Below are 63240 nucleotides of genomic sequence, written 5' to 3'. Positions count from 1 at the left end.
CAGATATCTTCGTTCAGATCTTACCTTAGCATTAGAAGTATTCCACAATACTGACGATGGATCAGCTACTAGAGAAATTCTACTACCTATGGCTGCAAATAGCTATTGAAGCGGTTTATTATGCTTACCCAATTACAATTTACTGGATCACAGATTAGGCACTTCATTGTGCACATGTTGTCACACATCATGAAACACTTTTGAGACAAAAATGACAGACAGCAGCCTAGTCGCAAAATAGAACTCAATTGATTGACCATTAAATTAATTTCAATATGATCGAAATAGGCTGTATAGGCCCAATCAACTTCACTTGTTTGTAACAATTTAAAATAGGCTACTTTGGCAACTTTTGATGAGCTCCGGAGTGGTGATTCGGAGTCCCATAAGGCAGCGCACAATTGGCCCAGTGTCGTCCGGGTTTGGCCGGTGTAGGCCGTCATTGTAAATAAGAATTTATTCTTAACTGACTTGTTTAGTTAAATAAAGGTTAAAACAAATAACTTTGTATTTGTAGTCAACTTTTTTCTGAAGTTATCGCCAGTCACAGTAAGACAGATAGCTTAAACATCTTAATTCGGATTAAAAAGTTGCCTCTCAAAGTTTGTCATTTCGCCTGTCCACGAGAATCAGTCCATTAGGCTAGGCCATCTGTATTGCTTGCTGTTTGGGGTTTTAGGCTGTTACTGTATAGCACTTTGTGACATCGGCTGATTTAAAAAGGGCTTTGTAAGTCAATTTGATTGATTGATTACTACCGAACTGAATTGTTAGCCTAATTGTTCTAATGAATCTCATGTAACCTATGAAATTACTGTGTTGGCCTAATTAGCATTTTACCTTGTATTAGTTAACTAGGCCTAGCCCACTGGGAACAAATAGTTTGCTTCAACATAATTTGTCATCATATTGTGATGTGGAATCTATGTGGAAAATTCAATGGATTTGAAAGTCATTAAAACAGTTTTTTTGAGGGTGAAATTTCAACCACAGGATTATGTCATCATGGTAACCAAATTTCAACGTAGATAAACGTTACATTGAATTTGTATATACAGTGCCTTCGGAAAGTATTCAGACCCCTTGACTTTTTCCACATTTTGTCATGTTACAGCCTTATTCTAAAATTGATTAAATTATTTTATTCCTCTCTCATCAATCTACACACAAAATCCCACAATGACAAAGCAAAAACAGGTTTTTAGACATTTCTGCTCATTTATTAAAAATAAAAAAAACTGAAATATCACATTTACATAAGTATTCAGACCCTTTACTCAGTACTTTGTTAAAGCACCTTTGGCAGCGATTACAGCCTCACGTCTTCTTGGGTATGACACTTGCTCTGACATGCTCTGTCAACTGTGGGACCTTATATAGACAGCTGTGTGCCTTTCCAAATCATGTCCAATCAAATGAATCTACCACAGGTGGACTCCAATGAAGTAGTAGAAACATCTCAAGGATGTTCAATGGAAACAGAATGCACCTGAGCTCAATTTCAAGTCTCATAGCAAATAGTCTGAATCCTTATGTCCATAAGGTATTTCTGTTTTTTATTTTCAATAAATTAGCAAAACTTTGAACCTGTTTTACCTTTGTTATTATGGGGTATTGTGTGTAGGTTGCCGATGAAAATAGTTTATTTCCATCCATTTTAGAATAAGGCTGAAATTAAACAAAATGTGGAAAAATCAACGAGTCTGAGTACTTTCTGAAGGCACTGTAAAGCCACTATCAGAAAAAAACAATAGGCTGGGCAACACCTTCTACTGGATCATTTATCTATCTACAGCTATTTTTTGGTCTCCGATCCAGGGGTTTAAACAAGCCCGTCTTTGATATTTGTCACTGTCTATTACCAATGTGCTGTTGAGAGATCTCCACTTAAAAACAAAATAGATTCACTGTTGCTATCAAAGTAATTCAAAATGGTTTAACAGAGCAAATTAAATGTAACCGTACTTTATCTCATAAATCATTAATGATGCTAATTAGGCATTTTATCAACAGCTACTGGCTCGCCGGCATTGGACTCTATAGTAGTGGAAACGCGTTCTCTGGAGTGATGAATCACACTTCACTATCTGGCAGTCCGACGGATTCATCTGGGTTGTTGGATGCCAGGAGAACGCTACCTGACCCATTGCATAGTGCCAACTGTAAAGTTTGGTGGCGGAGGAATAATGGTCTAGAGCTGTTTTCATGGTTCAGGCTAGGCCCCTTAGTTTCATTGAAAGGAAATCTTAGACCCACTCCAATTTGCTTACCGCCCAAATAGGTCCACAGACGATGCAATCTCAACCACACTGCACACTGCCCTAACCCATCTGGACAAGAGGAATACCTATGTGAGAATGCTGTTCATCGACTACAGCTCGGCATTCAACACCATAGTACCCTCCAAGCTCGTCATCAAGCTCGAGACCCTGGGTCTCGACCCCGCCCTGTGCAACTGGGTACTGGACTTCCTGACGGGCCGCCCCCAGGTGGTGAGGGTAGGCAACAACATCTCCTCCCCGCTGATCCTCAACACTGGGGCCCCACAAGGTTGCGTTCTGAGCCCTCTCCTGTACTCCCTGTTCACCCACGACTGCGTGGCCACGCACGCCTCCAACTCAATCATCAAGTTTGCGGACGACACAACAGTGGTAGGCTTGATTACCAACAACGATGAGACGGCCTACAGGGAGGAGGTGAGGGCCCTCGGAGTGTGGTGTCAGGAAAACAACCTCACACTCAACGTCAACAAAACTAAGGAGATGATTGTGGACTTCAGGAAACAGCAGAGGGAACACCCCCCTATCCACATCGATGGAACAGTAGTGGAGAGGGTAGCAAGTTTTAAGTTCCTCGGCATACACATCACAGACAAACTGAATTGGTCCACTCACACAGACAGCATCGTGAAGAAGGCGCAGCAGCGCCTCTTCAACCTCAGGAGGCTGAAGAAATTCGGCTTGTCACCAAAAGCACTCACAAACTTCTACAGATGCACAATCGAGAGCATCCTGGCGGGCTGTATCACCGCCTGGTATGGCAACTGCACCGCCCTCAACCGTAAGGCTCTCCAGAGGGTAGTGAGGTCTGCACAACGCATCACCGGGGGCAAACTACCTGCCCTCCAGGACACCTACACCACCCGATGTCACAGGAAGGCCATAAAGATCATCAAGGACATCAACCACCCGAGCCACTGCCTGTTCACCCCGCTATCATCCAGAAGGCGAGGTCAGTACAGGTGCATCAAAGCTGGGACCGAGAGACTGAAAAACAGCTTCTATCTCAAGGCCATCAGACTGTTAAACAGCCACCACTAACACTGAGTGGCTGCTGCCAACACACTGACACTGACTCAACTCCAGCCACTTTAATAATGGGAATTGATGGGAAATGATGTAAATATATCACTAGCCACTTTAAACAATGCTACCTTATATAAATGTTACCTACCCTACATTATTCATCTCATACGCATACGTATATACTGTACTCTATATCATCGACGGTATCCTTATGTAATACATGTATCACTAGCCACTTTATACTATACTATGCCACTTTGTTTACATACTCATCTCATTTGTACATACTGTACCCGATACCATCTACTGTATCTTGCCTATGCTGCTCTGTACCATCACTCATTCATATATCCTTATGTACATATTCTTTATCCCCTTACACTGTGTACAAGACAGTAGTTTTGGAATTGTTAGTTAGATTACTTGTTATTACTGCATTGTCGGAACTAGAAGCACAAGCATTTCGCTACACTCGCATTAACATCTGCTAACCATGTGTATGTGACAAATAAAATTTGATTTGATTTGATTTGATTTGATTTCTAGACCATTCTATGCTTCCAACTTTGTGGCAACAGTTTGGGGAAGGCCCTTTCCTGTTTCAGTATGACAGCTTATTACACAGCATACACCTGGTATTACTTTCTTAGCTACAGTATACATATCTCCCTGGCATATCACATATTTCATGCAGCAGCATACAAGACATTTTTGGACTCACCTTGTTGTGCTGTGCTCACTTGAACAGGAAGCTGGTGCGGTGGTCCTTCGTGGGAGAATTTTGTAATCAAAGTCTGGCATTCTCTGGATTTATGCTGCTGGAAACTCTGAAAAAAAACAAGGTTGAATCACGATGACGTCAGTGATCTTCAGTTTGAAACTCTAGAAAGAACTAGCAATTCCGAGTTGGATGATGACCGTTCAAAATGTATTTTCCCAGTCGGAGCTTGTTTTTTTCAGAGTTCCCAGTTGTCTTGAATTTATCTGAGATTTCCCAATTCTGAGTTCCCAGTTGTTTTGAGCATGCAGAAGTCATGCTGGAGTGACAGCATGGCCAATGTTAAATGTTTATAATTTTAATCTTGGAAAAGATTATGGACCACACACCAACTCCACTGAATAGCAGACTACTGCTTGCAGTTAGCCACTGATTCCTTCCAAACCATTTGTTGTTGAATTTGTAATTTCCAACTTGTTGTTTAAGGTTTATCTTCAATGGCCAATGAGCACCGATATGTTTTTTTAATTTTACCAATTTCGTCATATCCAATTGTTAGTAGTTACTATCTTGTCTCATCGCTACAACTCCCGTATGGGATGCATCATCCGAAACACAACCCAACCAAGCCGCACTGCTTCTTAACACACATCCAACCTGGAAGCCAGCCAATGTGTCAGAGGAAACACCATGCACCTGGTGACCTGGTTAGCGTGCACTGTAGATATAACGTGATTTGACGTAATTTTATCTGTGGTCAATGACCTTGAGTCTTCTTGGATGGACACCTCTAATGTAACTCTATGGCAGCACCCAAGGGGCTTCAATATTCGAGCTCTACCTGTAGATTTTGCGGTGACGTAGTGTCCCCATGAGTGACAGAACACTGAGCCAATCAAGGCGCAACTAGAGAACATGACCAACCCCGCTGGCTGCCCCACCACCACAGAAAGCACTGAGCTAGGCTGAAACACCTGCATTTTGGAGCTGCCTTACTCAAGAAAGCAAAAAATATGTATGCGGCTTTATTAACTCAATGATTTTTTTTTATTTTTTTACATTGTTTGCAAATCGATATATAACACGTATTAATGGCAAAATAACATGCAAAACATATTTTCTTTAGCTAAACAGGTGGGGCTCAAAACAGGTGGGGCAGAATGACGGGTTGCCACTGAATGACATGGTGATATCTTTAGTTGATTTCACATTGAATTCACCTTAGTTTACAACTCAACTAACAGTAAATCAAAATTAGACATTGAACTTACTTCTGTGCCCAGTGGGATTGAATTGTATTTGGTTGAAAATGTAACAAAATATCAACATTTAGGAGGAGCAGTAGGAGATGTATCTACTGCTTGGATAGATCCCATTGACTTAATCTGGCTTTAATTGAAGTTTGTTGGCAAATTAATAATTGGTAGGTTGGATTCATGTTTCCATCTCAACCAAAAATCAAAGTTAAAGAATAGGACTAAATCAAACGAAACTTTAAATGGACTTGGACAATCCTTTCACATATAGGCCTATTATTGCAGTAGGCCTAAAGCCATACCCTAGATTGCTGGAGAGATCTCTGGTTGAACATGAACGTCTCTCAAAGCGCTTCAGACGATTGAAATAGGCTACAGTGTGAATGATATTTATTCCAAAAGCACATGCTCAGTTCTTCATGAAAAGAAGGAAATCCAGTGAATCTGTCATCAAGGTAGGAAGGTGGGGTGAGTGCGGTGAGAGGCCAAAGTTGTTGTCACGCCACACGCTTCACATGACTTTCATGGTAAAGAGCTGTGTGTGTTTGTGTGTCAGTCAGTGTGTGCGTGTGCTAGCCTACAACTCCCCTCTAATCTGCCAGCCAGTGGTTGTGTATGAAGTGCCGTTGATGCTGGAGACTATTAGACCTCTGAGGAGATGGAGATTTGCCTTCTCTCATTCCCAGCAGCTCATCTACAGAAGGAGATGAAGGGAGAGATTAGACCCTTCTGTGGCAGGGGGAGGATTCCGTGGCCAGGCTAGGCTGAAACTCCTTCAAAACCAGAGCTGTCTAAAAAGCATGTAAAGAACCCATTTAGCACAGCAGAAGTAGCAGTGGCTTTAAATGTGAAATTCACTGTAGGCCTACATCATGCGACACATACATGTTGCATGCAATGATGCAAATACATGCATGTAGTCTGGGATTTCACTTATTTCCAAATCATGAAGATGTTTCAATTATGTAATGTTGTCTATGCTAACCCACTCTTCCTAGGTTTGTCTAAAATTGTTCGTGTTTGGTCAAATAAATCTTCAAAGGCTAAACAAGATAAAAACACTTAGTTAGTCTTGAATCTTTAAAGAAAACGTATTTGGAAGGCTAGATTGTAATTAATTCCTGGGGGACCCTCAGGTTGTGCACACTTTTATTCTAGCCCTGCACCAACACACCTGATTTGACTACCCAACCTATCACCAAACCCTTGATTTGTTGAGCTAGGAGTTTAAGTACAGCGCTATAACAGAAATATGCACACCCTGAGGGGTCCACAATGACTGATTTGAGAAACGCTGGATTAGATTTCCAAAGTGTTTTGATGCATATTAACATGATCTGACTTTGTGTTTTTACACAGATTTCTGGGCAATGTGTATACACAGATTCATAGACAGTTCACACTATATTGAGACTCTGAGACGCTCTTTTGAGTAAATATAGTAAACGTTTGATTCCATTTTTGGGACACTGAATTCAAAATGTGATCTAATGTCTCCACCATGTGGTTTCAGATGGTATCACTTAATTAGTCACAAGCATTACTGATTCCAACGATGTTAATCCTTTGCTATTTTACTACCTGATGTTTTTGTTTCATGGGATCATAAATGAGTTTACATTGTTTTCATGTAAATCATCTAATCCAGTCACAATTTGTAATTAGGTAAGGTGTTTTAGTATATTTGAAGCATGGAGACAATAATAATGGCAGGACTAGGATTTCATTTATTACATTTGGTCTCTCTTGAAATGGGATATTGACCAATGGTTGTGCGACTTTGGTTTGGAGCTTTAGGCTTACAACGTAGTGACTACTATTTTTGAACCACCTAGGCAACATCATATCTACTGCGACCAAGGAAAATGCTGCCCCCTACAGTCTGCCACAGTAATACCAGGTGCAGGCATCTTTGATTTTCAATGGTGGCCTCCTATTCCATCCAATAACTAACTATGATCTGTCATGCTTAGCTCCAAGCAGTTGGCAACTCGGTGACATGGTGAAGGCCTCTACATTACACTGACTGTCCATAAATACCTTTGTTGATAACTTTAAAGATAGAACCAGCAGTAGGGGAAACAGTGCCACTGTTCACCCCATGGCTGCAGTTATTGTTATTGTTTTGTTGTTCGTTGTTTGCAGTAACTTCTTTGTTGTTGTTGTTGTAATATTGCAAATAGACGTAGGAGTTTCACCATTAAGGACTCCAGCTTTAATCAAGTTATCTGTTTGTCATTGTTGCACCTGGATAAAGCCTGTTGTTTTCAGCATTTCATTGTCATTCAAAATATTGTTCCATACTAAGTACTAAATCAATTCCATCCTTCTAGTTGTCTGTTAATGCTATGTTTTTATTAATTGCTGGCAGTTATGAGGTGGCTGACAGGCACAGATGGAAAAGATTGCTGTTCATTAAAGCCTATTATAAACCGTGTGGATCGAGCCCTGAATGCTGATTGGCTGAAAGTCTTGGTATTTCAGACCGTATACCAAGGGTATGACCCTTATACCCTTGGTATAAAATATGTTTTACTCAAATCAAATCAAATTGTATTGGTCACATACCCATGGTTAGCAGATGCTAATGCAAGTGTAGCGAAATTCTTGTGCTTCTAGTTACGACAGTGCAGTAATATCTAACAAGTAATCTAACAAATTCACAACGACTACATTATACACAAAATGTAAGGGGATGGAATAAGAATATGTACATATACATATAAATATATGGATGCGCGATGGCCGTGCGGCATAGGCAAGATGCAATAGATGGTATAGAATACAGTATATACATATGAGATGAGTAATGTAGGATATGTAAATATTATTAAAGTGGCATTATTTAAAGTGACTAGTGATACCTTTATTAAATCCATTTATTAAAGTCGCCAGTGATTTCAGTCTGTATGTTGGCAGCAGCCTCTCTATGTTAGTGATGGCTATTTAACAATTGAGATAGAAGCTGTTTTTCAGTCTCTCAGTCTCAGCTTTGATGCACCTGTACTGACCTCGCCTTCTGGATGATAGTGGGGTGAATAGGCAGTGGGTCTGGTGGTTGTTGTCCTTGATGATCTTTTTGGCCTTCCTGTGACATCGGGTGCTGTGACACCACGCTGTCTATGTGGGTGGACCATTTCAGTTTGTCTGTGATGTATACGTAGCGGAAATTAAAACTTTCCACCTTCTCCATTACTGCCTGACGATGTGGATAGGGGGGTGCTCCCTCTGCTGTTTCCTGAAGTCCACGATCATCTCCTTTGTTTTGATGACATTGAGTGAGAGGTTATTTTCCTGACACCACACTCCGAGGGCTGTCACCTCCTCCATGTAGGCTGTCTCGTCATTGTTGGAAATCAAGCCCACTACTGTTGTGTCGTCTGCAAACTTGATGATTGAGTAGGAGGCGTGCATGGCCATGCAGTCATGGGTGAACAAGGAGTACAGGAGAGGGCTGAGAACGCACCCTTGTGGGGCCTCAGTGTTGAGGGTCAGCGAAGTGGAGATGTTGTTTCCTACATTCACCACCCGGAGGCGGCCCGACTGGAAACAGTTCTAATTACGTTGGAAACCAGTTTATTTTAGCAATAAGGCACTTCTGGGGTTTGTGGTATATGGCCAATATACCATGGCTCCGTGTTGTGTCGTGCATAAGAACAGCCCTTAGCCGTGGTATATTGGTCATATACCACAGCCCCTCTTGCCTTATTGCTTAAGTATAAAGTATGCATGTGTGTCTTCGGTAATTTTGAGGAAAAGGAAGATAAGTCACTATTTATAGATGCCAATTTATATATATTTCTCTCTGTTTTGCATTTAAATTCAGAAAAGGTTTTTTTTTTTCACTTCTACACATGGTTTTGCTTACCTGTGGAATTCATGATACCAGATGCTCATTACACATCACATTACTATGCATTCAAGATGTCAACGTAACCAGACCGATTCAGCTATCTTCTCTGGTTGCATTTAGGAGGGAACGAAAGTCCAAAACAAGAAACAGCTTACCCACACTAAACACATCCATTTTCCATTCTCTGCTTGTTAGTGAAAATGCTTATCATCAACATAACACAATATATGTTTTATTACTCTGACAAATCAAGCAGGTGTGAAATTAAGTTGAATTGTGTCAGTCTAAACAAGTAATCAACTATGTAAAAACTATATAGATAGAACAACTGTCTCTATGGTAAAAACGACCTATTATTGACTCTAGCCTGAACCCCTCCTGAGATCTCTTTAATGATTTGTTTCGTCAAATCTGTGACATTTTTTTTGTACTGTTTCCATTTATTGATTTCATTCAGTTCTTTACTTTTATCACTTAAAGATGCATGTGTGACTTCATGCCATCAGCTGGTTAAGGTAGGTCAGGAGGATCATGATGGTGCTGCTGAGTACATTCTCTGATAGGATGTCATGAGGAACAATTGTGCTTCACATATTCTATTGCGATTATAATTATGGCCTTACATTCAAATCAAATTAAATTATATGCCGAATACAACTGGCGTAGACTTTACCGTGAAATACTTACTTACAAGCCCTTTCCCAACAGATGCCAAGCAGTTGCCATACTAAGCAGTGATGCAGCCAGTCAAGATGCTGTTTAAAGGCCTTACTCACATCGGCTACAGAAAGCGTGCTCACACAGTCGTCCAGAACAGCTGGTGCTCTCATGTGTTGCTAGTCTCGATGCGAGTATTGAAGGCATTTAGCTCTTCTGGTAGGCTCGCGTCACTGGGCAGGCCTCGGCTGCGTTTCCCTTTGTAATTTGTAATAGTTTGCAAGCCTTGCCACATTCGACAGGTGTCAGAGACTGTGTATTACAATTCAATCTCAGAAACTAATGTTATGCGCAGAAGATTGCGTACCTTCCCACGATTGTCAATATCATCAAAGCATCAAAGCCTTTCTCCATCATTTCCCTCGTGGGGTAATACTGTGCAACACTGACAGGTTACATTTGCATAACGCTAGTTCGGTTCCTTTGAACTCCTGAGCTTTAACGTCACATTCTCTCTGATGTTCTCATACCTCGCCCAATCATTTTCTTTCTTCTCTAAGGCAAGGAGTACTATCAGTTGCCAGTGTTCTGTACATCTAGAACACCGTAATACATGACCACTTATCACTATTTAACCTGGTTTGCTTTGTCAAGACTACAAATGATCACCTTAGGGCTTCAGGAAAAGGCCTCTGCTGTGAATCTTGAACACAAGTTGAAATGAAGATGTTTTTTTCCCTTTACAACCATTTTATAGTGTTTCTTCAAAATGTTCAAAAACGTTCTCAAACAAATATGAAGCTTGAATTTTTTAATTTATTTTTTATATCCTACATCAATGTCAATTGGGTTCTCATCAGTTTATACACTGTTTCCTGCATTAGTGTTCCCTTTTTATCAAACAAAGCATAAAATAGTGTGGTGGGATATAGGAAAGGTACAAGGAGTTACATGTAGAAAGAGTCAGGCATGTGAAAACACAACACAACTTCTCGTAGGCCCTAGGGCTCAAGGGGTTAATTCCATTCTCCTTATCTTGGCTTATATCAGTGAAGGTTTTCTTATGTTGATGTGCTGCCAGATGCAGCTGAGTGGATTGGGTGAGTCACTAGTGATGATAGATATTGTATCTAAGTGATCCATCAACCACTGTTGTCATGAGGGAGAGAACTTGTTTGTGTTGCTTATGTTGGCCACAAGTTAAGGTGCAGTCAAATCAAATCAAATTCAAGTTTATTGGTTGCGTACACAGATTTATAGATGCTATCCAACAGCGCAGTAATAACTAGCAATAAAAAACGAAACAATACACACATAATGTAGAAATTAAGAAATATCAGCATTAGCAATGTCAGACACTGGAATATCAATATATATACATATAATGGTGTGCAAAGATAGTAACGACAGTATATGAAAAGAAAAGGTATGTACAGTAGTAGTTATATACTGTAGGATGAGCCATGACTAGATTAAGCAACAAGGCTCAAGGAGGTGTGGTATATGGCCAATATACCACTGCTAAAGGCTGTTCTTATGCATGACACAACGCGGAGTGCCTGGATACAGCCCTAAGCCGTGGTATATTGGCCACATATTGCAAGCCCCCCCGAGGTGCCTTATTGCTATTATATTATATTTGGGGAGGCGTGGTAGCCTAGTGGTTAGAGTGCTGGACTAGTAACCAGAAGATTGCAAGTTCAAACCCCCGAGCTGTCAAGGTACAAATCTGTTGTTCTGCCCCTGAACAGGCAGTTAACCCACTGTTCCTAGGCCGTCATTGAAAATAAGAATTTGTTCTTAACTGACTTGCCTTTTTTTTTTTATAAACTGGTTACCAACATAACTAGAGCAGTAAAAATAAATGTTTTGTCATACCCGTGGTATACTGTCTGATATACCACGGCTGTCAGCCAATCAGCATTCAGGGTTTGAACCACCCAGTTTATAATACAGTATATACAGTGCATTCGGAAAGTATTCAGACCACTTGACTTTTTCCACATTTTGTTACGTTACAGCCTTATTCTAAAATGGATTGAATAGTTTTGTCCCCTCATCAATCTTCACACAATACCCCATAATGACAAAGCAAAACAGGTTTTTAGAATAAACTGAAATATCAAATTTACATAAGTAGTCAGACTCTTTACTCAGTACTTTGTTTAAGCACCTTCGGCAGCGATTACAGCCTCGTGTCTTCTTGGGTATGACGCTACAAGCTTGGCACATCTGTATTCTTTTCTGCAAATCCTCTCAAGCTCTGTCAGGTTGGATCGGGAGCGTAGCTGCACAGCTTTTTTCAGGTATCTCCAGAGATGTTCGATCGGGTTCAAGTCCGGGCTCTGGCTGGGCCACTCAGGAACATTCAAGGACTTGTCCCTAAGCCACTCCTGCGTTGTCTTGGCTGTGTGCTTAGGGTCGCTGTCCTGTTGGAGAGTGAACCTTCGCCCCCAGTCTGAGCTCCTGAGTGCTCTGGAGTAGATTTTAATCTCTCTGTACTTTGCTATGTTTATCCTTCCCTTAATCCTGACTAGTCTACCAGTCCCTGTCGCTGAAAAATATCCCACAGCATGATGCTACCACAACCATGCTTTACCATAGGGATGGTGCCAGGTTTCCTCCAGACGTGACGCTTAGCATTCAGGCCAAAGAGTTCAATCTTGGTCTGAGAGTTCTTTAGGTAACATGTTAAATTAGTCAACATATTTGACAACTCAAATACCAGCACAGATCTTCCCACATTCTCATGTTATCTCTCCTTATCTCATCTCCCATCTACTGGACCAAAGGCTGGACCAAAAGATACAGACATGTTATCCCTCGCTACAACCAAGGATTCCTCAGAAATGTTGAACAGATTAACTCAACGTTGTGCAGTCAGCTGAAGAACAGCGTTATGCAATACGGGATCCTCCGGAAAAATTTCAGACGGCGAGGATGATGGTAGGAGACTTATTAACAAACGGAAGTGTGTTTGTGCACTCGCAATGCGAGCAGCACATCATGCACACCGGAGATGGAGGATAAAGGACACTAGTCTGTTCTGCAGGCTGCCACTCAGGCAACTTCCAAAGTCATTCAACTGCAACTTTTAAATGCAAGATCCATAAACAACAAAAGCTTACTACTAATTGACATCATCACTGATAGAGGTCTAGACTTTCTCTGCCTACTAAGACTTGGCATCAGCCGAAAAAGTACATATCCCTCAACCAATGCACTCCATCTGGCTACACCTATGTGAACTGTCATCGCAAATCCAGACGGGGTGGCGGATTAGCTGTATTCTGCAGGACTGACTGTACTGTGAAGTTGACTCCAGTACCAGCTGTCTCATCTTTTGAATGCATGACTTCAAGATCACTTGATCTGTATCAGTACTGGCTCTGCTGATTTATCGGCCTTCTGAACTCAACTCTGACTTTCTTGATAAACTATCTGAGCTACTAACACTCCGGAGCCTCCTCTGCTATGCTGGTGCTTGGTGATTTCAACACACATGCTGACCCCCCTGACTGCAGTCTCTCTACTGGCCTGGTTGATGTCCTGGACAACTTTGGACTTCAACAGCAAGTGGACTTTGCCATCCACAACAAAGGCCATACACTGGACCTGCTCTGTACCACAGGCGTGGATCTCGACAAATTGGAAGGAACTGTGTCAAGGCTGTCCGACCATAAACTCACCATCCATCTTCATCCTAGATATTCCTCTACCCACTCGGCTTAAGAAATGCTCCATTCAGTTTAGGAGTCTGAAAACAATAAACACTGCTCAGCTTACTCAATCCATCGTCTACTTCTACAGTTACTGGCTCTGTGACTCAATACAACACTGCCTTGGCTTCCATACTGGATGATGTTGCTCCTTTCAAAACCCGCCTGGTGTCTGTCTCCAAATCTTCTCCCTGGTACACTCTCTCAAAGTAACTGGCCGTCGTCTAGAATGACAGTATAAGAAAACTGGGCATGCGTAAGATGTATGAGCAACATCAGAAAGACTACAAACAGGCCTTAAATGCAGCTCAGACATCCTACTACTCCTAACTAATCAGTATCAGCACTGGTAACTCTACTGTGAACAAGCTCCTCCAACCTGTGAACAATTCCGCTACCTCATCCTCCCCAGAACGGTGCAATCAATACTTGTGCCTCTTCCAAATAAAAATGTTAAACATCAATAACACCACGCTGTCCTCTCCAGCCCTGGTATTTGCTGCTGACGTAACCAAGCTAGTTAGGACAAAGAGGCCCACCACTTGCTCAATTGACCCTATCCCCACCTCCCTTGTAAAGACCCTATCCCCTTGTTACGGATACCATTATCCTGTGTGTGTGTGTATCCTGTGTGTGTTTCTTTTCTCTCCGTCTCCCCTCACAGGTGAAAATCATCACTCCCCAATCAGTCAACAATCAACCCATCAATCAGAAGACACACCTCCTCCTGTTTCCTACCCTATCACAGTTCCTTCCCCATGGTTTAAAAACCCCATCATTTGTTTGCTCTAGAGCTCAAACTCTTTGTAAATGCCATGTTTGTAGATCTCTGTTCTTCGCTCGCTCTCTGTGTATTAATTAACCTCTCTTTTGTTTGAGCACCTCCAAATCACTTTCATCTCCTGTGAGTATTGTTTTGCTTATGGTGTTTGCTGGTGGGAAAAGGGGAAACCAAGACAAGTCGCCCATGGGCATACACTACCCGTAGGTAAACTTTGTTAAAAACACTAGTTAGAACTGGGCGGACCACCCACTGTATTTTTGGTTAGTTAGCTGTTGTTAAAGTAGGCTAGTCTAGCTTAGGGGTGTTTTTGCATATTTGTTTCTTTCCTTGGGTCCAGCTCAGCCCCTTTTCCTGCTCCCCCCATTACCGTGTGTTTATTAATAAACCTTGAGTTTGACGGTAGATTTCAGTTGTCCTGGTTATTTCGTTCACACTTTTACTTTGTCACAATTATAATTTGCATGAGTTATGTTACGCGTCTCATTACCATCCCCCCCTAGACTGTCGGGCCAAAAGGGATTCATAACACCCCTTCTCAGCTCAAACTGGCGGCAGTCACACCAGTAATTAAAAGCCTGAATTTGACTCTGACAATGTCCAGAACTACAGGCCTATTTCCAACCTGCCATTCCTGAGTAAGCTTCTCGAAACAAGCTGTTTCTAGCCAACTCCAAAACCATCTGGCCACTCACACCCTACTTGAGCCCTTCCAGTCGGGTTTCAGACTTAGACACAACACCTAGACTGCCCTGGTAAGGGTCACCAATGATCTCCACATGAATGCTGACTCTGGGACTGCCAGCATCATCATACTGCTGGACCTCAGTGCAGCATTCGACACGGTCAGCCACACCATCCTGCTGGACCGCATGGAGAAGCTCCTGGGCCTATCAGACACTGTCCTGGACTGGTTCAGGTCCTATCTCACTGATCGCTACCAGTTTGTAGTAATCCGTCCTAGTAGGTAAGACAGATTTGTGGTCCGACAGAGGGTCCCTCAAGGCTCGGTCATGGGGCCACCACTGTTTTGTATCTACATGCTACCACTGGGAAACATCTTGAGGAAACACTGACTGGGCTTTCGCATTTATGCTGACGACACTCAGTTGTATGTCTGCATAAACACTGCCAATGTCACTGCACTTCTGGTAAGCTGTTTGCAGGACATCAAAGTGTGGATGCAGTTGAGTTTCCTGCAGTTAAACTGCAAAAAGACAGAGGTTGTGCTGATTGGCACTCACACCATCATAAACAACATCAGCAGTTACAGCCTCAATACTGATTGTGTCAACGTCTTCTCCTCCAGTCTGCTCTCATTTGAGGCCCACATCAAGAGTGTGACTAAAGTCAACATTTTCCATCTTTGGAACATTGCTAGGACACGACCTATGCTATCACAACCTGCAGCTGAGCGACTCATCCACTCCTTTATTTTATCCCGTCTGGACTATTGTAAGGCCCTTTTTGTTAGGACATCTGCCAAGTGTCTAAACAGGCTACAATACTGTGTGTCCAGAACTGCGTTGCACCTGTCCTCACCAAACCTCCCTCGGGAGGTTGAAGATGTTTGGCATGGGCCCTCAAATCCTCAAAAGGTTCTACAGCTGTACCATTTAGAGCATCTTAACTAGCTGTATCACTGCTTGGTATGGAAATAGGACCTCCCTCGATCGCATGGCAATACACAGGGTGCTGCAGCCAGCCCTATATCAGGCATTAAAGACTCCAAACACCTAAGCCATAGACTGTTCTCTCTGCTTCCGGCAAGCGGTACCAGTGCATCAAGTCTGACACCAACAGGCTCCTGAACAGCTTCTACCCACATGACATAAGACTGCTAAATAGCTAACAAAATGGCTACACAGACTATCTGAGTTGACTCTTGTATTTTATTCTTTAAAAAAAAAATATATATATTTTTACGCACACTGACACTCACTATCATTTGCTTACACACACGTAATATGCACATACATTTATAATGACTCTACACGCACGCACGCACACACACACACACACACACACACATACTTGTAGATGTGACATTAAAGCTTGAAACTTGAACTTGAAACTTGAGCATATCACTGCAATGCTGTTCAACCTCCACTGTCTCCGTATGCTCACGCATTGACTACAAAATCCTGGTTCACACTTATCAAGCCTTCCACAGCTCTGGACCAAGTACCTGTCTGACCTCATTCTACCCTCCTGCCCCTTTGCTCCTCCAAGTCCGTCTACCTTCAGCAGACTGAAAACTATGGGTGACAGGGCTTTCAGTTGCGCTGCTCTGCGGCTGTGGAATGCACTTCCAGACACTACTAGGTCTGCAGACTCTGTCCTCCTTTAATGCACAGCTCAAGATTATGCTGTTCAGAAAATCTTTCAAGGACCTCTGGTAATTCGGTTCTCCTGTCCACTGGATGTGACAACACCTGTAGATAGCTTTATTTGTTGTTTGTGTTTTGGATTGTTTTTATTATAATGAATATACAGTACCAGTCAAAAGTTGTTCTTAATTTGTTTACTGTTTTCTACATTGTAGAATAATAGTGAAGACATTAACACTATGAAATAACACATAAGGAATCATGTAACCGAAAAAGTGTTAAACAATTTATTTTCATTTTATATTTGAGATTCTTCAAAGTAGCCACCCTTTGCCTTGATGACAGCTTTGCACACTCTTGGCATTCTCTTTTCAGCTTCATGAGGTAGTCACCTGGAATAATTTTCCAACTGTCTTGAAGAAGTTCCCACATATGCTGAGCACTTGTTGTCTGCTTTTCCTTCACTCTGCGGTCCAACTCATCCCAAACCATCTCAATTGCGTTGAGGTCAGGTGATTGTGAAGGCCAGGTCCTCTGATGCAACACTCCATCACTCTCCTTCTTGGTCAAATAGCCCTTACACAGCCTGGAGGTGTGTTTTGGGTCATTGTCCTGTTGAAAAACAAATGATAGTCCCACTAAGCGCAAACCAGATGGAATGGTGTATCACTGCAGAATGTTGTGGTAGCCATGCTCGTGAAGTGTGCCTTGAATTCTAAATAAATCACAGACTGTGTCACCAGAAAAGCAACGTCACACCATCACACCTCCTCCTCCATGCTTCCCGGTGGGAACCACACATGCAGAGATCATCCATTCACCTACTTTCTGTCTCACAAAGCCACGGAGGCTGGAACTAAAAAATCTCACATTTGGACTCATCAGACCAAAGGACAGATTTCCACCGGTCTGATGTCCATTGCTCGTGTTTCTTGGCCCAAGCAAGTCTCTTATTATTATTTGTGTCCTTAGGTAGATGTTTCTTTGCAGCAATTCAACCATGAAGGCCTGATTCACGCAGTCTCCTCTGAACAGTTGATGTTGAGATGTGTCTGTTACTTGAACTCTAGGAAGCATTTATTTGGGCTGCAATCTGAGGTGCAGTTAATTGACGATTTCTGATAAACTTATCCTCTGCAGCAGAGGTAACTCTGGGTCTTCCTTTCCTGTGGCGGTCCTCATGAGAGCCAGTTTCATCATAGCCCTTGATGGTTTTTGTGACTGCACTTGAAGAAACTTTCATATTTTCCAGATTGACTGACCATTTATTTTTTACATTTTTCATTTAACAAGTCAAGTCAGTTAAGAACAAATTCTTATAACAATGAAGGCCTACCCTGGCCAAACCCTAACGACGCTGGGCCAATTGTGCACCACCCTATGGGACTCCCAATCACGACCGTTTGTGATACAGCCTGGAATCGAACCAGGGTCTGTAGTGATGCCTCTAGCATTGAGATGAAATTCCACTGATGAACTTTTAACAAGGCACACCTGTTAATTGAAATGCATTCCACGTGACTACCTCATGAAGCTGGCTGAGAGAATGCCAAGAGTGTGCAAAGTTGTCATCAAGGCAAAGGGTGGCCACTTTGAAGAATCTCAAATCTAAAATATATATATTTTTTTTATTCTGTATGTACAATCGGGACACTCCATTTAGTATGATATCAGTGGAGGCTGCTGAGTGGATAACCGGCTCATACTGTAATAATGGCCGGAACAGAGCAAATGGAATGGCATCAAACACCTGTTTGTTTAATGTACCAGTCAAAGGTTTAGACACCCACTCATTAAAAATGTTTTCTTTATCTGTACTATTTTCTACATTGTAGAATAATAGTAAAGACACCAAAACTATGAAATAACACACATGGAGTCATTTAGTAACCAAAAAACTGTTAAACAAATCCAAATATATTTTATATTTGAGATTCAGCCACCCTTTGCCTTGATGACAGCTTTGCACATTTTTGGCATTCTCTCAACCAGCGTTATGAGGTAGTCACCTGGAATGTATTTCAATTAACAGATGTGCCTTATTAAATGTTAATTTGTGGAATTTCTTTCCTTCATAATGCGTTAGAAACAATCAGTTCGTAAGGGATGACCCTGGGAGAGATGAGAAGCAGTTACAGGGAGTGAACATTTAATTATCAACGGAAAAGGACAGGACAGCGTCTGGACATGAACACATAACGGCATTAATGCAGACACAGGGAACAAACGGGGGAGCAGACAGTTATAGATGGGGCAATCAACAAAGGGAAGGAGTCCAGGTGAGTCCAATGAGCGCTGCGACGTGTAATGATGGTGACAGGTGTGCACAATGAAGCCCTGGAGCGCCAGAGAGAGGGAGAGCGGAAGAAGGTGTGACTGTACCCCTCCCTCTAGGTGCGCCACCCGGCGTCCCACCTGGGTGAGCCTGACGGGCCGGCCGAAGCATGGGCGCTGGACAAGCCAGCTGGGGTGTAGAAGCCCGATGAACTGAAAAAGGCGTGGGAATCTGATGATCTGGCTGAGGCATGAAAGCCCAACGATCTGGCTGAGGCGTGGGAGCCTAACGAACCGGCTGAGGTTTGGGAACCTGATGGGCCGGCTAATGCAAGACGTAGGGTGGGCGCCTACCGAACCCACTGAGAAAAAAAACACCTCTCGAGCCAGCTAAGGCGTGGAAGCCCGACTAGCTAGCTGAGGTACCCCAGTTTCCTCGGTGAAGGCACCAGAACCCAACGTCACCAACCAAAACTCCCTGATGCTTCTTTTAGTGTTGTCTGCATTCTGTAAGGGTCGACGATAGTAGAGACCAGAAACAGATACAGGGAGTGAACATTTAATTATCAACGGAAAAGGACAGGACAGCGTCTGGACATGAACACATAACGGCATTAATGCAGACACAGGGAACAAACGGGGGAGCAGACAGTTATAGATGGGGCAATCAACAAAGGGAAGGAGTCCAGGTTAGTCCAATGAGCGCTGCGGCGCGTAATGATGGTGACAGGTGTGCATAATGAAGGGCAGCCTGGCGCCCTCGAGTGCCAGAGAGGGAGAGCGGAAGCAGGCATGACACAGTTGTGTTGTGACAAGGTAGGGGTGGTATACAGAAGATAGCCCAATTTGGTAAAAGGCCAAGTCCATATTATGGCAAAAACTAGCTGAAATAAGCAAAGAGAAATGACAGTCCATCATTACTTTAAGACATGAAGGTCAGTCAATACGGAAGAGGTCAAGAACTTTTAAAGTTTCTTCAAGTGCAGTCGCAAAAACCATCAAGTGCTATGATGAAACTGGCTCTCATGAGGACATCCACAGGAAAGGAAGACCCAGAGATACCTCTGCTGCAGAGGATAAGTTCATTAAAGTTACCAGCCTCAGAAATGAAAGCCCAAATAAATGCTTCAAAGAGTTCAAGTAACAGACACATCTCAACATCAACTGTTCAGAGACTGCATGAATCAGGCCTTCATGGTCAAATTGCTCCAAAGAAACCACTACTGAAGAACACCGAAAAGAAGAAGAGACTTGCTTGGGCTGATGAGTCCAAATGTAAGATTTTTGGTTCCAGCTGCAGTGGCTTTGTGAGATACAGAGTAGGTGAACAGATGATCTCCACATGTGTGGCTCCTACCGGGAAGCATGTAGGAGGAGGTGTGATGGTGTGGGGTTGCTTTGCTGGTGACACTGTCTGTGATTTATTTAGAATTGAAGGCACACTTAACCATCATGGCTATCACATTATTCTGCAGCGATACGCCATCCCATCTGTTCTGCGCTTAGTGGGACTATCATTTGTTTTTAACAGGACAATGACCCCACACACCTCCAGGCTGTGTACGGGCTATTTGACCAAGAAGGAGAGTGATGGAATGCCCGACCTCAACCCAATTGAGATGGTTTGGGATGAGTTGGACCACAGAGTGAATTAAAAGCAGCCAACAAGTGATCATCATATGTGGGAACTCCTTCAAGACTGTTGGAAAAGCATTCCCGGTGAAGCTGGTTGAGAGAATGCCAAGAGTTTGTAATGCTGTCATCAAGGCAAAGGGTGGCTAATTTGAAGAATCTAAAATCTAAAATATGTTTTGATTTGTTTAACACTTTTTTGGTTACTACATGTGTGTTATTTCACAGTTTTGATGTCCTCACAATTATTCTACAATGTAGAAAATAGTAAAAATAAAGAAAAACCCTTGAATGAGTAGGTAAGTCCAAACTTTTGACAGGTACTGTATTTGATACCTTTCCACCGATTCTGCTCCAGTCATTACCAGGAGCCCGTTCTCCCAATTGAGGTGCCACCAACCTCCTGCGTATGATATGTTACATTTCGTGGGGTATGCAGTGGTGTAAAGTACTTAAGTAAAAATACTTTAAAGTACTACTTAAGTAGTTTTTTGGGGTATCTGTACTTTACTTTACTACTTATATTTTTGACAACTTTTACTTTTATTTCACTACATTCCTAATGAAAATAATGTACTTTTTACTCCTTGGATTTTCTCTGACTCCCAAAAGTATTAGTTACATTTTAAATGCTTCGCAGGACAGGAAAATTGTCTAATTCACACACTTATCAAGAGAACATCCCTGGTCATCCCTACTGCAAAAAAATAATAATTATGCCACTTGGTTTGCTTAATTTAACGATGTTTTTGTTATTTATACTTGTACTTTTACTTTTGATGCTTAAGTACATTGTAACCAATTGCTTTTAGACTTTTACTCGAGTAGTATTTTACTGGGTGACTTTCACTTTTACTTGAGTGATTTTCTATTAAGGAATATTTTATTTTCTCAAGTATGACAATCGGGTACTTTTTCCTCCACTGGTGGTATGTATTAATTTGTGTATGTCCATCACCCATTTTGTATGATGTGTTAAGAATTACAATTCATTTTAATAGTTGTGAATTTGCTAAATGTACAATATGTTACAAATTTGCTAAATGTATGTTATGTTACAAATTCTAGCTAGGTGGCTAATGTTAGCTAGCTGGCTAACGTTATCTAGGCTAAGGGTTAGGGTTAGGGGTTAGTGTTAAGTTTAGCAGTTTGGTTAAGGGTTAAGGTTAGGGGAAGGTTTAGCAAAAAGGGTGAAGGGTGAAGGTTAGGGTTTGGGGAAGGGTTAGCTGAAAGGGTTAAGGTTACGGTTCAGGGAAGGGTTAGCTAACATGCTAAGTGGTTGCAAAGTAGCTAAAAAGTAAAAAAGTAGTTGAAAAGTTACTAATTAGATATAAGGCTAAAGTTGTCCATGATGAGATTCAAACTCACAACCTTTGGCTTGCTAGACATTCACATTATATGCACACCCATTCACAAACAAACCTACTTTTGTTTTTGCCTTATGTAACCGTCAGTCTTATGTAACCATACCAAACATAACATATCATACTAATTTGAGTGTCCCAGATTTACATTTATTGTGTTACGTCTAGTCTATGAGACCAGGCTGTTGAGCTTGGTTTGCTTGTTACTGAGAAAGGAATTCACAACTTCAAATAAACTTTATTGAGAATGCAAATCATTTTTATTCAAACAAAGACACAGAAAAGCAGCCTATACTTTAATTGTACATAAAAAATAGGCACATTTCAAATATGTTTCAGTGTAAACATCAGTCATTAAATTACATCTTTAGTACAAGATTAGTGATTCTTATTGTTTATTGTTGTGGGCCATTTTTTTACGGTAGTTGTATAGGTCTAACTCTATCAATGTTAGGCTGCATAACTTTCATGATATTGGGAGAGTGATAATAGCTGTTATTCATACCCATTTACTCATGAGCACAACATGACTATAACTTGTTTGTGTTGTATGTGGTGTACAAAAGCCAATCCAGTTGTGCATGCTCAAGCCATGCTCAACATAGAGCCAAAGTGTTGTGGAAAATGCCACTTCTACCTGATGAGGGAGACAGACACCATGTAAAATGTCTGACTGTCAGACATGAAATTATAGCCTACAGTGTCAATAGCCTACAGGTAGGCCTATGTGGCTCAATAATTAATTGAACGGGTTTATGTTTCAACTCGATTTTATTAATTGGGAATTGGGAATTAATGGTTTATTCATAAATTCACGCAGTTGACTTGTAAATCTTTGACTTGATGCAATAAGTCTTATTGGGCCTACATAGCCACTGAGCGGCGCTATAGAACTGGGAAATGACTTTTTACGCGCTCAGGCTCTTTAAGGCTAGTAGTTTGGACATCAGACTGTCGGCCCATTGGCAAATCACCAGATGCAATGGTCTCTCCTATATTATAATCAAAACATTCATATTGATGGGAGCGAAATACCTGGTTATTTTGTAGGTCTGTGGGGCACTTGACATGACACTAAATCCAACATTGAAGTGACCAGTATCACAATAGAAAGGTAGGCTATAGGACAATAACAATGTATTGTCCTTTAGGAAATTATCTTTGCCCATTACAGACATAGCACAGCCTTCAAAACATACAGAAATAAAGACATCACAAGACATTGGCTACTGACAAGGCATGATTACAATATAATGGATGTTGTGTTTTGATGAATCAACTGTATTGACAATTTCCAGGAACGCGCCAGCTCGACAGAAGCCAATTCAGCGCGGGCGCGCAACAGGCGTCTCGCAGTAGCAAAGTGCGGTGGCATGCGCTGCTGCGGTGGAAATGGCGTTAGCAAGGACACGGCCGGGGCAACTGCGCCCAAGCTAGCAGGTGCAGGAGTAATGGAGATTGTATAGTATGAAATGGGAATGTAAAAGAGATAGCTAAAGCATACTCTTCCAAGGTCTGACGATCCCATTCATAGATAATTGAAAGTGATACCCCAGGTCAATTGCCTCGAATACATGGATAGATAGGCCTAGAGAGAGAGAGAGAGAGAGAGAGAGAGAGAGAGTCGAATACTGCAGTTGTTGCTTATTAAATACTCCTCTCGGAGGCTATAGCTCACCCTTGTACGACAAGTCGAAATAAAAGTCCAAAATGTAGAATCTAACACTGCAATCGAATCAGTTTATTACTCCACCAATATTGGACAATGAAACGAGGCGAGGTAAACATGACACGATCAACCACACCTATAGGTGTTCAGACGCTTCTGAATGAACAAGCATTCAGTATGACATATTTGAATTACTATAAACATACGGTTATTACATGTATATGCTCATTCTGCATAATTATATTGTATTGTTGGCCATTTGTTTGTAGTTTTGGTGGCACCAATTATTTCTTCATTTCCAGCAAACAAACACATCGACATAAGGTTTGATTATTTTCAGTTGGCCAAAATGTAAACTATTCTCCACTCAAATGTTCAATGTCTGGTTGAATACCTTCACCACACACTAGTCTACATCGTGTCAGGATCCACACTGTTCAAAGTAATCATCCCCCTGCAGTGCTTTGTCAAGTAATTGTGTAGTTTGTGTAGTGTTCACTAGGTGGCGTTACGTCTGGCATGCCAACGTGAAAATCCTGTTCAACATTATTGCAGACGCACCGCCCCTTTCTGTGCAATAAAGTCGAGTAAGATATCCAAGGCGCCAGGTGAGCAATAGACAGAGCAATTGAGATACTCTTTGTGTCATGTTTACTCCTATTCCCTAGCGCCACAGCCGTTACTTATTAACCATACAATATACAAATAAAGATATGATGTTGTTAAACTCATGACTCTAGGCGCAGAGAGGGCAATCAAGTTATTTTACATTCTTTAGGATTCAGCTTGGTCGAAATAATCAGTCAATAGGCTACTCAGCAGGCCCATAAAACACAAGCACACAAGACTCGCTCTGTCGCGGTCTCGTGTCCAGGAAGGAATTCCAGGTATGATAGCTTAAAAGAGTTTGAGAGGATCTTAATAGCATTTCTCCACTTTTTGATCATAGTCTAAACGCCTCTATCTCCAATTGCTGAAGTGGACAAAGTGTGGCAACACAGATTGGGTTGGAGCAATTACCTCACCTTGTAATTTGTCCATATAGTTTCACATAATATAGTTTACATAATCTAAAGAAACTGACACATGGAAACGTATGAAGACTGCATTTCAATATTTTATTGAAACTTTCAAGAACACATTGTTGAGGTTGTAAACTACACAAAAATCGAATACAACATAACCCAATGACAACTTTAGAAACACAAAATAAACCTTCATATTTCAATAAGATTCTGCACGTTTACTATCAGGCGGCAATGTTTTAAACAGAAAATTATTATATTTTGACACACGTTTCTTTTCTTTTGAGAGAAAATTATTCATAATGTTGAAGCCGTTGGTGCGGTGTGCTCTTTTTGAATTCGTCTAAACAGTAGCACTTAACACACCCAGACAACAGGTAAAGGTAAAATGGCACATGAGTGTGTCCGCTAAAATAACTAGCTCTGTGGATATTTGGGGTACAAGTAAATCCATATTCAGGGGATATAAAATGCAGATGGCAAAACAAGGATAATATCCCACAAACTATCTTTACACGTGTATATCGACAATAAATTAACGACAGATCCCCAAAAAACAAACTACTCTGTTCTATTTACACGCAATATCAATATGAAATAATTACATAAATATTTGTATATATCACTATTTACATTTATAATCAATATTACCTTTTCAATGTTATTTCAGATTTCCTTTGCCAGTTGAATACTTATGCTGGATTCGGCATGCGATTTTAGGACAGTCTCAACCACTCGCACATGAAGTTTATAACCTCGGTTCTGTTTTGGCCTACTTCAAACAAGTGCCAGCATATGTATTTCCATAATCCTGTGTTTATAAATTGACATACAGAAAAATTCGTTCGTAAAATCAATAACCGACGGCCAATTGATTGAATCCTTAGCAAAAGGGGAGGGAAGGGGTTTAATCTTTTTTTTTCAGATTGGTTTTAAGATCAGCCTGAATCATGTTTTTATTCTTACTCGTCTCATTTCAATTTGGTGAAAATTAACACCCCCAAAAAAACTTTAAAAAACTACAGTCGTAAAAGAGACATGTATTTTTTTGTAGGGCATGCAAAGTGTCACCTACCCTATGAGCATAATGATAAGCTTAAAATGGATATGCAGTAATACCTCAAACACAACAGTCTATAATATAAAAGGAAATTAATTCAAATAATTATAACCAATTCAGAGTGCATATTAAATCAAACAAATGTTGTTAACTCAGTAACCCGACATAAAATAAACTTATAGGACACAGCAGCAACTTATCAAAGATCTGTGAGTATCATCCATGCCAACCTTTCAGTTTCAATACTTGTATGGTATTCAAATAACAGGACAAATTCAAAAGTGTTGTTTAATTTAACAAAAAAGAAATATAGCATACATTAGATGTGTAGGCTATATAACCAAAGTGCATTTCAAAATCTAAACTGTTCAATAGGTCCGTTTTCTAAACCCAGATCCTCTAGAAGGGTGGCGTCATACTCGTCCTTGTCATCCTTATCATCGTTATTATCACAACAACAAAAACAACAACATTATAATCTAAGGGGACACGCTTTGTGTTCTGTCCTGTTTTTGATCGAGTCCGCTGACCAAGCGCTGAATGCTCTGCAAGTCGTTAGTGGAATCTTTCCCAGAGCAAGTTTTTGGGGACAGGGAGACCGAGCCGGACGATATGGTGGACGACCGGCTGGTGACCTCCGAGGTGGAGTCCTGGGTGGCCGAGACTGGGCTCATGGCCATGCCGTCCCCTTTCAGCTCGGTGGCGCTGCTTGCCATGGAGGGGATGGCGGTGGTGAGCAGAGTGCTATCCGGAACGCTCATAGGGATGGAGTAAGGGCTGTACCTGAGGCGAGGGCGCACTGCGTTCAGGAAAGGGTGTCGGTGAACAGAGGAGGAGGCTGCGGAAGAGGCTGCCGCTGCCGCTGCCATGTAGGTGTAAGGGTAAGGGAACAGGCTCCCAAATGGAGACATGGCCAGGCCCTGTGGAGAGAGAAGGGGAAGGATAGAAGTTTAACTTTAGCCTGCATAATTTAATTCAACAGACGCTAGCTTTGACGCACCATAATAACATAACCAAACTGGAAAAATAGGCTACACTTTAATTTGTCGCAATGTACTTGACCTCTGTTTCTGTATATCTTGAATGGAGGTCATGTAGCGAGTGAGTGTGAATAATGAATCCAGACACGTGAGAGATCATGGGAAATGGTATGTACTGTAGGCTTACATGACATAGGCTACTTTCACTTTTCTCATAAAGCGATTTACACGATTATGCTTTTCTGTGGCCATGAGTATTGTGGTTTAGGCCAATAATGAGAGTGTGGTGTAGGGCCTAAGCCTACTACCAATACCAATACATGTATAGAATTAAGCCTTAAAATAAACACAATATAAAGTTATATTCTCGCGTAAAACGATGAAATCCTTCCGAGAATCAAATTGTCAAAACATTTAGTTGTTCTAGTGTTAGGCGATATCTTAGACCCACCACCATGTGATATCGTGTTTTCTGCAACTTTGCAAAAAGTTAATTATTTGTTCATGCAAATACAAATGATTTATAGCCTGTTGGCATATGATGCTGCCCATTAAGTACAGAACATAGCAATTTAGAAGGAATCGTTCCTGCAACAGGTTTTTTGAAAGTAGACCCTAGATGGTAAAACAGACAATCTGTGTATTTCAGATAAGTTGTTTTCCCTCCCCGAACCTGTGAAGTATTTTAAACAATTTACCATGTTCCTCTAAAACACAGGTTTAATGACTGAGTTCATATCAACTCTATAGCCTAAAACTATTGTTGCAACGCTTAGGTGGTCTCTTCCTAAATCCCAACATATGCTTTAAACAATTGAGACAGATAATATCCACCCCTTCCAGGTAAAATCCAAGTAAACTTGAGTCCATATAAAACACATTTGGTTATTATTTATAACACAATTGTCTACAATATGCTCACCCCTGTTGTGCCATTTAACGCCACAAGGAAAAAGCTATTAAAACGAAATGGAAATTAGCCTATACTTTTTTCGTTACATTTACACATAAACTAATGGAGACAAGAACATATATGCTGACATATATAGTCCAGTAGGCTATATTAGTCCAAATGTAACGAAAAACGCGAGCACATTGGCATTACTGTAGGTACTGCTGGTGGTAATTAAACAGGTTTTACCTGTGATGCCAAGACATGTTGCTGCAGATGAAAAGGCAGTCCATGAGCTCCCGTCAGGCTTTGCGAGGGTGACGCCATACTGGCCGTGTCCATGGTGCTAACCCCTCCGGAGGACACCGCTGCCAGTAAGGGGCCCATGCCCGCGGCCATATTCGAGAACGCGCCTCCCATGTTAAACTGACTGGGGTGCAAAAGAAAGGGATGCGCGCCGCCTAAGTGATTGAAAAACTGCTGTCCCGCCAAACCCGGTGGAAATCCAAAATGATGCATGTGACTCTGGCTTAAGTGCGGACTGCTGTCAGTTTGAATAGTCAAAGGCATGTAGCTCTCCTTGCTTATAGACCTGCACTCGTCCACTTTGGGCTGGTCCCCGTTTGGACTCTTGAGGTCTTCTCCGGACCGAGTGGTGCTGGAGATAACGGTGATGGGGCTCTGTCGTGAGTCCGCCTGGCTTTTCTCAGTCCTCCGGGGGTTTTCCCGAGACCGGCCGGTAGAATCATTGGCACCGAATTGATGGCCTTTAGTCGGACTCGCCTCAAGATCCTTCCCATCCTCCGTAGTGGTTGAGATCTTACTGGAGTCCGGCCCATCCTTTAGGTTGCCATCTTTGCTCTCATCGTCACTGTCTTCGTCACTCTCGCAAAAGTCTATCAGAAATGAGTCAAAAGTTAGTGATAAATGAGGAAGGATGATTAATTAATTCAGTTAATCAGGATTCATTTCGTTTTGAGTTTTATTCTTCAGATAGGCTTATACAATTATCATAGGCTAGGCTATAGCCTACGTAATGAGTGATGGAACTCATATGGTGATTACATTTTTCATGACTTTCGATGGTATAGGCCTATGACGTGGAAATATTAATTTATAACGAGATATATAATCAGTATATGTCTTAATTAGCCTATATCACATATTAACAAATAGGCCATAGTTTTTAATACATGCTCTTTTGGAGGACATTAGCCTAATGTGCGTTCTGCCTACACTTTCTGGCTAATCGTGCTAAGGAGGCCTAATATTACGGGGCCTAATACTAATTCCATAATGTATTGGGCTACATTGAAATCCAGAGGTTACTTATTTTTTGATAAACCCTCAGCTTATTGATCACGTCCTCAAATTGTCCTCGTTTTAACCGCCGTAATGGTGTGTTTTCACAATTCTGACGATTTTTTTGTCGTTCAGATAACAGCCATACGTTCGTGACTATGCATACGCCTACATCTCGAAAGTTTGTTTTATGTTTCACTTTATTCTTTATCCAGTAAGCTATATCATTTTGGCAGATATATTATTCACTTGATTGCTAAATGCTTAGCACGAACATGAGAGCCATCCTGTAAATGTCAAATACAAGAATTAGCCTACATACACGTTATATAGTTTGTAGGTTATTGTTGGCGCAAGACAACATTCAATAATTTGTAGTGCAATTATTCAACACAACAGACATACTTATTTCGAAAGAAAGGAATCTGGACTCAAACTAAATTCAAAATGTAGCCTACTTACTGGAAAATATTTTTCAGCCCACTTTTTTTACAAGCTTAGGCTACTATGCTATGTGGGTCTGTGAGCTGTGAGATGCGGAAAGTAGCTCTGGGCTCAATTACCTTTCAGGTTTGGAGGCCCCACCGTAGACACCGCGGGAGACGAGGCCTGGCCGAAACACTTGAATGAGGCCTGCTCGCCAGAGGAGTCGTCAGACGTCCCGTTCTCTTTTTTCTGATGCTCCTCGTATGAGCGAATTGACTGCAGGGCCAGCTGTTTCCTACATTAGGCACAAAAGTTATTGGTCATCACAACTATTCGTGTCAAAAACTAGCCAATCATTTATTCAAGGTAAAAAAAAAACGATTTCCATGTAGGCTACCATATATGCGTAGATGGCAAATTTTGAGGGCAGATTATGAAGATGCATTTTATCATTCAAGATATATATGTCTGTCTGTTCGAAGAAATTTAACTATTAAAACCCACTGCAGACAACTAATAACCCACAGACCAAACCTTGTTATTGTTTACTGTTGTCAACATAGTTCATGAAAAGTTGTTGAAGAGTTAACTATCAATAACGCTAAACTATTTCTAGAGGAGTTTCGAAATTGCATTTTGCTTTTGCGATCTCTTCACTCTGAGAACCATAACAATGTAAATACAACATAATAAGCTATGTCTAGTATAAATGTAGGTTGAAGGGATTGTCATATAATTATTCCCTTTTTCCAACTGTCGTGTGGGTCGTGTAAATCGTGTAGGACGATCGTTTTTTGGAATTCACTAACATCACAGTCAGACTCCGTGTCCATAAAATCTGACTACAGGAGTCGTTACCTTTTTGCAGTGCAGTAAGGGAATAGTTACTCCTACTCCTTACCTTTTCTCTCGTCTTCCATTGCCAGTGTCACGGAATCCTTTGGCAAAAGGATTATGGTCGATTTTCAATTGTGTAATCTGAAATAAATGAAAATCAAAGTTGTTTCGTGGAAGTAAATTGAGTGATATTTATCCTCGTTTCTTTATTCAACATTTTTCATAAGCCAATGTCTTCACTTAGGCCTATGTGTTAACCCTTAAGTCCCAGGAAGTGGAATATATATATATTATAAAATACTTATAGTTTGTGGATCAATTATAAAATAATTTCCAATCATTCAGATGATGGCTCAATTATACATACAATCTGAATTATTGGAAATTATTTTATAATTGATCCACAAACTCTCTCTCTCTCTCTCTCTCTTGACAGGTCGTCCGCTCTCACCCCCAACGCTCAGAACCTCCCCGCCCCCATCCCATCCCACCATTGCAGATATTTTATATCCATGTGCAATGCATAGTACTTTATATCAACTCTCGCAGAGCTATCACATTATTTTCCCCCACTCACTTCCTTTCGCCTTCTGCCCCTCCCATGTGCACATTTTGGCAGGATTTACAATATTCTTCAATCCATGTGGCTGCCAAACATTTACTGCATTTTTGCTTTACCCAAGTGGGCAGAGGTAATATTTAGCTAACATTTCTCCCTTATATCAAAGAGCCACCATAAGATATGATTTTGATTCGCGGTGTGCCACGTGGAATTAAATGTTACCGCCAGCCAAGCCGGTTATAAACAAAAATGCTCATTTTCTCTAACTGCACATTATGTTCCCCCTCTCTTTCTCTTTCTCACACTTTCACTCCCTCCTTCCTTGCTTCGTTACTCTCTTTTTCTCACATGCACACACACATAAACACACACAATTAAGATAAACTGTATAACATACATCCCTGAGAATTCTGACCCATTCTAGCCTGGTTTGCTTAGTATGAAACACCGCATGAGATGACGTTTACACGTATCGAACACGAGAGCTTTTAGGCCTAACACTCAAACAAGATGACATTTGACAAATTTTAAGATGGCAAATGGCGCAGTGCTATTGGCTATATACACTATTTGACAAAAAAAGGAAGGCAAAATTCACTATCCAACTATTTAATGTATTTCATGAAAATAAACGAATAAAGTGTAATTATCCCTACCTTGTCATTTTGATAGGCCGTTACTGCAATGAAATCCGTTTCAGGAAAAACGTAAGTCCTGAACGTGCTATAGGGGAGTTTGAGAATGTCGTTGGCTCTCACGATGTGAAATCTGGGCTGATATTTGTGCATGGAGTTCAGGATGGTCTGGAACAGTAAAGAATTCTAGATTAAAAAAAGATAAGCACACACTGATTTCTGCCTCCTGATGAAGATAAGTCATTTCATGTAGTGCTCAATCGTAGTTCAGGCTTACTTGGTAAAATGGAATGTATTAGAACATTCTCATGAATTTATTTCACCATCAGTGCATTTATCCCCCCACAAAAAAATAAACAAAATAAAATAATAATAATATAAGCAGTATAATTACCACATAGCTTGACATGATATACAAGTTGTGAAAACATGAAAATATTGTTGGACACAAACCTATTCAATCGAAATGAGGCCTGTATATTTTGGTGAAGCCTTCTCAGCCCTCGGCCACAGAGAAGCAACGCCAATGGGGTTATAATTATTAGACTAATAATAATAGGTCTGATAATATCCTACGAATAACAATCATGATTACAACAATGCATGCCAGAAATGTTTAGAAGCATGCAAATAAGAAAAAAACATACATTAGATGAACTTACAAATCCATGCTTGTCGGAGATGTTATTCGTTAGCTTGAGTTTGTGAAAATTGACGACTTTTGACATCCACTGCTCGCCAGTAGCCGGACTGTCCGGGTGAATGTACATCCTCTTTGGCATTTCGGGGTCGGCCTTCCCTGCCACCATCCAACGCGAGTTGTGAAATTTATACCTGCAGTCATCTGCTGCAACAATATCCATCAACAGAATGTACTTTGCTTTCTTGTCCAAGCCAGTGCATCTCACTTTGAACGGAGGGAACATTCGCCTGTGAAATGGAATGAGAAAATCACTTAAAAACAGTGAACTAGCCTACTTGACTGAATAATGATAGCCTACACTCACACGAAACAGACATATTTGCATTGCTATTATACTATTTAGGATAATGACAATGTTACATACTGCAAATACTAAACTATTACAAATATTTGGCTACATTTATTTGTAGGCCTACGCGTCAGCCATAAGATTGAATGCATGCAGAAATGATTAAATCAAACAGAGGCTTGTGCGAGGATACAAAACACTCGGTAGGCCTTCTAACACCCATGTCATACAAATATCTGCCGCCTATAAATAATACAAAATCGCATAACATGTACAGCATGCATTGTGGCATACTAATCCTTTGTTGTGTTAATAACATTTGTTATTACACTTTTTATCATAATGTATATAGGCCTACATGTTTCAGTTTACATCTTCAAACTACAGATTTATTGTTGTTGTTGTAGTAGCGTTGGCCTACTTTTTAAAACCGCTCATAGTTTGTTTTCATAATCACCACGAGTCATAAGATTGTCCAAGTTAAAATGTTACAGTCTTATGTGTTGTATATTTTATAGTTTGGGTTGGGCTTCATTTTATCTCGTGTTGAGATTACATTCCCATGCAATGTGACTGTGACCATACATATTATGTCGATAGGACAGTTAGACTATGATCATATTCAGCTGATTTACACAAATATAACCATGAGAAATGAACCAGTTTGAAATTAAAACGTTGGCCACGAAGGAGGTCCAGTTCCAAGCACATATCAATACATTTATTCCATCGAGAGGAATGTCATCGTATTGATGATCAAAATGATCTTCATAATAACAAAAGGCAGACTAATGTATTTCAGCTACAGAACATAAATATGTAATATTAGAACACATAAAAGTGTACCTTACCTTCCGGATTTCGTGATAACCATTTCAGTGCCTCGCTTGTGGAAAGTTTCCCAAAGTTCCTTCGCTTCCAGGTGAACTTTCGGATCGTCTTCGACCTCTTCTTCAGGCTCCAGAGTCTTCAGAGGCCTCAGATGGGCTGCGGCTGCCTGGTGCCCAAGCGATGAGAAGTGGAGGCCGGACTCGGCGGCGCCCATCAGCTGGTCCATGATAGGCTTTCCCAGGGTGCCCGGGAGAGAGAGGGAGCCGAGTGAGCCGTTATGAGGTAGCGCCAGGGCCGGAAAAAAGGGAGGCTGGTGACCCAACATTGCACTCATGGCAAATTCCGGACCCCGGTGAGGTAAAAACGGATGGTATGCCATACTCGTTCCTTGTATGACTGGATCTCTCATCAGGAAGCTCATCCAAGTCCAGGCAGGTACCAAATATATGGATTTATTAAGTTTAATAATATAGTCAGTCTATGTCGCCTTCTTGACGAGCAAAACTTGTTTGAAAGTCTTGAGAAATCCACCGTCACAACTACAGAAATAAGCATCCACTTATTTTCGGCTGGGTGGTGTGAATGTTCTTTAGTGTCCTTCGCTGAGTTCCAACAGAGTGTCTGCAATGAGAAATGAAAAAACGCACTCCATTAATCTTCAGTTGTGATGAGATAAATATTTTCTTCCGAGAGCACTCTTCTATGCGTTGTCTTGCGAACAATCTTCGAATTGAAGCAACGAGGGTGAGTCACTGTGTTTTAATTGACTGTTGCGTTCTTTTCTTGATGTTGTTTACAATATCGCCATCCTTTTTTAAAACGAATTCGCTCTCATTGTCTTTAGTCCTGCTGCAAAAGCGATGTGTTGAAATATTTCGATAGCGCGGAACAATTCCTCTGTCTTTACTTGTTCCAGACATGCATCCTCACACGCACGCACACTATTTCTTCCTCTCTTTTTCACGCACACACACATTTCAGTACAAATGTATGCGGGGAAAGGAGTCCGTTGACGGCAGAGAGGTGGTAAGGTCCCAGCACTAAGATATTACTAGCGCTTCTGTGCCCCATAGGCTTGACACTATATGGATTTGTTGCATGTTACGAGAAGCTGGGCTCTGTTGATTGGCTCTTTGACGCTTTCGGACCAATTGTGTGGCTTCGTAGGCGTGGTTTTAACAGGTCGGGTGGAGGGGACAGACTTCAGTCTTATAAAAAGGTGTTTGGAACTCAAACGCTGCCGTGAAACACCACTGCCCAGTCAATGTTGTGTGAATATGTCAACATCGTCAGAACTAGTGCGATAGGTCGGTCTATGGAACACTGCGAAGGAAAAGTAGCCCGAGTCTCAGTTGCTTTGTCCATAAGAAATTACTGTCTCGTGTGCAGAGCGGCAGGGCTGGCCCGTCATCAAAACATTGACTACATTTTACTGTGAAATCGTGGAAGCTTTATTGTATAGGCTATATGGAATGAAGAAATATACACAATGTATCGTCACTGTCATTGATTTGATCATTTTGAATTGATTAGATGATCAGAAATCGTCAGTTGTTCTCCGTTGTCGTGGTCTAGGCTACATACAACACCGGAAAGGAATGTTTGAACAACATGCAAGCTACCATTATCAGCTCCATATTTGTGAAAAATAATAGTGCATTTGAACCGGTTGTCACGCGACGACCCGGGGATCAGTTAACCTATAGCCGACAATGTTCATATTATGACAGTAAGCTAAATAAACGATTATCATGTGGATGTTTGCTGACACTTTGTTATTGCATATAATCGTTCTTGTTGCTTTAATCCGTCTCATCGACCAGCCTTAGTAACAATTCATAGGCTATGTAGCCCAAGGTGATGCGTTTGATTGACAATTTTGACCCGACTTTAACTTTAACTCTCCGAATTACAATATTAATTTGACCTTGAATGTGAAGAGATGACAGGGTGATTCGGTGTGCTGAATGCATGGCGCCTGCAGTGTGTGGTTATGTCTGTGGATAATATTGCATCGCACAGTATAGAGCAGGTTAACATGAATAAACCGACATTAAAACTCTCCCTCTCTCTCTCTTTCTCTCTCTCTCTCTCAAACACCCCTCCTCTCTCTTTTTCTCCCTGTCCCCATGAGATGACAGTCTATGCATGCTGCTCATTGTGATATCGCCACGCAATCATGCCATATGCTTTCATAGAGATCCAGAGGGCTGTCGAATGTCCCTGCTCACGGAATTACAGCAGGCCTACACATTTTATATCTGGTAGGCCAAGTTCCTAATGGTGCATTAATCGGTAAGGGACAGTACCATATTTACCATAAACATTTGCCTAATTTACATTATTATATGTCGGAATTTATGAACTGCTAGGCCTATCGCAGCTATAACTAACCTCATTTAACTTGATATAACGTGTAGTCTAATAAAAGACAATTTCGAAAATACAACCCACTAAAAACATTGGTGGTGGTAATTTCGGATCACTTTTCGGATCACATTCAACGCAAGTCTAGACAGCGCCACAAAAAAAAAAAAATGGAACCTTTCTTTAACTAGGCAAGTCAAATTCTTATTTACAATGACTGCCTACACCGGCCACGGACGATGCTGGGCCAATTGTGCGTGCCCCATGGGACTCCCAATCACGGCTGGTCGTGATACAGCCTGGATTCGAACCAGGGTGTCTGTAGTGACGGCTCTAGCACTGAGATGCACCACTCGGGAACCCCACATACTTTATTCAAGGATTAATTTAGGCCCTACAAGTAAACTACAGAGGGAGTTGGCGGTGGTCAGCTGTATTGACTAAACACTGACCAAGTAACTTCCCACTGGCCAAAAACTGATTGAATAAACGTTGTATCCACGTAATTTCAACAAAGTTGAATCAACTTGGAACATTTTGGTATTTTCAAAAAATCATAAATGTAAAGGTTTTCGTATTTTTTTTCCACTAAAATTGCAACTTAAGTCCAATGATATTGTAAAATGTTTTGTTGATTTTACATTGGATTCACGTTAGTTGAGTACACAACCAAATGTAAATCAAAACTAGACATTGAACTGATGTCTGTACCCAGTGGGTTACCATCCAATCATAGTCCTACAAGGTTGAACTAAAGGGTTTTGTCAATCTTCTGAGCTGTGATTTTGGACTACTATCCACTATTTCATTCATAAAAGTGCTTATCCTTTGCTACCAACACTATTGTTACTGGGAAACTCACCTATTGATACAGTCAATTTGACTGAGCAATCCAAGATGACTGCAGGCTGGTGACATGGTCCTTTGATTAGGCTACTTGATCGGATAAGTGCACCATTATCTGTCTGTACTGTATTGAGTAAATATATCTGAATGCCCCTACCCAAGTCTTACCAAATCCTGATAACAGGAGAGGTGTTGTCCCGAGGGTTATCCCCATGCTCAGTTTGTAAACTTGTTTCCTTGGGTTGTATTAATGAAGTTTATCTTTAAAATTGGCATGCACTTATTAAGGACAACCAGTTTACGGTTCCACTGTCCAGTTCTCCAGACTTTATGTGTCAGTGTAGCTTAGTTATTGTCAATAGAGTGACAGCCTGTGTGCTCTCTTTTGTCAGCTGCTACAGTATGTCAGAGCAAGGAAACTGTCCCCAAGCTATCCTGTGTGTCTCTATGCCTAATTAGGGGAGGGTAGCATAGATTGTGTATTGTAAGGTGTCAATATTTATTGAAATTTGCTGGGGTAACAAATTAGGTAACTGCTGACACAATAGGCTTAATTTCAATTTAGCATTGATAACACTATAGGCCTATGGTAACCATGGCTAGCTCTTCTCTCCTGTCACCTTAGCCTGAGCATTCGTGTTCACTTAAAATGGCACATTGGACCTATTGTCTCTTTTGTGTGTGTGAGTTCAGGCCTGTGCTGATTACATGCGTATTGTTCTTTAAACACTCACACCTATTAGCAGCACATTTCAATTTAGTGGAAGGTGTCAACAAATAAGAAGCAGTGTTGACACAGCGGTACCCTTTCATTCACTGTGGCCACCAGGCTTAACCTCTAAGAATACGCCCCTTTTTTTTCAATTTTCACCTAAAATGACATACCCAAATCTAACTGCCTGTAATTCAGGCCCTGAAGCAAGGATATACATATTCTTGGTACCATTTGAAAGGAAACACTTTGAGGTTTGTGGAAATGTGAAAGGAATGTAGGAGAATATAGCACAATATATCTGGTACAAGATAATACAAAGAAAAAAACAACCATTCTTTTGTATTTTTTTGTACCATCATCTTTGAAATGCAAGAGAAAGGCCATAATGTATTATTCCAGCCCAGCTGCAATTTAGATTGTGGCCACTAGATGGCAGCAGTGTACAGGCAACGTTTTAGACTGATCCAATGAAACACTGTATTTCTGTTAAAAATGTTGTATCAAGACTGCCCAAATGTGCCTAATTTGTTTATTAATAACTGTTCATGGTCAAAACTGTGCACTCTCCTCAAACAATAACACAGTATTCTTTCACTATAATAGCTACTGTAAATTGGACAGTGCAGTTAGATTAACAAGAATGTAAGCTTTCTGCCAATATCAGATATTTCTATGTCCTGGGAAATAGTCTTGTAACTTACGACCTCATGCTAATCTCATTAGCCTACGTTAGCTAAACCGTTCCGTGGAAGGGACACCGATCCCGAATAAGTTTTAATTAGCTAAGCAATCCTGAGAGAACGGTCAATACACTATATAAGGTTTTACAGGGTTAGGGCTCTCAGGGACTCCAAGTGGCAATAAAACTGCAGACCTGACACAACTGATTGATGAGGTGGGGTTGTCAATGTTTTTATATCTACAGTGATAATGTATATCAAAATCAAAAAGCTATATATTTGTCTAGACATGCTCCAAAATCCCATTCTGTCTGCCTCGGTTTGTTTCCTGGCGGTGTACGGTACAGGGACAATAAGTAGTTTGAACCTGTTACATGCAGAGGTCAGTTGTCTGTATGCTCCTCCATACTGTTTATCAATGGCGTGTTTGCTATAGTGTAGTTATATACATTGATGTATAAGTATATCTTTAGAGACAGTTACTGTTTTTGTTTCAAGAGATTGAGTCCATGTCATGTTGAGGCTATATGTTGATCTATTTATCAATGTTTATCTATTTATGTTGGTCAAAGTAATGCACACAAACTATCAAGTAGCGTCTTCTCTCACTGGATACACACTTAGTCCTTTCCCTAAGTTATCTGTACGGTCAGCAAAATGTATGACTGGAAATAAGTTACTAATACCTATGGAGATTAGAGCTATAGCTCATTGGATCAATATGTTGTGTATTGTTTGTATGTTTATTAAGTCAAACTTCTTAGACTCTCTCAGAATGGATCATGGGGCAGCCAGTGATGAATTTGTTTATTTGCAGATTGTAAATGATAAATGGGGTCAGACATCATGGCACCAGCCGAGAATGGAGGACGTTGTTGTTGTTTTTGGGTATTTAGACACAACTAGATGTGATAGGGAGGGGAAGCATCACAAGGTTAGTCAGTTAAGTTGTGCAATGCTTGAAATTAGTATGCATCCAATATACATTTGTTGTACCTGTTCTTTAGATATTGCAATGACAACATAGTAAACATGTACTATTTACCCCATAGGTGTAAGTAATGTCACTGTTTTCAAAATTATTCATGTGGACTATTGGTCCAAATACAGAGATTGCGAAATGCACTTTCCAAAATCAGCTCCATACTGGAAGTCAATCTGCTTGAAGCATGATAAACTCTCACCTGTCGATGAGCAAGTCAACCCTTGCTCTCAACAATTCTGGCAGTAACTTGTTACAGGTATTGCTGAAAAACAATTTTTGTTAATTAGGGGATGTGTTTATGGACTGTGTTTCAAAGTAATGCATTAACTGAAAATAAGAATTTGTTCTTAACTGACTTGCCTGGTTAAATAAAGGTTAAACATTTTTTTTTTTTAAACCTTCAGTTCAGAGAGCAATAGAACATTTTTATTTTTATTTTACTTTTATTTAACTAGGCAAGTCAGTTAAGAACAAATTCTTATTTTCAATGACGGCCTAGAAACAGTGGGTTAACTGCCTGTTCAGGAGCAGAACGACAGATTTGTACCTTGTCAGCTTGGGGATTTGAACTTGCACTGAATATCCGTGCTCCTCTGACTAATGAAGTACATTTCAAAATAAAATAAAAACGTTTTTTCAATGTACAATTGTAAGGCAACCAGCTGCAATATAATTGTGAGTTTGTTCAACATTTGGGCATGTAGTTGAACCAACACACAATCTCAACTTTTAATTTTAGGTTGAGTGAATATACATTTCAACTTGAGAATGTATTCTACCATACTTTCATAATTCCCAGTGTGAAATTAGACTATTTTTGACAAAACATTACATACTGTGTATCATAAGGCCTTTTTTGAGGGCCTAGTTACATCCTAACACAGTGGTCTGAAACCCCTGGTTTACAGGCCACATAAAGCATGCAAGTCACATTTTGCTGGCTTGCAAAGTGATGTGTAATTCCTATTGGAATTTAGCCAGAGTGAGGATATACAGCAATTGGGGCTTTTAATCACTGCACTTAGAATGACTGCCGGAGTAGGGAAGATTGATTATTGAGACTACCTAATTCATATCAATTTATCTCAATATCTTCATTCAAAGACTCAATCATGAACACTTACTGACAGTTGTGGCTACTTTGCGTGATGTATTGTTGTTTCTACCTTCTTGCCCTTTGTGCTGTTGTCTGTGCCAAATAATGTTTGTACCATGTTTTGGGCTGCTACCATGCTGTGTTGCTACCATGCTGTTGTCATGTTGTGTTGCTACAATGCTGTGTTGTCATGTGTTGCTGCCTTGTTATGTTGTTGTTTTAGGTCTCTCTTTATGTAGTGTTGTGTTGTCTTTCTTGCCGCGATGTGTGTTTTGTCCAATATTTATATTGGATTTATTTATGTATTTTTAAGCCCCCGCAGGTGGCCTTTTGCCTTTTGGTAGGCCGTCATTGTAAATAAGAATATGTTCTTAAACTGACTTGCCTAGTTAAATAAAGGTTAGATAAAAACAATTTAAAAATGAGCTCAAATTCTTGTCCTTTTGCAGTCCACTCACAACTCACAGAATAACGCTGATTAAGCATTTGGTTAAGTTGGCTTTTTTACAGTGTATGAGAGGTTGTGGTAGAAATGTCTGGCAGCATTTTTTTAAATATTGAGGCAACATTACAAGAGCAGGAACACAGTAACGGCATACTAAACCGCTTATATTCAGGTAATAACCACAACAAAACAGTACAAATGCAAGGACATCATCAACCTCTCCCTCAATGTGATCAAGACAAAGGAGATGATTGTGGACTACAAGAAAAGGAGGACCGAGCACGCCCCCATTCTCATCGACGGGGATGTAGTGGAGCAGGATGAGAGCTTCAAGTTCCTTGGCGTCCACATCACCAACAAACTAACATGGTCCAAGCACACCAAGACAGTCGGGAAGAGGGCACAACTAAACCTATTCCCCCTCAGAAGACTGAAAAGATTTCGCATGGGTTCTCAGATCCTCAAAAGGTTTTACAGTTGCACCACCGAGAGCATCCTGATGGGTTGTATCACTGCCTGATATGGCAAATGCACGGCCTCCAACCGCAAGGCACTACTGAGGGTAGTGTGAACGGCCCAGTACATCACTGGGGCCAAGCTTCCTGCCATCCAGGACCTCTATACCATGCGGTGTCAGAGGAAGGCCCTAAAAATTGTCAACGACTCCAGCCACCCAAGTCATAGACTGTTCTCTCTGCTACCGCACAACAAGCGGTATCAGAGCGCCAAGTCTAGGAGCGCCAAGAGGCGCTTCTAAACAGCTTCTACCCCAAAGCCATAAGACTCCTGAACAGCTAATCAAATGGCTACCCAGACTATTTGCATTGCCCCCACACCTCTCTGTTATTGTCTATGCATAGCCACTTTAATAACTATACCTGCAGTACATGTACATAATTACCTCAATTACCTCGACACCGGTACACCCTGTATATAGCCCCGCTATTGTTATTTACTGCTGCTCTTTAATTATTTGTTTTTCTTATCTCTTACCTTTTTAGGGATTTTCTTAAAACTGCATTGTTGGTTAAGGGCTTGTAAGTAAGCATTTCACTGTAAGGTCCACACCTGTTGTATTCGGCGCATGTGACAAATCAAATTAGATTCGATTTTAAATATTTATTTGCCCTCTGATTGGTTTGCAGTCACGGTGGAATACAAGTAGTGAAAAGAGTAGACCTTAGTCATATTTGCAGGAATACCCAAGTTATACTGCAATGTACAAGGCAACTTTAATGCAGTGGATTGAGGGAACAGTGTCAACAGACATTAGTAGGCTATTCTCCCTGTAGCTGTGCAGTGGATGCCAGTGGTAAATGCCTCAGATGTGGGCCATGTGTGAAACTCCTTATTTTGCCTTATTTGCCACCACTCACCAGCTGTTGGGCACAACTCAGATAATCCCATTTAAACCCCCTATAGTCGATTTGTCGATTTCCGCGCCCCTGAGGAAATCTAATTAGCGTAATACAAAAATCCCCATAAAAAAATCTGTCAGTTTAAGCTAGAGATATCAGATTTTTTTGCATGGGCTGTGTCTCGTCTCAATCCACTGCATCCACCTATGTCGCACTTCCGCATCTTCTGTGAAAGGTGACAAAGCTAGAGTGGTGTTTGTAAGACCATGAGACATCCCGAAAATAAAAAAAAGGTCCTCTCACAAAATTGTCTGTAGTGTTTGAACGGTTTGACCTACAAAAATATTTACATGGAAAGATGAGACTCTGACAAACACAATGGTGTTCAAAAGTGTCAGGAGACTCGTCTGATATCGGTGCAGCCGAACTGCCAACTTCTGTCTGTAGCATCCGAACCGTTTGGGCTACACACTAAGACTCTCATGAACATGTACATGTCGGTTGTTTTGCTCCAGGACGCCCACAGGCCTCACAAGACTTGTCTGAAGGTCCCCAGTTACCAGTTGAAAAAATGTATGGAAGTGTATATGGAGATTGTGTTGTTCCATGTGGTGAATGTGTTATTCAATGCGTTCGTATGGGCTAATAGCATGACCAAATATTTTTTTAATATTTGTTTTTGATACTTCAAGGGGTCTTAAAATGAAAATGTATGTAGCTAAATGATCCTTGGTATGACCTTCTAAAACACAATTCCATATAGCTTAGTAGAACCCCCCATGTATATAAGAGACACACTTCAGAACAAACTAAATGATCCTACCTTCTAAAAGTAATTATATAGGAAGGTCTATATAATTGATATCCTATGTCCATTTAGTTCTCTGCCATAGTAATAGGCTTTGTACTTGACTGTGTGGGTTTATAGTATATCTGGACCCTATAGGGCCCTGCCATTGAATCTTTAACCAAGACTCTCTGTTTTTAAGTTGAGAGCTAAATTTACTCTGAACATCGAACCAGGGACTGATTTAGACCTCGGACACCAGGTGTGTGCAATTAATTATAAGGTAGAACAGAAAAGCAGCAGGCTCTGGACCTCGTAGGGTAAAAGTTGAATATCCCTGCTCTAGAGGTTAAGTGGGATAAGAGCGTGGCTCATGTCAAAACGCAGGCCCCCCATAGTTCTGGAAAATTTGCAATGGGGTCAGATTGGATTAGTGTTTTTTGGTATTTACATGGAGACGGAGACCTTTGAAATGGAAAACCATGGGCAGAAAGGCAAGTGCTTTGTAGTCTTAGGGGCTAAGGGGGACCATAGCGGATTTTCATTGATGGCTTGAATACTGCAGAATACATGTCTTTCTGCTCTAGAATGAACCATTCGGAATAATGCATATTTACTTGAGTATTGAGTTCACTCCCAGTCGCTGGATAGATATATCAAGTAGGCTACATTGCTTAGCATGAATCCACTCCAGTGTCTTAAATATGTATGCTAGTGGTCACAATATTCCTCCTGCAAACCCAGTCTGAAAAATACCATACTGTATTCAGCTGCAGGGTGCTGAGAGGACTTGGTGGCAGTGGCCTCCCTAGCTAACCAACTCTCCCAGCCTTGGGTTGAATCTAGCTGCCCATGTCTCTGGTGCAGTATGTATACCTGCTCAGAGGGGTTTTCTGGTTCATTGTGAGGAGGATTCTGCTGTAGCCACTCCAGACTCTCCCATAAGTGTTCAATTGGGTTGAGATCTGGTGACTGAGACACACACACACACACACACACACACACACACACACACACACACACACACACACAAACACACACTTTAAATCCCCCATTGCTCCTTTTTGACCCCTCTTTCAAAGTCACAGAGATCTCTTCTTCCAGCCATGGCATTTGTATACATGATCATAAACATGATGGGATGTTAATTGCTTAATTAGCTCAGCAATAGAGTAATTTAGGACTTCTTTCTGACTAGAGAATTACAATCTATGCAATCCTACATCAAATGTGTCCCAAACTGAAAACAGTTGTATTTTTTTTTTTAGAGAAAGTGTGAATCACCAAGTTATTTCATTTTCTGATAGCTTCAAAAGCGATAATACGATATTGACAAAGTGACACGTTGATAGCAAATTATATGATTTTTTATCTAATAGCCAAAACACATTTTTGTTATGTTTGTATTTATAACTGAATAGCCTGATTGTAAAATATTAAATTACCTGCTGGAAAAACACGTGAAGCAAGTGCCTCGTGTTTTTAAACGTTTCAGTGCTTCATCAGAAAAAAAGACGAAACCCCATTTCTCATGCTTTTGGGATGCGTTTTAGTGTTCATTGGGCTCTCTCTATCACTACATGTAAAGGATAGTCTACAGGCTAGGCTACAACACTTGATTCATTTTGGATATTGATTATTCAATCTATTGTGTTTGGCTAGACGTGCTTTTGAGTTGAGTTTGCGGTTTAACCCAAATGTTTTGGAAGTTGCCGGCCAGTTTGTCTTCCTTTGCTGAAGCTTGGCCCTCTGTTACTGGGTGAATCCCTCACATGCTCCTCTGTGATTTGGATAGATTCCTTTCCAAACTTTTCAGCCGTAGTGCCTTCTGAATGTTTATTGGTAATTCCTCTGGGCATTCATCCTTGGGTTATATTATATAATCCAAGAAGAAATATGCAGTTTATATACTCACTGCATTCTTTTTTAAAATTTAAGCCACATCTATGAATTTGTATAACATTGGTTAACACTGGCAGCAATGGTTAATATTATAAATCATTAAAAAGGCAATATGTGATGGTTTTAATAAAAGGTTTAAAAATGCTCACCTGATTAACGAAGTTGGCTAATAAAACAGTACATAGGCTACACGCCCATAGGCATAATTCTATATGCAACACTATATGGCATAAGGAACTCGGAACCAACTGTCGTTTTTAACTTTGGGATGCACTGCTGGCAGGGTTAATTCCTGCGCATATACAACTTTTGAAAACGTGAACATTCTACATGCTTTCGTTTATTTGTTTGGCATATCTTTAGTAATTGTAGGCGACAGTTACTTCCACTTGAGATTAAAATATTTTTTGACATTTTTACAAACAGCAAGTTCTCTTTTTATAACAGAAATATGAAACAACATAACGAAATGTAATGGTATTTTCAAAGAATGCAGCACACCAGACCTATCTAGGCCTATGAAATAAAATGTGTTAAATTAAATGAAAAATGCGGGTTGTGTAAACATTGTCATGACTCATGTGTACAGTTGTTTTATTTGGGGATTTCAGTGGCATAATCATAAAAGTCAGCAGGCCAACAGTTACCCCCGACAAAAACATAACTGCACATTTGAAATGATGAAACACATCAAATACTTGCATAGATATCTCAATTTGTTTTACAAAACGGTGGTTTGTCGTTTATACCTATAGAACACAATAGCATATATGATTGGTTGGTTTAAGTTATAGAACATTTGTAAAAGTCACATTGCAACAGCTTTTCTCATTGGATCACTGCATTTTATAGGCTATCGTTACTTGGTGTGTCCAAATGTAAAGATGTCAGAGTCTCGTGACGTTTGAACATGAGGCTGAACATACCTACTGGGCAAAAACGGGTTGAATCAACGTGGAAACCAATAATCAACGTGGAAACCTGATTGGATTTCCAAAAAGTAATCAATGTAAGGGAATTTCGTATTACTTTTCACCCAACTTTTAATCTAAATACAATGACAGCGTGATATTTTTGATTGATGTTGAATTCACGTGAGTTGACAACTCAATCAAATGTAAATCAAAACTAGACGTTAAACTGACGTCTGTGCCCAGTGGGTATTTACAAAGTTAGACAATACTAGGGAACCACATGAACATTTAAATAAGAAGGATGTGGTCAGGAGTTGTGCTTTCATTTATTGAGGTTCCCACAGATGTTTTGCATGAAGACATTTTGGGGGTAATGAGGGGGAGTGTTTGAATGTAAGCTGAAGCTGGTTGGACTAGCATCTACTGTAAAGTCCAATAGAATAGGAGGGCAGGGTCTCCAGCCACTGTTGCAAAGGTTTAAAACATTATTTGCTGGGGAAACAAGTTTGACTGCCCTTTACCCTTTAAGTTAACTGTTATGTTGATACCATTGGTTGTCATGCACATCTAAACAGGTAATAACAACTTCATTACAAACTACACATTAGAATGTTATACTGGACACATAATGACAAGCATGGTCTAATGCGTTATTGCGTAAACACCCGAGTGCTCATGCAAGCATGCATGTTCCTCAACAATTTAACCAACTGCTATTGTCAAATAAGTTTAAGCCACTATTTTAAATAATGACTGAAATGTTTTGGAAATAAAACTAGCTTATGTAAATGTGTAAAACACATTATGTAAAACACCTTGTTGCTTCAATCCCAGTTCCTATTTGTAGAACCTGTAACTTATAGTTTTGGATTAAATTCTATGTTTTCTAGGCCTATGGTTGAGTGCTGCGCACATAACGCAAACATTCCTTTCAGTGTTGAATGGAGCGCGTGTGCATTCGGATGGATCTGGTGCATATATAGGCTACAAGACACACGCACACAAACCATTCAACCAACCAATTAAAATCCATTTGTGAACAAGGAGGCAATGACAAGCCTGTAACCTTTCCGCATCAGGGTCATCCGTCCAAATGATCCTGGCGACTGACTGTGGCCCCTGGACCTTTGACATAGATCACAAATTAATTGGTCGCTGTATTAAGAATAAGATGCGATTGCAGTTAATTAGTCGAGAAATGAGGAAGATTGAACATTAGGCATATATGATTTGTTCCCAGCCCCTCGTTTGTTCGTGGGATTTGGGGTGGATCAGCTTTTGTGCGCAACAAATGAGAAGTGAGTAGCGTGGTGCGGATGTACAGTGCCGTTCTGTGAACTGGCGACAGGCCTGATTCATGGGAAAAACTTAAAGGAGACCCGCGTTATCACAGGACCTCATTATCTAATGTCTGAAACCATCTTTTGGGAACAATCCCTAATCAAGAGTGGCACAGACCTACATTGCTGCATGACCCTTGGGTGAAATGTGTGTGTCTCTCTCTCTCTCGCGCGCACACACAAACACACCCAGGTCCACGGTGCAACAATACAGAGGGGCTGGATAGGAGATCAACACTTTTGAGTTAAGTGTTAAAGATAGGTTGATCATGTTTTATTCATGTATCATGTGTGTTTGAGAGAGAGATACATTGTCAAGGTGAGATAGACCAATGTAGCAGCAACAATGTTATGCTCTTAAGCATTTTCCGATTTTTATTTTGCTCTTAGTTTATTTATTTACATGTTCACTAGTCGAATTACACTTGAATGGGGAAGATTAATATTGTAAAATGTGGTCTGAGTACACAAAACACTCTCAAAAGTTACTATCTTTAAATCAGTTTTCCAAAAGAATAGCTAGCGCATGGTCCAAAATAAAGCAGCAATTCCTGTGAAACTGATTGTGTTTATTTAGGCTAATACGAACTGTAGTAATCTTTGCTCATAGATAATACATTGCTCATAAAACATCCATTGGCTAATGTCCATTATTAACAAGATAACAACCATGAAGATTATTTTAAGGCAGCTATGCGGCCAGTACACCGCCTTTAAAAAACAAACAAACACATCAATTAGACAAATGATGAACTTCCAAATATGCAGCCTATCATATTGTCCTTCTTGGTACAGGAAAAAAAGGTGGTTCATTTACTTGGCCATAAACCATTTATTTACCTTCAGGTGAGTGTCGCAGGGAGTGTAAAGTAAAGATGCCAGAGAGATTTACACCTGTCTCTCTTCTCAAATAGACAGCCATATAGTCTACATAAATGGCCGGTGGAGCCAGGTTGTCTGGGCTCTGCGAGACACCTTCCCCCGAGTCTGGATTAAACAACATAATAAAACATGTCCATCAATACGAGCACTGTAAACCAATTATTATACTGGATACCTGGCGCACCACTGCCATGTTTAAAGGCAAGTCATTTAAATGGAGGCAAACAACCATGTAGCAGCACAAATCGCATAGCCCCGGCGACCAGGGCTCTCTCTTCCTTGTACTTGTCAGTCTACCCCACCGCTGTCATGCGTGCACTACTCGCACTCCGCTGGGCACCGACCGGCTCGTCCCGCCGCCAAGTAAATAGTGGAGAGTGTTTGATGTCATGGCTATGTGTTTTGGAGTCTCCAGTCTGTTGCGGGTCACTTGTTTAAAGATAAATCTCGGCGAGACAGCGTCATTTCTCGACAAACCTTTTATTTCTGGGCTTTTAACCTAGCAAAGCTGCTTTGGACTGGCTTGTTGATGCATGGTATTTAGTCTTTTTATTTCTGATATTACAAGTAATAGCCTATGTAGGCTTAGCCGTATCCCCGTTTTCAGTTTCTGAATAAAAATAAATAAATAATCTAAAAACTAAACGCATATATGGACATTAACATACATTTTAACTTTTCATATGCGTCACTCATCTAGGCCTATCCTATGCACGTTTTGAGTTTAATTGAATTCCATCGATTTCATGTTTATTAGTGTGATAAAAACACTTTGTATGCTCAGCACAATGTCAAACTATTTACAAACATTACCCTGTCACTTATAATAGCAAATCTCGTTTGGAAATTATTTCTTCCTTTATGCTATTGACTTAGCCTCTGGTTTGGCGTAATACCCCTATCATAAAAGTTTGCAAATATTTTGATTGTAACTGGATAGTAACCTAATTTAGAGGAAAATGGCCATTTAATTTAAGAAAACAATGGTTCATCCGACACACAGCAATAGTTAATTGTTGACATGCTGAAATTAAATTCGCATCATCCTGAAATGTTACATGTGAGACTAAGACATCATCAGGCTACAGGTTAGAGACTCAGTTGCCTAACAAAGAGAAATCAGACTATTTTCGTGGAATCGACCATTGGCTATTACTGCAGGATGACAAACTATTTGGCTATAGGCTATGCTGAGGCTATAAAAAAAATCACCCAAAAATCCAAAATCCATAGGTTATAAGTAAGCCTACTGTTTAATATAAATATATGTTTTATATGCCTATAATTGGCAAATCAATGGCATGTAACCCACTCAGCATTTCAGTTACGTTTGCTGTCAATTTTACCTATTTATGTCAAATGATATGAGTGATGTATCCGCGCACATGGGAAATGGGTCGTTCCACTAATTCGGTACCTTTTGAGATGTAACTTGGTGCAACATCAACGTTAGATTTCACCTCATTTTAGTATTCTGTCATGAAGAGCACATGTTCAACTTAATAAAAAACATGTTTTCCCATCTCAGAGAGTTCAGTTCATGTAAAAGGGTTGTAACAGGTTTTTTAAACCTTAATATTAATCACTAATCATGGTTAAATGGGTAAAAATATTCCTGGAAGTTGCAGATGGGGTATAGAGGGACATGTCAGAATGCTGAATTTTGGCACTTTAGCAAATCTTTATTGATATAATAAAACTCAGATGTATTGAATTCTCTATGTGGTTTATATTTAGGGATACTTCCTTGAATATATCACGCTTTTGAAATTCAATATTGGTGCATTTCTACTTAAAATATCAAAAGGCACTCATTTCGTGGAATGACCCGCCAATAGGTCCAGGCTCTGGACTAATAAGTATGTAGGCTAGGGATGTTAGAACATGTTGAAGCATCCTACAAAGACTACAAAACGGTTGCTTTTGTTTTCGGGAGGCAAAGGCTGAATGCAATGTTGGCTCCCAAATCCTTTAACCTGGTGAAAACAATTAGCAGGATTAGAGAGGACATGGTCTGATCATTAGATCATTACGCTGCCCTAATGTTAATCCTCAGGGAGATCACTATTTGCTAACATTACACATTTAGTCAAAACCCCACACAACCACCCCAACGCTCAACAGTGTTCTAGCTAAAATTTCCCACAATTTTCATTGACTATAATGTTGCACAAATAACCTAAATTGTAAATTACATTATCCCCATCATTACTTCATAAGAATACATTATTATAATGAATTGAAATGGATATAGCCTAATTATAAATCAATACTCTTGTTACAATGCAGCTATAATGCATGTTATTCTGAAGATCAATAGTTTGCTAGTGTGTAGCTGTTCAAACCGCAGATAAGACATCATGCAGTTCAAGCAATACAACATCATGATAAATGAAACACTGTGCAATGGGAGCACACTGCATGCTGGTGACAACAAACGTTTAGCTTTGTACCAAAACCCCAAGAGTTTGACTGTAGAAAAGCCTAGAAAAGCCATTCTTAGCGTGTGCTAACCATCTAGCGTGTGCTCCCTCAGTATTACAGTAGGTTGTTGACCTGAGATGTCTGTGGTGCCAGCCAGAGTTCAGACACTGGCGGTTGGTTCACAGCCTCATTGCTCTCCACCCAGGCAAGGCAGCTCTGGGGAGAGGGAGCTGGAGAGGGAGAGGGAGCTGGAGAGGGAGAAGCAGTGGATTTCATGCCCCAGATGAAGATAATCTTCCATGACGTGTAATTGGCAGTGTGAAAGTTCCTGATATCTGACAGCAATTAGAGCCTGCTAACAGGTTGCTCTAAAAATAAGGAGGAAGATTATTGTACGTCCTTTTGCTTTCAGCGTTCACTCATTAGCACATCTATGAATATCTTATCACAGGCAGAGTGAAATGATATAGGAAATGGCTTTTGTAACGACCTCTTCAGGTTTTTACTATGTTTTATGACCTTTAAATGGATTTGTGTTTTTAGCTGACCCTGTGCTTCTACATCTGCATTGCTTGCTCTTTGGGGTTTAAGGCCGGGTTTCTGTACAGCACTTTGTGTCATCTGCTGATGTAAAAAGGGCTTTATCGATACATTTGATTGAACACTTGATTCTATCGATGTTCTTCACTGATGTTGCTGACTCATAGACTTTCCCTGCATGTGTGATAATATCATTGTCTGCTGGTGCTTTTAAGGTTCCAGTCCAGACCTGTGTTAGTTGAACTCATGTCCACAAGGCAGTCAAGGACATGTGTATTTTTCTTTTGTATAAAAGCACACTTTTTCTATAAGCATCACAGTGCTTTTTTGTGGTTTGTTTATGTGTTGTTTAGTTAAACTGCTTTTACATTCTTATTTTTTACACTCTTACAAGTGCTGTGTTAAACCCTGAAAAGCATCCCATGTTTTTGATACACTTAACAAATGATTGATTGGGTTGCTGATTAAGTGGATCATCATTATCAGTCATTCTTGATAATGGAAGAGTTTTTAGTTTAAAGTTCCAATGTAGTCGTTTTTGTCTAAATATAAAATTATTTCCCGGATAACAATTAAGTACCTTACTGTGATTGTTTTCAATTAAAATGGTAAAAAAATGAGAAAAAATAGCCTCTTCGCAAAGAGCCATTTCTCAAGGAAGAATTTAGCTAGGACTGTCTGGGAGTGGTCTGAGTCGGGAGGGTAAAACTGAAAACTAGCTGTTATTGGCAGAGAGGTTTCGAACTATCTTTCTTATTGGTTTATTATTGGTGATGTCAACAGGCAGGCCAAAACTTCATCCCACCAAAGGAGGCAAAACATTTCAGGCGGTCTTTTCAAACAGCTCTTACACTAAAAAGGGCATTATCATATTTTCACAATTTTACAGTATTATTCCAAGCTCATAGTGTGGAAATATATACAAAACAGGAAAATCACATTTTTGACTGCATTGGGCCTGGTATTTTGTGGCAAATCAAGTTAATTTAAAGTTAATGGTCAATTACTTGTAAATCTGGAGAATCCAACTAGTATTCTTATTTGAAATGAATGCTGAAAGAGAATTGATGGAGGATTAGAATTACTAAAATGAGAATGACTAAAATGATCTAAAAAGTAAGTAAAAATTACTTAATTACTTAATTCATTCATTCATTTGTTCATTCATTCATTTGTTAATTAATCTCCCCTTTCCCTCTTTCTGACATGGGAGGATTTGTATACATAACTTGGAAATTACAAAAGGAAGTGTTTCATCTAGGGCAGCCCATCAGGGAATACAGCCTATGAGGCTGAGGGAGCACAAAGAGAGCAGTGATTTCCAAAACGGCTCTGCCATTGAATGACAATGGCCAGGCCCCTCTGCTGCAGATAAAAACATTAAGAAAAAATGGAAGAAATCAGCATATGTGATTTGTTGTTGAATCTGGCAGGTTCTAAATTAATCTTGGCTTGTCGGATTTTGAGGCCTTTCTGTATTTTATTATGGCACAAGGCAGAGATAGAGGGAGAGGGAGAAAGACATATTACAGAGAGTCTCCTGCTATCTCTGGGGCTCCCCCATGGAATCTTTGGTCCATGACACTGTGAATATACCATAAAACTTAAATGAATAGCCCAGGCGTTTATTTGCTTCAATCACTAAACACAACCAGTGCTTTTCAGAGGCAGCTTTCTATTTGAGGCGTCTCTTTCCTTAATGCACACAGTTTTTGCTCAATAAAATGTTGAAAATACTTATTGTGACCAATATGACCAGTATAAACATTACAATAACAAATCCATTGTAGATCAGACATGCAAAGACTAGGCTGCATATTATACACCCCTGATTTTGCGCTTCAGCACCATTCCCTCAACTCGTTGCGCCTCTTGTATCCACTGTAGTTGAGCCGACCATGTCAAACCACACTGCGGTCTCATCCATGGAAATTATGTTGCTCTCCTTTCTCATCTTTTGCTCAGTCTTTACGGTACTCACTGAAGTTCACTCATAAACGTTTCAATTAGACCCTGCGTTTATTTAAAACAAGCGTTTATGTAAAACAGGCGCTTATTTGCAGAAATGTGTGCCGATGCCCAGCTATTAAAAAGGACAGGCAGCTATTTGAGACTAGGTGTTTAATTGAAGTTTTACGGTATACACGGCACCTAATCATATTTGTTTAAGATGGGTTTCCCACAGAATACATATTTAGGGGTACTGACAGAGGTACTGACAGAATATGTGGTGATTTAACAAGTGGGAGAGTTTACTAATTGTGAGGTGTAAAGTTAGAGGACAGAGAAAGTAGTTATAAAGTCTGTATGAACTAAACCAGAAACATTGGAGTACTCATTTATCCATAACAGCCACTTCCTCAATAAGAACTCTGTGTGTGTGTGTGTGTGTGTGTGTGTGGTGTGTGTGTGTGTGTGTGTGTGTGTGTGTGTGTGTGTGTGTGTGTGTGTGTGTGTGTGTGTGTGTGTGTGTGTGTGTGTGTGTGTGTGTGTGTGTGTGTGTGTGTGTGTGTGTGTGTGTGTGTGTGTGTGTGTGTGTGTGTGTGTGTGTGTGTGTGTGTGTGTGTGTGTGTGTGTGTGTGTGCATGTGTGTTAATGTAAATAATCATCATCTTCAGTTTTTTCTAATAATGAATGATACATTAGCTTATGTTATTTTTTTGCATAGACTTATTGGCAAATTAATGAGTTAAATGTTTTTTTTTTTGTGCCTTCCCTTGAAATGAGTATTTTCTCTCAAAAACCCAGACATGGTCGACATGACAAGGCTTTTCATGATTTCAATGTTTCCAAAACATATAGCGCCTATTTATTCAGCTGTCTGAGTGATCTGCCTTTTAGGCCTACATTACCCAAATATATTAGAAGAGGGTTGCAGCAATCTAAATGTCTAAAATGTACATGTTCTATAATTCATTGATGTCAAAGGTGTTGTTCACGTCGATGTTCGTGACATCCCGCCCTACCCTATACTTTCCCCTCATCTATCTCGGATGGGAGGATTTTTTCAATAAATAATTCACCACTGATAGCCAGCACTAATGCCTACATGAACAAATCTCTCGGTTACAGCCGTCTTGGGAGCAAGCCAGACCAAGAGCATATTTACTTAATAAACAAATACAGGGTTTGACTGGATCTGGTTTCACTGATGGAAGGTATTTGGAGGCAGCCGGTGAAACGGCATCCTTATAGTAGGTTTGGCTTTAGACTATAGTCTTGAGGTTAGGGTTATCCACTTGCAGTGAGTAATATGTAAACGTAGTGTTGTATTGAACATGGGTGGATGGTCTGTCCCATACCATCTCTGTATGATTGCGCATAACACATTTCAATACCTTGTTACCTGACTTGGTTTGTCAGGTTATCACCTTGCTTTTCTGAATGGATTTGAGAAAGCCAAAAGATCATTGCCCTGCATTTAGCTGGCAAATTATGTTACACGATCAAATACGTGAGACACAGTTTTGTTTGTGTTTAAGGGACAGGGCGTCATATTACAAATATTAGAAAGAAGAACGTTTTGGTAACTGAAATGTACCTTGTAGGTTCTGATTTCAATCATTTGTGTTATTTTGCTATGTACACATTTATCAGAAAGATGAACTAGGTTTGAACTGAACAATTGGATCTCGAATTTGTTTCATTCTAATATTTATAACTACAGTATATCTTAAAACCCTGTGGTTAGTAGCCTAAAACCTATACCACACATTATTTAATGTTTAATAGATGGGAATTGAGTGGCTATACACATGTTCTGGTCTGGTGCATCTTTACAGATACCAGGCTGTCTCAGTGTTACATAAACCACATGGTCAGGGTGACCAGCAATCTGATCCAGACATGATTCTTCTGGCGTGGCCCTTGGGGTGAAGTTGCGGGGTGGGTGTGTGCTGTCTGTGTGGATGAGTGGGGGTTACGGACATGGTCGTTTGCCATTAATTTAGTCCGTCTGTGTGTCTTCTGCAAGACTTGCTACATAAAATATTCAAGGTCCAGTGAAAATTGATCCGCTGGTCTGGAGTCAGGCTTTTTTCTCTCTCTCTCTCTCTCTCTCTCTCTGGTCATCTCCCCCCGGAGCCTTCCAGAAGCTGTCAGTAGAAGCTAAAGATTAGATATCACAGGAAGACCAAGTTCAGGGCCCGCTGCAGAACCGTCAGTAGAACTGATCTCTAGTGTGGTTGTGATCAATGGGATGTTTAGATATCAAGGTCCACACCCACACATTAAAGCCACTCTCTGATTGGATACTGCATAAACATTCTGACCACCATCCTAGAGCCTCCTAGCCTCTTTTCTCTTGAGTGAAACACATCAGTAAATAAATAAATGCATGTAATAATAGAGGCAGTAGGGAAATGTAGCATATCCTATATACCTCTTGGTAAAGATTGATGATTGAGTTTCTAGCAACATGTTTACTATGACAAGTTCTTTATACCTCTATTTTGAAACATGTTTGTAATCGCAGGTGTAATTTGTTTCAGATAAATATTTCATTTAAAATTACTGTATCTTAGTGTAATATATATATATATATATATATATATTAAACATTTTCTGACACAATACACAACACAGCATCTGACGCAAAGGCTCAGTAACACAGGCCGGCATGTGTACTACCACACACACACACACACACACACACACACACACACACACACACACACACACACACACACACACACACACACACACACACACACACACACACACACACACACACAGTCATCAATGCTACAAATCCTCTAGTTCTGGCAACGCCTCACTTCTAATCAAAGGCTTTATTCACTAAGGCTTAAAACAAATGAAAATATAGAGTACACACAACCCACTCTCACACACACACGCACACACACAGGCACACAGGCACACACACACACACACACACACACACACACACACACACACACACACACACACACACACACACACACACACACATATATATATATATACACCCCCCAAATACCATTGTGTCACCTACCCAGAGTGCAGCTGTTACGTGCTCCCCTAAATGTCTGCAGCACTCCACCTCACAATCTGAGTGCGCAAGGCACTGCACCCGGACTAAATGAAAAACAATCTGAGGAAACCGGGAACAATCATAGGCAGGCTCCAGCAGGCTGCCATAAAAAGAGGGCTGCTCCTAGTGTTCAGCCCACTCTATGGACTGATGAAAGATCAATGGGCAGACTGGGCAGCCACTGTACCCTCCAGTGCACCACTGCGCCAGGAATCAAGCTAATACAAAAAGATGGGAAAACCCTTACACTTTATGGATATTTGAACAGTAAGGTCATGTTTTTTTTTACTCACTCATACAAACTGAGACTGGTTACAGACGAGCTTCACATATTTGAGATGTTTAATGTTTTCAGCCCGTGGATCATACTCTAAACCTTTTTGAATCCCCATTCCCCAGCCCTGCAGCCACTCTTCAAGCAGCCCCTGGATGGGAGCAGGAGGATTAATGGGCAGGGCTGTGATCGTTGCAAACATGCAGCGGCAGACAAACAAATCATGTTAAGTCTCTGCTGCCATGGCTGGCAGCGTGCTCAAAGGAGCTCCAGAGCTTTGCCAGGGAGGAGGGGGCACTGACTGTTCCCAGGGAGGGGGTTGGTGAGCCTGGGTAGAGGCTCTGCCACTGACACCCCTGCCCCTCCTGGAAGGAATGCAACACAGCCTCCTGTGGGAGGGAGTGAGAGGAGAGGAGAGGGAGGAGTGGATGAGAAGGAGGGAGAGAGGGAAGGAAGGAGAGAGAGCTAGAGAGACAGAGAGAGTGGGGAGAGAGAGACCTGCCCATCTCACGGAGAGAGTGTCTCAAAACAACCTTGCAAAAGGCCCAATCCTGCCACTCATCGGCCTTTCACAGTGCTGAGAGCACCACAGGGGATTACGCAGGAAAACAAACCCAGCATTATGCGTGTTAAATACCACTCTCACTGTGCTGCAGTGGTTATCTTAATTACATCTCATTTTTAACCCTGTGTCTGTCACTGATGAAAGTGTTGAAGGGATCAGAGAGTGAGAGTCAGGAGAAGTGGTTACACGCCTCAGATGTGTTGAAGTAGGTTGTCAGAACGTTGTACTGCCGATGAGGATTAGAGCTTTTGGGATTTGTAAGGTAGACAATGGAGGTTTAAATCTGGTATTTGTTTGGGAAGGTCGTACCCATCCTCTAGGGTCTGGTTCAATGTATCACATTTGACTGATTTTGATGGTACTACACTATTCTTTGCACTGTAAAGAACATTAATGAATATACCCCTGAGACGGCACTGATTTATCTCATGAGAGCGTAAGTCTCCAGTGTCATTTCTGTGCATATTCTTTTAAAAGATAAAAGCATGAAGTTGGACGGTGAAATTAATGATAAAAATCTTAAAAAATCTTCAGACCAAGGGGGTTGTATAATAGTTCTATATTACCTCCTCTCGGGATGGCAATATTTATTTGTGAAGCCGTTGAGAGGCAATTCTAATGTGTAGATTGCATTCCTGAGTGCTTGCTACAAGCTCTTTATGGCTATATGTCAGGGTGAGGAACACATTTTGTCAGGTGGAGATTGGGGTTCGGGAGTTCATTTACAGTTCATGCCGGAGCATTCCGTGCAATCTTTACATTTTCATTCATCCTCACTCTTCCCTCTTAATTCCTAATGTCTTTCACAGCACAGCTGAACACCACATTCATTTAGTTTTGATATGCAAATGACCGTGACCAGTAATATCTCCACTATAGTGTATTTACTTTCAAATCAAATAAAATCACATTTTATTGGTCAAGTACACATATTTAGCAGATGTTATTGCGTGTGTAGAGAAATAGCTCCAACAGTGCAGTAGTATCTAACAATTCACAACAATACACACAAATCTAAGGTAAAATAATGGAATTCAGAATAGAATACAGTATATACATATGAGATGAGTAAAGCAGTATGGAAACACGATTAAAGTGACTAGTGTTCCCTTATTACCGTGGCCAGTGATTCCATGTCTATGTATATGGGGCAGCAGCCTCTAAGGTGCAGGGTTGAGTAACCGGGTGAAAACCGACTCCTTTTAGACAAGGAGTTAATGTAACTTTTCAGAGCTCTAAGCTGCAGATTCAAATACCTGATAAACCCATGATTTCGACAACACTCACTTTATATTATGTGAAATCTATATTTGCTGATTTTGTAGATTGAACTGAAGAGTGAGTGTAAAATCACTGGTCCGAAGTGTTGTTGGATGAGTCTTTAGGGTTGACTGGACATGTACCAGAGTTTCCAACCCACTCCCTGCCACAGCTACGCCCGTCAACCCTATTGTCTAAAGTCAGTTTTGTAATATGACTCATCCATTAGTAATTTAATTGACAACATGAGTTTATATTTCAGGGTAAAACTCACAAAAGTAGGCTATAATTTGTCTTCATCATTACATTTTTACCAAGCCCTTGTACAGAAATTACTTATTTTGTGTTGGCTTGTAACTTGAAAATGCTATTTTACAATAAGTACCTAGGACAGACAAGTTGATCAATAACTTGTACAAATCTCACATTTCTCACAGGTTATGTCATAGATGCTGACATCAGACAACCGGACTCATAAACATTTTGCAATAACTTTTAGTGGTTGAACAAAATGATGAATGAACATTGTCAGCGTGAGAGACAAGTGTATTTTTTCTTTGTGTGGAAGAAATTATGTTTTATTAATTGTTCATTTACTTTTTGGAAACGCAACAGCAATACCTTGCAGAAGGTTAATGATCATGCAATTGTCAAACATATATTAATTTAGCCATGTCATTATTTGAGAACATATTTTTGTTCTACCTTAACAACCTGTTTGGACACATACAATAATACAATGACTGCCTTTAATGATTTATCTCTCAGAATGACTATTTTGTCCTGTAAAATGCCATTCCACATCACAGTGATGTTCCACTGTACTTCTGAAAAAAATATATATTCAATTTTTGTTTCATTTGATTTCTTCTAGAAGAGACAAAAAAAATCTCCCAGAACATTTTCACTACTTCTTGCAAACATTTGATGGTTCATCGTAGGATGGTCTCATTACATTGCAGGCAGTGGTAACAATTGTTGTCTGGCTATTTCAGATCCAAATGGATGATTGCGGTGATATTGGCCTCGCATAGCTCAGGTAAAAGAACAGGCAACATTCAAGCCTGTGCCATTTCATACTAGCAATTGGGATAATTATTTCAGATGATGCTTAATGTTCTCCTTCTCTGTCTTGAGATGGCAATGGAGGATGTCTAGGATGTCTAGGATGTAAGGGAGGATTCTCAACAATAGGCCCAGCTGAAATAGGCAATTACACTGGCATTAGCCCTGACATGCAAACTTGATGAACTTAATATAGCACCGAGAACAGGCTACGGGTATACTTAATTAATAGGTGTACTAATGATGTTCTATCAGTCTCAAAAAGGTCATATTGAAGTCAAGCTCAAAAGCGGTCCATCTTTATCTCTAGTCTTCTGCAGCTCTGTCTAACCAGTATGGCTTGTTCATATTTACAAAATGGAGGTGGAGAGGCTTGTGGAGAGGACCCTGAAAGCTCGGCAGGAGGGGACTTTGGTCCTGCACAGAAGCAATCATACCAAATGGCATGTCATAAGGGCTCTGACCCACTATCCTGGTCCTCTATGAGGTTGGGTATGATACTACAAGCTCTTCATAATAATGGTGTTATACGAGCCCAATATCCATAGCGGTCACGGAATTCAGTGCAGAAAACCTGGAAGTCGTCATAAGCGACAATCAGGAATATTCATAACATTGAATCATAGATAATATTATGTAGATCCTCCATCAAAGAGTTGCAATTGTTATGATATTTGGCAGGTCCATGTCATGCATATTAACATAGGCCTACTTGTTATTGAGTCAATGTGAAGTAATTCCTACCTTTTATCTAATTTTGTTACGTTATTGCTTCTATGCAAAAACAAAGTACCAGAGGATTTTGGTTAAAGCTTTAACTCTCCCCCAGCTCTCAGCAAAAGCAAGCTTTAACCCAGTCCATCTGTTAGCCTAACTAAGGTGGCAAGGCTAGCTTATTGCTAACACATGTGACCGGGTGAGTCTCTGTATGTGCTATGGCCAGTCATAGTCATCATCAGATCCACAGATGGAGATCCAGCCGCATTAATGCAGGCCCACGGCCTGCTCTTGTCCCGACGTTTGGGACGGGAAGCAAAGTAGCAAACATCTGGGTTATTTTTTATGTTGGGGGCCTTTCTTTCTTAACAGTAACACACACTTTGAGCTACAGAAGAGGAAGTGCTGCCTGTGCTGTTCTGTTGTGGCCATGGGACTTCAAAGGGGGATGAAGCGTCAATCATCCCAGAGCAGGAGGTACAGAACCTGGTCAATAGCAGGGAATTGTCCCCTAACAACTCATGTGGGGGAATATTAGCCCAGGTTCAATGGTGGTGAAAGTACAAGGGCTTTATAAAGTAGGTAGGCCTGAGGTTAGGGTTGAATGGTGGTGAAAGTACTAGGGCTTTTTAAAGTAGGTAGGCCCGAGGTTAGGGTTGAATGGTAATGAAAGTACTAGTGCTTTATATAGTAGGTAGGCCTGAGGTTAGGGTTGAATGGTGGTGAAAGTACTAGGGCTTTATATAGTAGGTAGGCCTGAGGTTAGGGTTGAATGGTGTTGAAAGTACAAGGGCTTTCCAGTATATGGTAGGTAGGTCTGAGGTCCCCACACTAGGTGTAATATTAGGATGTTAGGATTAAGTGGGTATATGGACTCAGATTCAGGTCATAATTGTATTATTTATTTCAGGAGGAATTAGACAGCTACGTTTACACCTGTTTTGTGTTGATTTTTTAGGGATCAGATTTTCAACAAAGCATGTTTGAAACAATATGCCGTTCATTGTATTTTCTTTACATTGTTAAAAATGGTTTGGTTTTAGTATATTTATGCTGCAAAAAAGGAGAGACCATTGTGGACTTATCCTGGTAAACAGTTGATTGAGTTTGATCAATTAGAGTGCTTAGTGAAATGAAACAGTCCCCATGTAATTATATACGGTATCCTGGTTTGGACACTATTACAGTGACGTGCCCAAGGCTTACAGTTTTTTCCAACTGCTTACATAAGTTTTCAAAACTGTCTCCTTTTTTTCAAAACTCTACACACAATTCCCAAAACTGCACACACAAAATGCAAAATGCCTCACATCTCCTTCAAAATGTAACACTGCATTCAAAATGCCATAAACACATGTCAGAATGAAGCATTTGCATCAAATGGCAAACACTGCTTTCATAAAAGGACATTTTTGGATCTACCATGTAAACACTGTTGTTCTAAATCTAAAGCTCTTTGGTCTTTCATAGGCTTATATCTACATTTCAATACAATGTTCTACAGTGAAAGTAATCTGCTGAGAGGGGTAACAAGTACACTGTAAACACCAATGCAATGTAGAAACAGAAAATATTTATTCGGCCAAACATTACTGTTGTATACAGTAGCATACAACAAAACCATATAAACATATGTAAACCAAAAGTATATTCTTTAGAATACAGTAAAGAACACAATTGTGTGTGTGGCGTCCCAAGGGGGGACGGCCTGAGTCTGGCCACGATACTTTGTCCACATCACAAGATAGGTTTTCTCTTGCCAAACATCGAGGGAAGAATCTCCTAGCATGGCGTATCCAACCTTGGGCAGAGGCAACCTCTATGTCCCCACATAGACCATATTTATAATTGCAGTCTCTTGTACATCTGTAAACAAGCATCCTCGTCCTCCATGATGTCTTTGCCTTTCCACTCTGAACAGAATTCAAACACAGTATGTGTTCAGCATAGGAACTGTAAACAATGTACAAAAAAATGTAGAACAGCATGACAACCAACCTTATTCATTCAATGCAGTGCAGTAAATGGATGGCTTAGAGTTACAAATGTTTATGCAATACTATGAAGTCATACATATTTTACAGTACATTACTGTAATGATAAAATAGTCATTAGATAGTTGCATACCTGTTCTCATTTCTGAAGGTTCGAATTATGGACGCCACTGTAAATCGACTCAAATTGGGCTGGACTCTCAGTCCAGCCTCTCTCATGGTCAAACCGTGGTTGATCACATGATCAACAAATTTTGCCCTAATCTCATTAGAGATGCCTCTCCTTCCTTCTCTTCTTTGCCCCCGTCCTCTTCCTCTCCCTCCTACTCCTCTTGCTCTCTGTCCATTGTTGGCATCCATTGTTCAAAACAGGTCATCTGACCTTTGACCTATTTCTAGGCCTATACTACAGTAAAGCAGTGATTGGTTAGTGATCAGTTAAGCTATTAGTGTTTGCACATGTGAGGAGTGTGTGTGTGACCTGGTGAATAAGTGTAGCATTTTGATTGGTTGTGTTTGGAAAAGGAAAGCAAGTCACTTCCTGTTAGATTTTGTGTTTTAGGTTGAGAATTGTGTGTAGTATTTAAAAAAAAGTGTTTTATGCAATTGACAACTGAGTCAAAGGCTAAGAAATAGCTAATGGTTTTTCACATTTGGTGTGTAGTTTTGCACTTTGAGTGAGAGGTTTCAAAAATCGTGTGACATGAAAAGATTTTGTGTGTAAGCAGTTGGAAAAAACTGTAATACAGCCCACTGTTAACCTAAGTTCACTTGCATATTGATGTTTTCCTTCTCTTGTCTCTACATCAGCAATATATTTAATGGTCCCATTCTATCATTATTCAGCAGGCGGTGGACGAATAGCAATGTAAACATGTCAACAATAGAGCAGAAAGGTTTACCCATCTAGGGTGAAGCAACTGGATTTTATAGGGTGGGACCACACACTCAACATCAAAGTGGAGAGGATAGTGACATTCCTTTTGTCCTTGTCAGCCTGTTCAGATATAAAAACTATAAGGAATGCTGAGAATTAGAACATGTCTGCTGCATGTCAGGGGTCTATTGGGGGATTTGAGGTTGTTTTCAGTCTTGATGCACTGTAGTGTAGACTGAAATAAAATGGCCTGATCCATTGTGACTGGAGTGGTTAATTGATGATCCGCTCATAAATCTGAGACTCATGGCTTGCTCTACTTTCCTTCATTCACTTCCTCTCTCTCTCTCTCTCTCTCTCTCTCTCTCTCTCTCTCTCTCTCTCTCTCCTCTCAGTCCCTTTCAAAAAATGTTCCCTCTCCTTTTACCATGCCTATCCATTCCTCTTTTCCTTTACTCCCTCCCTCCCTCTCTCCAATTTATTTCCCTTAATCTCTCTCTCTCACTCTCTCTCTCTCTCCCTCTCTCTCTCCCTCTCTCTCTCTCTCTCTCCCTCTCTCTCTCTCTCTCTCTCTCTCTCTCTCTCTCTCTTTCTCTCTCTCTCTCTCTCGTTCATTATTTAGCTGTCTTCTATCCTCTATAAATATTCACAGTTGAAATCTGTCTAATTGCTCAGTTGAAATGTATCTAATAAAATGATTCACAGTTAGGCACTGGGAACTGTTGTTGTTGGCTGCCCACCAACACCGGACTCTCTGGATGCCAGAATGGAGGACTTTGCTGCAGATGTGCCGCCTAATTGCAGATCCCACCATGCGGAAACTATTCTCCACAACCATTTCAAAGTCGCTTCAATAGGTGTCACTGCAAGGTTAAGCCAACTTCAAAATGGAAGCCCTGTTTCCATTCCCACTGTGGAACTGATTGTGCTGCGGTGATTGCATATCCTCTGAAAAGGAGGGAGAGAGGAAGAGACAGGCAGAGAGAGGGAGCGGGAGAGGGAGAGAGGAAGAGACAGGCAGAGAGAGGGAGCGGGAGAGAGAGGAAGAGACAGGCAGAGAGAGGGAGCGGGAGAG

The 63240-nt window shown here is 40.6% G+C and overlaps 1 protein-coding gene across 5 annotated transcripts; it reads right to left on the bottom strand.

Moving 5' to 3' along the window:
• Positions 1 to 24657: 24657 nt before the first annotated feature.
• LOC139388524 (T-box transcription factor TBX3-like) lies at positions 24658 to 34166 on the bottom strand. 5 transcript variants are annotated; one of them, XM_071135230.1, is made up of 7 exons: positions 33121 to 34166; positions 31940 to 32207; positions 31299 to 31445; positions 30145 to 30221; positions 29381 to 29538; positions 27765 to 28411; positions 24658 to 26563 (listed from the first exon to the last, which is right to left on the bottom strand). In XM_071135230.1, exons 1-7 carry the CDS (start codon positions 33519 to 33521, stop codon positions 26123 to 26125), a joined length of 2139 nt encoding a protein of 712 aa, XP_070991331.1. In that variant the 5' UTR covers positions 33522 to 34166; the 3' UTR covers positions 24658 to 26122. The 5 variants fall into 5 exon arrangements, with proteins under 5 accessions (XP_070991331.1, XP_070991330.1, XP_070991329.1 ...); XM_071135229.1 differs by having other exon boundaries at positions 31925 to 32207; positions 33121 to 34165; XM_071135228.1 differs by having other exon boundaries at positions 31299 to 31463; positions 33121 to 34164.
• Positions 34167 to 63240: the final 29074 nt, after the last annotated feature.

The sequence above is a fragment of the Oncorhynchus clarkii genome, chromosome 29, assembly GCF_045791955.1.
Source record: "Oncorhynchus clarkii lewisi isolate Uvic-CL-2024 chromosome 29, UVic_Ocla_1.0, whole genome shotgun sequence".
Lineage (NCBI taxonomy): Eukaryota > Metazoa > Chordata > Actinopteri > Salmoniformes > Salmonidae > Oncorhynchus > Oncorhynchus clarkii.
The sequence above is the reverse complement of the archived record's forward strand: the minus strand, read 5'-3'. Positions and strand labels throughout refer to the sequence as shown.

Excerpts from the sequence above, each read along its gene's own strand:
- LOC139388524 (XM_071135227.1), bottom strand. The coding sequence starts at position 33,521 with ATGAGCTTCCTGATGAGAGATCCAGTCATACAAGGAACGAGTATGGCA. Across the intron at positions 28,412-29,380 it reads GGGGCCTCCAAACCTGAAAG|ACTTTTGCGAGAGTGACGAA; the intron begins GTAATTGAGCCC and ends CATTTCTGATAG. Across the intron at positions 26,564-27,764 it reads AACATGTCTTGGCATCACAG|GGCCTGGCCATGTCTCCATT; the intron begins GTAAAACCTGTT and ends CTCTCTCCACAG.